The sequence below is a fragment of the Ylistrum balloti genome, unplaced genomic scaffold, assembly GCF_031769215.1.
Source record: "Ylistrum balloti isolate Yb309-2 unplaced genomic scaffold, AGI_CSIRO_Ybal_v1 Utg370046, whole genome shotgun sequence".
Lineage (NCBI taxonomy): Eukaryota > Metazoa > Mollusca > Bivalvia > Pectinida > Pectinidae > Ylistrum > Ylistrum balloti.
This window is the reverse complement of record NW_026782101.1, coordinates 80,617-152,705: the sequence shown is the minus strand read 5'-3', so window position 1 is coordinate 152,705 and position 72,089 is coordinate 80,617. Positions and strand designations below refer to the sequence as shown.

General features: G+C 35.8%; 2 protein-coding genes across 2 annotated transcripts in view; both read left to right on the top strand.

Annotated features, from left to right (window-relative positions):
- LOC132549185 (probable histone deacetylase 1-B) overlaps positions 1 to 3,846 on the top strand; it is a 14,667-nt gene extending 10,821 nt beyond the window's left edge. Inside the window, exons 10-15 of the mRNA XM_060213102.1 lie at positions 87 to 195; positions 400 to 458; positions 1,253 to 1,468; positions 1,945 to 2,017; positions 2,219 to 2,250; positions 2,737 to 3,846. Coding sequence (XP_060069085.1) covers positions 87 to 195; positions 400 to 458; positions 1,253 to 1,468; positions 1,945 to 2,017; positions 2,219 to 2,250; positions 2,737 to 2,819 — 572 coding nt within the window. The 3' untranslated portion in view covers positions 2,820 to 3,846. The remainder of the gene's footprint in view (positions 1 to 86; positions 196 to 399; positions 459 to 1,252; positions 1,469 to 1,944; positions 2,018 to 2,218; positions 2,251 to 2,736) is intronic.
- Positions 3,847 to 19,793: 15,947 nt separating this feature from the next.
- Positions 19,794 to 65,117, top strand: LOC132549195 (tubulin polyglutamylase TTLL7-like). Its single transcript, XM_060213111.1, has 18 exons — positions 19,794 to 19,890; positions 30,272 to 30,493; positions 31,357 to 31,414; positions 35,920 to 36,051; positions 38,010 to 38,168; positions 39,055 to 39,271; positions 40,119 to 40,442; positions 42,847 to 42,941; positions 43,600 to 43,744; positions 45,011 to 45,223; positions 45,803 to 45,898; positions 51,813 to 51,857; positions 57,508 to 57,849; positions 60,082 to 60,219; positions 60,982 to 61,062; positions 61,732 to 61,892; positions 63,040 to 63,234; positions 65,000 to 65,117. The coding sequence occupies exons 1-18, from the start codon at positions 19,794 to 19,796 to the stop codon at positions 65,115 to 65,117; spliced, it is 2,838 nt and encodes a 945-aa protein (XP_060069094.1).
- Positions 65,118 to 72,089: the final 6,972 nt, after the last annotated feature.

Genomic DNA, 72,089 nt, shown 5'->3' with positions numbered 1-72,089 from the left:
ACATACAGTTTTGAGAAACTCTTGTCTTGTGTTAATAATGATTCATTGTATAAAGTTTAAAGTGGTCTTGTTGAATTCTTTTTCAGAATTACCGTACAATGATTACTTTGAGTATTATGGACCCGACTTCAAACTCCACATCAGCCCATCTAACATGGCCAATCAAAATACAGGAGAATATATGGACAAAATCAAGTAAGTTAAACAGGAAATTCTGTGTATTAAAAGGGAGATAATCTTGTAGGAAAGTTGTGACAATGGATTTTTATATTATAAGTAACAATGATATTATAATTTCTATTGAATTCTGTGCCTTTTTATGATAGATAATTCTTTTTGTAATGGCCAGTCATCAACTAATGATAAAAAATGCAATTGATATTTTCCTTTATATTTCAGAACAAGGTTATTTGAAAACTTGAGGATGTTGCCTCATGCTCCTGGAGTCCAAATGTCAGGTATGTAAAAATGTCTGCTGTCTTTGTTGACCAAAATTAGACGAGGCTTTTCATTTCTATTTTCATTCTGGAATTTTTCAACAAGGAAATTTGCATTCAAAGTTACATGTCATGTTATCACTATTATTATTGGGTAAACTTCTATGAAATAGCTGTAAGTACAGATCATGTGTCCACACACAGTTGTATTAATCTTGTATCCACACACACACACACAGTGGTATTAATCTTGTATCCACACACTCTACACACACACACAGTGGTATTAATCTTGTATCTACACACACACACAGTGGTATTAATCTTGTATCTCGCCTTTCACCTAGCCGACCGGGGTTTGATTCCCGGAACGGACGTGAAAAGGTAAGGGGTCACTTACCCGACCACGTGGGTTTTCCCTGGGTACTCCGGTTTCCTCCCACAATAAGACTCCTCGCGCGCTTACATCCGGGCCAACAAGAGTGATTAGTATAAGTTGACATAACTTGTTTCACAATTGTTGTAAAATAAATAAAGTTTATATTTATATTTATTTAATCTTGTATCCACACACACAGTGGTATTAATCTTGTATCCACACACACACAGTGGTATTAATCTTGTATCCACACAGTGGTATTAATCTTGTATCCACACACACACAGTGGTATTAATCTTGTATCCACACACACACAGTGGTATTAATCTTGTATCCACACAGTGGTATTAATCTTGTATCCACACACACACAGTGGTATTAATCTTGTATCCACACAGTGGTATTAATCACAGATGTTGATTGATCTCATCATTAGCTATTCCTGAAGATGCTCTGAATGATGAAAGTGATGATGAAGACAAAGAAAATCCAGATACCCGTGTCTCCATCAGAGCCAATGATAAAAGGATTGCTTGTGATGAGGAATTTTCTGACAGTGAAGATGAAGGAGAAGGAAAGCGTGACCGACAGAACTACAAACCGAAGATCAAACGGCCTCGTACTGATGATGAAAAGAAGGAAGGAGAGAAAGGTAATGTGACTAGATTAGTGTCTTTGAGCTGTCCATCAAATCCAAAGTGTTTGCTATACTAAACAAGTGTCGTCTCTTCAGATATTATTTTATTTGTGTAATATCTATACAAAAATGAAAACATTGCACAAGTATGTGGAATTTATTGGAAATCAGTTAAATCTACATTTGATTTTTAACAACTAAGCTAACTTTTTATATTAGGAAGATATATGTTAAGGTTTTGAAGTGTTCCATGTATTTGATGATCAGTTGTAGCATTATCCTGGAAAAATTTGTCGAAGTTTCTGAGGTTTGGAGTCTGATAACAGTTTTTAGTCAGTAATCTGTCAGTGGTTGTTTTAGAAATGGTGACAGATATTTTGAAAGTATTCTCAGCTTAGTTGTATTAATGTGCAATATTTAGAGTGAAGGACGGGTGTTATGTCCTTATGTAGATGACATTCCAATAATGAATATTTCAATTTGTTATTCAGATGCCAAAGAGCCTAAAAAGGATTCTCCTGCTGAGAACAAAGAAGAGCCTGCTAAAGCAGTGACTGAAAAGAAGTGAGTTTACATATTAACCATTGGTGGCTTTCTTAGTATCTATCAATAACATCAAATCAAATCCGTAATGTGGACTGATATCAACAATCAAATCAATGTTCCTTTATGTTATCTTTATACTGTAAATATCTGTAGTTGTTACACTATATACAAATATTCCATTGGTGTTGAAAGTAAAATCATTCTATTTTGTTTTTCCAGTGAGGAAAAGACGGAGGCATCTGAAAAGAAAGGTATGAATTGATTCAGTAGAATGTTTAGGATGTAACAGAACAAGATTCTGAGGACATTGTTTCTTGGTGGTATAGGGAAATTGGGAAAATAAATATAAAAAGTACAGGCATAAAAGGAAAAAATATCAGAAAATTCAAAAGTTGATATGTTACACTGCACAGTGAAGTACTTGTCTAATATTTCAATGAAGTTTTTTTTAACTTTTTCATTAGTTATCAACATGTTGCCACAATATTATATCATTAGTTATCAACATGATGCCACAATTTTGTATCACTAGTTATCAACATAATGCCACAATTGTGTATCACTAGTTATCAACATGATGCCACAATATTGTATCACTAGTTATCAACATGATGCCACAATATTGTATCCCGTTGTAATATGATAGGATCTCTTTATTAAATAAGACAATATCGATTTGCTGTTGCGTAATCACTACTTTAGAAATAGTTACGGACAATAAACTTTTTGTTTGGTAGAGTCTGCGACACCTCCAAGTAAACCTGAACAGCCAGCGGAGACAAAAGAAGATACAACAGCTGCTTCTAAGATGGAGCATTGACCAGTCACGAACTAGCTCCAACATGTTACACACTATACCAGCCTGAGACATGTGTTCCACAACTGGTGGTCAAGTCACCAGGAAACCAAAGTGTTCTCGACCATGACACGATGATGAAGATCCACAGATACTGTTGTGTTATTTGAGATTCAGCTAAATGATGTTAACTTCAGATAACTTGATGTGGTATGCTCTGCATATTAAACTTATCCTAATACAACCCTCTAGGATTTGGACCGAGTAGTGACCTATAATATTTGGGCGAGTGTATGAGGATATGTTAGCGAGTGTACTGATAGCTGAAGATTTTGTCAGTTATTTGATGTTTGGTATCAGTGTCAGGAATATTTAAATTCCTCACATTCCATGGACATTGTTAGCTGTTTCTACTGCAGATATTCATTACTTGTCAGCTTTACAGCAAATGTTTCATTACCACTGATAAAATGCAAGATTATTTTTCTGTGAAAAGAATGTATTCATTGATGTTACGGACAAAATTCATTAATCATTTTTCATGCACATTACATGCTTTACTGCCAGTGCTTTATCTGTACAGATCGCTTGTGTTATAGTCTGTCAGAAGGAATCATCTTTGTCCTCAGATCTGTTTAACCATGAAATAAATAGTGATTGACTGACTGACTTTAGATTTATCACTATAATACCAGTAATGGCCATTTGGAGGTTGAATCTTCTGTCATGTATATAAGTTATTTATTGATGTTTTTAGAACGTAGAGAAGGTTGCAAGGACAAAAGCAATTCATATAACTACATCATGCTCATCATTACTGTTTTGTCAAATAATGATACAAATTTTTAATTCTGACTTTCTGAAACCCAAGTCAGTAAATGAGATTAATCAGCAAGTTGAACTATGAGTAAGACATACAAGATGTGTCTAGTATTTTGATATGAATTATTCCTGTTGATTTCAGGACAGGAAAATCTTTGATGGTAGAAATGATTAGTCACAATAATGACATGGTTGTGTTTCTCCACCATTAAAATTGTTCTTAAACTTATCATGTTTCATTTTATTTGAATTAAAAACCCCATTTTGTTAGCCAACTTTATCAGATGATAGGCTGTTCAAATCACTCATCATCTCTGGTCAGTCTTCTGTGGTTCTTCTGTTATTAGACAATTCTGGTTTTCAGAAGAACAAATGTTCTTATAACACAATCAGTAGATGATTTGAGGGTGACATCTTAATGACTATACAGTCACCTTCATCTGACAAACAATCAGTGTGAAGCTGACATACATGATGTAGGAAATAGTAAGGAATCATCCTCCAGTAATCAGCTTGTTCATCTGTCTGTCCATTTTTGTTTTCTGTATAATAACTTTTGTATTTGTTGTCGAATTTGTTATGTAATTCTATATTAAGATACCCCACACTGGTTTGATAACCAGAGAAATCTATTAGTATTTTAAAAGTAATTGGACATTGAATTGCAAAAATTGTCCATTTCATTACTTTCTCCAATATAACTTTCATATCTGTAGTCATATGTTCCCCATACCTGGTATGTGAGTTCATATCATTCACCTCAAATGAGTTTGATAACCAGAAGGGTCATTGAATGCAGAAACATTTTGTTACTTTCTGCACACTACTCAGTTGGATTTTCACCTTGTTGGTTAATGTACACAAGACATAGCATGATTTGATAACCATTGGAATCTTCATATCTACAAGAGTGTTGGGACTTTAAAGGCTGGTACAAAAGATCATCATGATATCCCTCACAAGTATTGTTGATTTTGATGCAAATCGTAAAATCCAATATGACTACCATGACTTCAGATGGACAGAGACATTTTTTGACTTCTCAAGAATGGTGTGTGCCTGTGACATCTTACTTGGTACAAACAATCATCATGAGGTCCTGCATAAGTGCTGTTGTTTTTCATGCAAATCAGAAAATTCAAAATGGCCAACATGTATTGATTGTCTTGAGACATTTTTTTTCAAGACTGGATGGTGTACTAGATTCCTAACTTGGTACAAATCTTTCCTTATTAGGTCAGGATCATTCAGTGCTACTTTTCATGCAGCACTGGAGTAGAAAATCTATGCCATACCTTATATGGGAAGCCTTTCCACAACATTGGTCTACTTAGTAGTTATGGTTTTCACTATTTCTAAAGAAGCACTAGATGGACGACATCATCTTTAAAGATGACTTTCTTCAGAATAACTGGTAGGATCTTTGTCACTTTTAGAGAAAAGAAGGGTACAGATCCTATGAAAAAATGGAACAAATCAGAGAAGCAAAGATAATACACAAGTGTGCATCATGATCACTGGGATTTCATGTAATACAATACCTTTCTCTCTACCCATACACTCCTCCTCTAACACCAACTATTACATTAAAACTCTAATAGCAAAAACCAAATGAGGTAATTCTAATTATATTTGGTTGGGAGAGACCTTTGAAAATTCTTATGGCCAGTGAACATAATATTTTAAAAGAACCTGTGCCCGTATTCACGAAACCGTTCTCATGCTCAAACTCAAGGTTTTGTACTCAAACTCAAGGTTTTGTACTCAAACTCGAGGTTTTGTGCTTAAAATTCAGGTTTTGTGCTCACCTATTTTATCCTCATGCTCAAGTCGTATTCACGAAAAATTCTCAACTCTTGAGCACGTTCTCAAGTTTGCTTGAGCATGGTCCTCAGGATATCATTCTCATCATGGCGGCAGCACGTTTTGTGCAGAGAGCAATACGCGAAAGAATGATTCCAAGGCCAAGAGTATGATGATGTCAATACAATGGATCTGTCAAAAATTTCAATGCTGATCTAAAGTAAAAGATGTAGTATTTCATGACTTGTGAAATATAGTCACACACATTTGAGTTAAATTTGGACATCTGATCAATAACAGGATTAATTCACATTGTATTGGCAACAGCATACAAGCCAGCTATGTTCAGAATGGACAACAATAATTTTTGGCAGTCAGGGTCATATTGAGGACTCATTTTATTGAACATCTCATTGTTAGCTTATTACCTACCTGAATGCAGAGAGGACAAGGTCATATTGTGACAGTGCTAATGCTACAATATGAATGACCTTGAACTTTTAAGATCATATGGGTCAAATGCAAAAATTGTCTAAATTAATCATCAATGAGCAGGAGGACTAGGTGATGCTCACATGCTGTGATGAAGAACTACCAAGACACTCAAACAAAAACGACCAAGTTCCAAGATCACACGGATCAAAATTAATGTGTTTAAATTCAATTTTTCAATTTTTGTCAATTCAATTCTTTTATTTCGATACTTCACGGCCTCCGGCCCACAGTACATTTCATAAATCACATTTCTTCACACTCAACACTTCAACAATATTTTTTTTGATATATACAATTTGTTCAGTATATTTTATCATTCTACAATACATCGGTCTACACATATGTTAAGTATATAGTTGGCTACAATACATCGGTCTACACATATGTTAAGTATATAGTTGGCTACAATACATCGGTCTACACATATGTTAAGTATATAGTAGTTGGCTACAATACATCTACACATATGTTAAGTATATAGTTGGCTACACATATGTTAAGTATATAGTTGGCTACAATACACATCGTTAAGTCTACACATATGTTAAGTATATAGTTGGCTACAATACATCGGTCTACACATATGTTAAGTATATAGTTGGCTACAATACACATGTCTACACATATGTTAAGTATATAGTTGGCTACAATACATCGGTCTACACATATGTTAAGTATATAGTTGGCTACAATACACATGTCTACACATATGTTAAGTATATAGTTGGCTACAATACACATGTATATAGTTGGCTACAATACACATGTCTACACATATGTTAAGTATATAGTTGGCTACAATACATCGGTCTACACATATGTTAAGTATATAGTTGGCTACAATACATCGGTCTACACATATGTTAAGTATATAGTTGGCTACAATACACACATGTTAAGTATATAGTTGGCTACACATATGTTAAGTATATAGTTGGCTACAATACATCGTTAAGTCTACACATATGTTAAGTATATAGTTGGCTACAATACATCGGTCTACACATATGTTAAGTATATAGTTGGCTACAATACATCTACACATATGTTAAGTATATAGTTGGCTACAATACATCGGTCTACATATGTTAAGTATATAGTTGGCTACAATACATCGGTCTACACATATGTTAAGTATATAGTTGGCTACAATACATCGGTCTACACATATGTTAAGTATATAGTTGGCTACAATACATCGGTCTACACATATGTTAAGTATATAGTTGGCTACAATACACATGTCTACACATATGTTAAGTATATAGTTGGCTACAATACACATGTCTACACATATGTTAAGTATATAGTTGGCTACAATACACATCGTTAAGTATATAGTCTACACATATGTTAAGTATATAGTTGGCTACAATACATCGGTCTACACATATGTTAAGTATATAGTTGGCTACAATACACATGTCAACACATATGTTAAGTATATAGTTGGCTACAATACACATGTCTACACATATGTTAAGTATATAGTTGGCTACAATACATCGGTCTACACATATGTTAAGTATATAGTTGGCTACAATACACATGTCAACACATATGTTAAGTATATAGTTGGCTACAATACACATGTTAAGTATATAGTTGGCTACAATACACATGTCAACACATATGTTAAGTATATAGTTGGCTACAATACACATGTCAACACATATGTTAAGTATATAGTTGGTTACAACACATATGTTAAGTATATAGTTGGCTACAATACACATGTCAACACATATGTTAAGTATATAGTTGGCTACATTACACATGTCAACACATATGTTAAGTATATACTGGTATATATAAACTGTCAATGTATATATAGATACATCAGATATGAAGTAGAAGCAAAATAATGTGTTCACATAATTATACACACAGGTTAAATATTTATTCATAACTGCAGAATTTCATCTCTATATTTTAAGGCTTTATAAATGTACATAGCAACATTTTTCAGAATAACCTCGTCTGTGCTTTTGAATAGCCTTACTAAATGCATTGGATCTGGGTTTGAATGGCAGTACTGTGGCAAGTTAGCCTTTCTAAAGTCCGAAAGGACTGGGCATATAAGGAGGAAGTGCATCTCATCCTCCACAGCTTTCCTATTACAAATATTACACAATCTTGAGTCCCTTGCTATGCCAAGTTTACGCCCCTCGTTCAATTTCCAGAGCATGAGTAGAACATCTGAAGTTGGCTAGAACAAATCTGAGATGGATTGGCAAGTTAATCAGTAGATATCTTTCACATACCAGATCATCCGTAATACTACTATAAAATTTACATTTGCCAGGTTTACTTAACTGTGAGTTCCATTCTTGGATATTTACGTCTCTCATTCTCTGTTTAAGTGAAAGTAAAAAAATATTTGAATCACCAACCCCCTGATTAAGCCATACATAGCCAAATCCTAGCATATTTAGCATTTCACGCACTTTGGTGCACCAGTTCTTTCTTCCATTAGCATCTTGCACCAGTAACATTTTATAACAGAGTTTTGGTAACCTGTTGTCCTCCATACTGAATAATTTCATCAGATATTTGGCCGGTTTACACATATATGATGTATATAGTTCTAATCTGCCACACTCACCTCTTACCATACAGTTTGTTGCTTTCACACCAGTACATAATAGCCATTTACAAAAGTTGTTCTGTACACTTTCAATGTCAGCATTTGGAGAAGTTCCCCAGATTTCTGCACCATAGAATAAGATTGGCGAGATCATAGCATCGAACAGTTTGAAACCTATTTTAACATCTCTTTTGCCTATTTTACACAAACAATGCTTTAACATGTTTAACGCTTTAGTTGCTTGTAGGGCAAGTGATTTGCAGCAGTATGACCAACTCAACTTCGATGAGAAAAATACTCCTAGATATTTATAGAAGGTGACAACTTTAAGTTCTGCTCCTTTATATACCCATTTTTCGTGTTTGGATAACTTTCCACCATTTTTAAATACAATAATATTTGATTTGTCTAAGTTCACACTCATATTCCATATTTTACAGTATTTTTCTAGAGTATTTAGTCTTCTTTGTAAGCCTATTACAGAATCAGCCACTAGAGCAAGATCGTCTGCAAATAGTAACAAGAATACATCCTCTATCATCTGGTTCACAAAAATACCACTACCACTTTCCTTCCGAATCAAATCAGCTAGTTCGTTTATGTACATTGAAAAGAGCCAGGGACTGAGCATACAACCTTGTTTTACACCGGAGTTGCATACCACCTCTTTTGACAAATATTCACCGACCTTGACCTTAGCCTTGACCTTCTGATACATGCTCTTAAGAATATTAAGGATAGGACCTTGAAAGTTTTGCCTCTGGAGGACCAATAACAGCTTGGATCTATTCACTAGGTCGAAGGCCTTTCTAAAATCTATGAATGCACAATAGAAAACTCCCCCCTTTTTCGATAAGTATTTCTCGACCAGACTATTTAGACTGAATATATTGTCAATGGTGGAGTAGCCACGCCTAAAACCAGCTTGTTCTTCAGCAACGGTGCCATACGTTTCTGACCAAGTTTGAAGTCTACTATTGATAATAGAAGTGAAAATCTTACTTATGACATTTAGTAAAGATATTCCCCTATAGTTACCTGGATTATTAGGGTCCCCTTTCTTGTAGATGGGTAATATAATACTACTCGACCACCTCTCCGGGAAATAACCTTTGGTTAGTAACTTGTTGAACAGTTTATGTAAAACAGGTAATAAGGCGTCTAAAGCAAACTTATAGAATTCTAGGGGAATGGCATCCTCCCCAGGGGATTTACCGTTTTTCATTTTAGGCAAGGCCACCTTGATTTCGTCTACGGTTATGTCTTCATTTAACAATGAACAGTCAATATTTCTTCTGACAACGTTTTGTACTTGAAGGCCATCACCTTCTGGTAGTACCTCATCTGACGGAGGGTTAAGCAGCTCTTTGAAATAGTTAAACCACTGATCACCACTAATACTGTTTTTGGTAGAGGACCCTTTACGAATCACGTTTTTCGCCAATGACCAGAATCTTGAGGGGTTTCTAGAATCACATGCTTCAGCTAGGTCGTCCTGGAGTTTGTTTTTGTGGGTTTTTTGTTTTTCTTTACAAACATTTTTAAATTCCCGTTTCACAAGAATACAGCTTTGGAGATCCTCTCCTGTCCTATTTTTTCTAAATTTGTTTAGAAGCCTATATTTCTGTATTTTTAGGTCCTCACATGTTTTGTCAAACCATTTCGGCTGAGCCCTAGATGCTTGTTTAGTACTACATCTTAAGTTACAGGAATTACCCGCCGCCTGTGTTTAAATCTGTATTGCATGACTTTCCTTAACCAGGAGCCCTTGAATTTCATTATTTCACCAATATCATGCTATATAAACATAACGTATGGCATTTGAGATGTTCAGGAAAAAGGGGAACATTGAACAACCATTGTCATATAAGGGTGAGTGTCTAAATCCGGGTTATATATGGACAGGTGCTTAGGTGAACACAGGATTAGGATGGGTGTCTGAGAGAAGCATTAGCCAGGATCATTTGTGGACAAGTGTTTAGGGGGAAAGTGACATAGGAGGATGAGTGTAACCAGTGTCAGAGTGTCTTAGGCAGGGTCATATGTGGACAGATGTCTAGGTGAACATTAGCATACAGGGCTATATGAGGATGGGTGTCTAGGTGAAAGCAACAGCCAGGATCATATGGCAAGTGTCAAGAGAGAAAGTGACAAAGTTTAGGCGTATCTAGGTTGTGGTAATTGTACCTTATCACATTCGTTAGTCTGAATAAATAAACTACGTTGTATGTTTAAATTAATCGAATCGAAGTGACAGGGACAGATTACCAAGCTCCACAAGGGAGATAACTCGAACAGCATTGTTCACACATCACCATACATTGTATATATTTATAAATTTAGATTTTAATTTGTCTGGTAAATATGGATTCCTTTATATCGTCCAGTCTATAAGTTGTGTCAAAAGATGACACAATTAAAAAATATCAATTGTAAACAATTGTTTACATAAATTTGCTAACTCGTCATCATGTTACCAACCAGTCGAATATCTCCATATACTTAAACTAATTAGGGTTTAATACAAGGAATTGGCGATGTCACCTGTACACATGTATCGTCCGCACGGCCTGCATACAAGTCCGGCCTATCCAATTGTTTGTATTGTTTTAGTGTTACACGCACACTTAGAAATAAAGCAAGACATTTCATGAGGGGAAAGTATTCGTGCTGTTGTATTGTTGCTATGTGAAAGCGTCCGAGTTGTCAAGTGCAAACTTGATTTGATCACGTGATACCAACAAATATGGCGTACGTCTGAACGGGCACCTGCTTGGGAGTAATATTGGTTGTTCGCCTATATCAGTCATTTGATAAAGATCCGGTAAGTTTTTTTCTAATTGAAGTGTCGTATGAAAAGTTTTAACGTTGACCTCTATTCATATTTGATTGCAATTAAAAATGGAAGAAACAACGGACAAAATAACGTAATTTTAAAAGTTAAACGTCCAATATTTTTACTTCAAGTTCGGACAACCAGTTCACAAATATTGACTTTTAATTCTTTGTATCGATCTTTAGGTTAGATCAGTTCTTTTATAAAGCTGTGTACTTATCAGCAAATTACAAATGACAGTATGTGTTTATGATGTTCAGACACCAGTTGGTTTCCACATACTGCGATAACTTTACAACTACTAGAACATGATCAGCATACTCTACATCATTTGTAACGCTGATAGAGCTATATCGTACACCAAAATTCACGGTCATACAACTTTTGTTTTTGTTATGGAAAATGGCTTCATAATATCTCATTTGTATAGTAATATATGTTTTACATTCGCTGTTGTGACCTTTCGGAACACGAATGTCAGGGTAGTGTTTTGATACTGTATGCGTGGACAGCATTTCAGGTCCAAAGTTTTAGAGAAGTAAATTGTACAAACATGCTTAATGAAGTCCTAATGTTTTGTCAACTGATTATCAGGTCCACCCAACTTTTCTGTAAAAAATAACACATTGTCAATTTTTTAATGATATACTTATTTTGCAAGCTGTCAGTTCTAACATATATATGATCTCCATTCCCAGACTTGGTGTGTTTTCCTCTGGTAGTTTAGACCCCTTCTATGCTTCCATCAGGAGTGATTGATTTAAACCTAGCTTGATTTGTTACTGTTGTAAAATAAACGAATAAAGTTTATATGTTTCACATCCTATCCCACTAGTCCCCTTGGTACTCCAAACCAGCCCCTCTATCTCACGACTCCCCTTGGAACCTCACACCTGTCCCCCTATCCCACAACTCTCCCTGGAACTTCACACCTCCCCTATCCCTCAGCTCCCCTTGAATCTTCACACCTCCCCTATCCCACATCTTTGAACTTTCCCAATCCTTAAAATTCTATCGTGCCTAGTTGTACACATTTTGAAATCTTCCTCTCATCAACCTAACCAGACTTCTACCCTTCTATACATACAAAGCAACCACCTTCCTTCCTGGTCCAAATTATTCTGGCATTTCATTGGTACGACGACAAGGAAATTCACCTACAATGTAGGATATAGCTGTCAGAAAAGGGTATGAAGACAGGAAATTCACCTACAATGTAGGATATAGCTGTCAGAAAAGTGTACGACGACAAGGAAATTCACCTACAATGTAGGATATAGCTGTCAGAAAAGTGTACGACGACAAGGAAATTCACCTACAATGTAGGATATAGCTGTCAGAAAAGGGTATGATGACAGGAAATTCACCTACCATGAAGGATATAGCTGTCAGAAAAGGGTATGACGACAAGGAAATTCACCTACAATGTTATATAGCTGTCAGAAAAGGGTATGATGACAGGAAATTGTCCTACAATGTAGGATATAGCTGTCAGAAAAGGGTATGATGACAGGAAATTGTCCTACAATGTAGGATATAGCTGTCAGAAAAAGGGTATGATGACAAGGAAATTCACCTACCATGTAGGATATAGCTGTCAGAAAAGTGTACGACGACAAGGAAATTCACCTACAATGTAGGATATAGCTGTCAGAAAAGTGTACGACGACAAGGAGATTCACCTACAATGTAGGATATAGCTGTCAGAAAAGGGTATGATGACAAGGAAATTCACCTACCATGTAGGATATAGCTGTCAGAAAAGTGTACGACGACAAGGAAATTCACCTACAATGTAGGATATAGCTGTCAGAAAAGGGTATGATGACAAAAAATTTACCTACAATGTTATATAGCTGTCAGAAAAGGGTATGATGACAGGAAATTCACCTACAATGTAGGATATAGCTGTCAGAAAAGTGTACGACGACAAGGAAATTCACCTACAATGTAGGATATAGCTGTCAGAAAAGTGTACGACGACAAGGAAATTCACCTACAATGTAGGATATAGCTGTCAGAAAAGTGTACGACGACAAGGAAATTCACCTACAATGTAGGATATAGCTGTCAGAAAAGGGTATGATGACAGGAAATTCACCTACAATGTTATATAGCTGTCAGAAAAGGGTATGATGACAAAAAATTTACCTACAATGTTATATAGCTGTCAGAAAAGGGTATGATGACAGGAAATTCACCTACAATGTAGGATATAGCTGTCAGAAAAGGGTAAGATGACAGAAAATTCACCTACCATGTTATATAGCTGTCAGAAAAGTGTATCATGACAGGAAATTCACCTACAATGTTATATAGCTGTCAGAAAAGGGTATGATGACAGGAAATTCACCTACAATGTAGGATATAGCTGTCAGAAAAGTGAACGACAACAAGGAAATTCACCTACAATGTAGGATATAGCTGTCAGAAAAGTGTACGACGACAAGGAAATTCACCTACAATGTTATATAGCTGTCAGAAAAGGGTATGATAACAGGAAATTCACCTACAATGTAGGATATAGCTGTCAGAAAAGTGTACGACGACAAGGAAATTCACCTACAATGTAGGATATAGCTGTCAGAAAAGGGTATGATGACAGGAAATTCACCTACAATGTTATATAGCTGTCAGAAAAGGGTATGATGACAAAAAATTTACCTACAATGTTATATAGCTGTCAGAAAAGGGTATGATGACAGAAAATTCACCTACCATGTTATATAGCTGTCAGAAAAGTGTATCATGACAGGAAATTCACCTACAATGTTATATAGCTGTCAGAAAAGGGTATGATGACAGGAAATTCACCTACAATGTAGGATATAGCTGTCAGAAAAGTGTACGACGACAAGGAAATTCACCTACAATGTTATATAGCTGTCAGAAAAGGGTATGATGACAGGAAATTCACCTACAATGTAGGATATAGCTGTCAGAAAAGTGTACGACGACAAGGAAATTCACCTACAATGTAGGATATAGCTGTCAGAAAAGTGTACGACGACAAGGAGATTCACCTACAATGTAGGATATAGCTGTCAGAAAAGGGTATGACGACAAGGAAATTCACCTACAATGTAGGATATAGCTGTCAGAAAAGGGTATGATGACAGGAAATTGTCCTACAATGTAGGATATAGCTGTCAGAAAAAGGGTATGATGACAAGGAGATTCACCTACAATGTAGGATATAGCTGTCAGAAAAAGAGTATGATGACAGGAAATTCACCTACAATGTAGGATATAGCTGTCAGAAAAAGGGTATGATGACAAGGAAATTCACCTACCATGTAGGATATAGCTGTCAGAAAAGGGTATGATGACAGGAAATTCACCTACAATGTAGGATATAGCTGTCAGAAAAATGGTATAATGACAAGGAAATTCACCGACAATGTAGGATATAGCTGTCAGAAAAGTGTACGACGACAAGGAAATTCACCTACAATGTTATATAGTTGTCAGAAAAGGGTATGATGACAGGAAATTCACCTACAATGTTATATAGCTGTCAGAAAAGGGTATGATGACAAAAAATTTACCTACAATGTTATATAGCTGTCAGAAAAGGGTATGATGACAGGAAATTCACCTACAATGTAGGATATAGCTGTCAGAAAAGTGTACGACGACAAGGAAATTCACCTACAATGTAGGATATAGCTGTCAGAAAAGTGTACGACGACAAGGAAATTCACCTACAATGTAGGATATAGCTGTCAGAAAAGTGTACGACGACAAGGAAATTCACCTACAATGTAGGATATAGCTGTCAGAAAAGGGTATGATGACAGGAAATTGTCCTACAATGTAGGATATAGCTGTCAGAAAAGGGTATGATGACAGGAAATTTACCTACAATGTTATATAGCTGTCAGAAAAGGATATGATGACAAGGAAGTTCACCTACAATGTAGGATATAGCTGTCAGAAAAGGGTAAGATGACAGAAAATTCACCTACCAAGTTATATAGCTGTCAGAAAAGGGTATGAACAAAAAATTCACCTACAATGTTATATAGCTGTCAGAAAAGGGTATGATGACAGGAAATATATGTAGGATATAGCTGTCAGAAAAGGGTAGATGACAAAAATTCACCTACAATGTTATATAGCTGTCAGAAAAGTGTATCATGACAGGAAATTCACCTACAATGTTATATAGCTGTCAGAAAAGGGTATGATGACAGGAAATTCACCTACAATGTAGGATATAGCTGTCAGAAAAGTGTACGACGACAAGGAAATTCACCTACAATGTAGGATATAGCTGTCAGAAAAGTGTACGACGACAAGGAAATTCACCTACAATGTTATATAGCTGTCAGAAAAGGGTATGATGACCTACAATGGAAATTCACCTACAATGTAGGATATAGCTGTCAGAAAAGGGTATGATGACAGGAAATTCACCTACAATGTTATATAGCTGTCAGAAAAGGGTATGATGACAAAAAATTCACCTACAATGTTATATAGCTGTCAGAAAAGGGTATGATGACAGAAAATTCACCTACCATGTTATATAGCTGTCAGAAAAGTGTATGATGACAGGAAATTCACCTACAATGTTATATAGCTGTCATATAGCTGTCAGAAAAGTGTATTCACCTACAATGATATAGGAAATTCACCTACAATGTAGGATATAGCTGTCAGAAAAGTGTACGACGACAAGGAAATTCACCTACAATGTAGGATATAGCTGTCAGAAAAGGGTATGATGACAGGAAATTCACCTACAATGTTATATAGCTGTCAGAAAAGGGTATGATGACAAAAAATTTACCTACAATGTTATATAGCTGTCAGAAAAGGGTATGATGACAGAAAATTCACCTACAATGTAGGATATAGCTGTCAGAAAAGTGTACGACGACAAGGAAATTCACCTACAATATAGGATATAGCTGTCAGAAAAGTGTACGACGACAAGGAAATTCACCTACAATGTTATATAGTTGTCAGAAAAGTGTATCATGACAGGAAATTCACCTACAATGTAGGATATAGCTGTCAGAAAAGGGTATGATGACAGGAAATTCACCTACAATGTAGGATATAGCTGTCAGAAAAGGGTATGATGACAGGAAATTCACCTACAAGGTAGGATATAGCTGTCAGAAAAATGGTATAATGACAAGGAAATTCACCTACAATGTAGGATATAGCTGTCAGAAAAGTTTACGACGACAAGGAAATTCACCTACAATGTTATATAGTTGTCAGAAAAGGGTATGATGACAGGAAATTCACCTACAATGTTATATAGCTGACAGAAAAGTGTACGACGACAAGGAAATTCACCTACAATGTAGGATATAGCTGTCAGAAAAGTGTACGACGACAAGGAAATTCACCTACAATATAGGATATAGCTGTCAGAAAAGTGTACGACGACAAGGAAATTCACCTACAATGTAGGATATAGCTGTCAGAAAAGTGTACGACGACAAGGAAATTCACCTACAATGTAGGATATAGCTGTCAGAAAAGTGTATGACGACAAGGAGATTCACCTACAATGTAGGATATAGCTGTCAGAAAAGTGTACGACGACAAGGAAATTCACCTACAATGTTATATAGTTGTCAGAAAAGGGTATGATGACAGGAAATTGTCCTACAATGTAGGATATAGCTGTCAGAAAAGTGTACGACGACAAGGAAATTCACCTACAATGTTATATAGTTGTCAGAAAAGGGTGTGATGACAGGAAATTGTCCTACAATGTAGGATATAGCTGTCAGAAAAAGGGTATGATGACAAGGAAATTCACCTACAATGTAGGATATAGCTGTCAGAAAAAGGGTATGATGACAAGGAAATTCACCTACAATGTAGGATATAGCTGTCAGAAAAGTGTACGACGACAAGGAAATTCACCTACAATGTAGGATATAGCTGTCAGAAAAGGATATGATGACAAGGAAATTCACCTACAATGTAGGATATAGCTGTCAGAAAAAGGGTATGATGACAAGGAAATTCACCTACAATGTAGGATATAGCTGTCAGAAAAAGGGTATGATGACAAGGAAATTCACCTACAATGTAGGATATAGCTGTCAGAAAAGTGTACGACGACAAGGAAATTCACCTACAATGTAGGATATAGCTGTCAGAAAAGTGTACGACGACAAGGAAATTCACCTACAATGTTATATAGTTGTCAGAAAAGGGTATGATGACAGGAAATTGTCCTACAATGTAGGATATAGCTGTCAGAAAAGTGTACGACGACAAGGAGATTCACCTACAATGTAGGATATAGCTGTCAGAAAAGTGTACGACGACAAGGAGATTCACCTACAATGTAGGATATAGCTGTCAGAAAAGTGTACGACGACAAGGAAATTCACCTACAATGTAGGATATAGCTGGATGTATTCTACTGTGAGGATAACTCATATCATTGTTTCAGGTTTCTAAATTTCCATGATAATTTTTCTTAATACAAATTATATACATGTATCAGCTGTGCACTGTGTATTGCTTAATATGAAAAAAAAATCAATATGTCATTTGAAGTTTTGTGATAATTAAAAATCATAATCATTAATTTTGTTCATGAAGATTTCATCTACATGTATTTAGTTAAAGATATGTCAGTTTGAAGTATACATTGTTTAGTTGTAATGTTATCATCATATATCATCACCATTATACAGACTGTGGCATGGAGTGTACAATGATATACTTAACTCTTTTGTGTACTGATTTCATGGTCAGGCCGTTTCTTTAGGACACACTTCATGCCTGACTTCACCTTGAATAAGGACATAGGGAATAACCCTATATATACACACCAGTAAGCTGTTACCTAACATTGAGCTACAAACTTAACACTCTTAGAATAACATTACTCAACATACAAAAGTTTTAAACTCAACATTCATCAGAGTAGCTTATAATTATTAATCAGCATACATATAGTGTGTCAACTGAGTTGCTCCGGTTTTCATGTGATGGGCCTCCCATATGTCGTTCAGTGAGGTAGCCACTAGCTGCTACCTGGATCAAGACCTCCTCTGAAAATGATCCTGACACATGGCAACAAATCCAGCTGATATGTAGAGTATATACAATATAGATACAGATAGAGATACAACATAGGTATCATATATATATGTGTGTTAATGTACATACACAGTACTTCGAACCAGAATCAAACCCTTGACAATTGTGCAAAACATTTTTCTACTAATGTGAAGGCTCATAGATGTCTGTGGTCCTGAAATAAATATTGATTTTAATGTATTATTTAGATATGTTGACGGTTCATCATGTGTATAAATATATGTACTGGCAAAAATCCTCCCCTGCCGTTTAATTTCAAATCCTGTTAATGACAGATGAAAGTGTTTGTTTGAATTGTAGACAATGACAGCATTAGCGTTGAATGTGTAGATTTCCACAGGTACGCTATGACAGGAAAACTGTAATTGTATAATGTAGATTTATAGGTAGGATTTAAACTGAGTGTGTTTAGAACTGTCCAATAAAAAAGTTACAGCCCTATTGAGTGTCACAATGTTGGTATTCTGCCAAAATATAATTCTAGAACTTGCCCTGTACTAAATCCAGACCCAGCCTGATTAAGTGAATAGAGAGTTTTATCCAATGTATAAAGTTTTTGTAAAATGTTAAACTTTACATACAAGTTTCATTATGTGCATGTTTTTATTCAAGGAACTGATGAATGAAGTATGTTCGATAATTCTTTTATGGACATAAAAAAACCAAACAGATAATTTCTGGTATATAATGTATGTCTCAAGTGAATTTGGAGTGCTTGTATAGTACAAGATCATTAAAAAAAATACATCGTAGCTTGACGTCAAAGTAAATATATGAGATTCCTCACAAACAAAAATAGATTGATTTCAAAGGCGTATCTTGGATTTCTGACAAAAAATGAAATAATACAGCTCTGCTGTTTTTCAAGATCTCTGGGCATATTGGTTTTTACGAGACAAAGATAAAAATCTAGATGGAAGAACTTGTTTAAATATTTATACTTTTTACTGTAAAATCTATGAAAAGTGGGGCTGAGTTTTCTCAGATTTTCCATAAGCTATTATTTCGACACTAGATTTTGTGGACAAATCTAACAAAACAAATCTACTTAATTTCAGCAGTTCATGGTCATATAAATTTGTGGATTAAGAGTACTAAGAAAATAAATGCCCACAAAAAAGAATGATTCTGCAGAAGTTGGCAACCATTAAATATATGATAATTGTCAACCAACATATATCTTTTTGTTTTTCTAAATGTCAAAAAACTAGAATGTACTCAACATAACATTAAATTTTCTTCTGTATGTTTCCAGATTGACCAGAGAGTATGGCTTAGATTCAGCATTGTGTTGCCATGGAAATAGAGGATTTCTCACTTGAACTTTTGTTGGATTATAATTTGAAATTGACTTACTTAATTTGATTGGATGATCAGGCAACAGAAAGTGGGGCTTGAAAGGAGCATGATGCAAGGCATGAAGCCAAGCTCCTCTGTCAGTTCCCTGGCATCAACTGACAGACAAGGTAAGGGAAATACACAGGACCATGTAATAAAGTATTAGCTTATATATCAAGTACATTTGTCCACCCAGCCATCATTAGAGGGGAGACTGTTTAACCGTTCATCAAGTGATTGAGGGGGCAGATTGTCAAGCCTACATATGTACACCAGTCTATTTACAGCCTCCTTATGTACACCAGTCTATCTACAGCCTCATTATGTACACCAGTCTATCTACAGCCTCCTTATGTACACCAGTCTATCTGCAGCCTCCTTATGTACACCAGTCTATCTACAGCCTCCTTATGTACACCAGTCTATCTACAGCCTCCTTATAATGTACAGTAGTCCTTCAATTAAACATTGATTATTTTTTACAATGTAGTTATCATCAACATTGTTTAAAGGAACATTCATTTGCAATGGTATCTGGATCAATGAAATGCTTTAATCCTACAGTATATGATATCTGGATCAATGAAATGCTTTAATCCTACAGTATATGATATCTGGATCAATGAAATGCTTTAATTGTACACTATATGTAATTTCTCAATCTTACAGTTATGACTTGAGAGAGTTTTTAATGTTTTAATTTGTTGAAATAATTGTTCAGTAATTTTTGTTTAAATGAGAATAGGATGGTAAAAGATCTCAGATCGATTTCCTTGGGTCTGATTCGGTTTTACATAAATGTGAATTGATTGAAAGTATTAAACAGGTAACTAGCATTGTATGATTTATCCAGAGGCGAAACATCAAACGTTATGATGGAGACCATTTCTAGATACATTTCCTGTTTCATAACTCAGAACCTGGCTGATTGGCTGCTTTTTAGACGTGAAATTATGGGTCACAGTTTTAATAACAAATAGCCTACAAAATGTTGTGTACTGTTGGAGAGGTACTATAGTCTACAGAATGTTGCCTACTGTTGGAGAGGTACTGTTGTCTACAGAATGTTGTCTACTGTTGGAGAGGTACTGTTGTCTACAGAATGTTGTATACTGTTAGAGAGGTACTGTTGTCTACAGAATGTTGTCTACTGTTGGAGAGATACTGTTGTCTACAGAATGTTGTCTACTGTTGGAGAGGTACTGTTGTCAACTATTGGAGAGGTAGTGTTGTCTACAGAATGTTGTATACTGTTAGAGAGGTACTGTTGTCTACAGAATTTTGTCTACTGTTGGAGAAGTACTGTTGTCTACAGAATGTTGTATACTGTTAGAGAGGTACTGTTGTCTACAGAATGTTGTATACTGTTAGAGAGGTACTGTTGTCTACAGAATGTTGTCTACTGTTGGAGAAGTACTGTTGTCTACAGAATGTTGTATACTGTTAGAGAGGTACTGCTGTCTACAGAATGTTGTCTACTGTTGGAGAAGTACTGTTGTCTACAGAATGTTGTATACTGTTAGAGAGGTACTGTTGTCTACAGAATGTTGTCTACTGTTGGAGAGGTACTGTTGTCTACAGAATGTTGTCTACTGTTGGAGAGGTACTGTTGTCTACAGAATGTTGTCTACTGTTGGAGAGGTACTGTTGTCTACAGAATGTTGTCTACTGTTGGAGAAGTACTGTTGTCTACAGAATGTTGTCTGCTGTTGGAGAGGTACTGTTGTCTACAGAATGTTGTATAGTGTTGGAGAGATACCCCTGCTGTCAGACCCTGCTGTCAGATCCTGCTGTCAGACCCTGCTGTCAGATCCTGCTATCAGACCCTGCTGTCAGACCCTGCTGTCAGAGCCTGTTATAAGACTCTGCCATCAGACCCAGCTGTCAGACCTTGTTGTGAGACCCTGCTGTAAGACCAAGCTGTCAGACTCTCCAATCAGACTTGACTTAATTATTATGGACAATTGTCATGACTCTTGATACTAATTTTAAGGACAATCCCTTTCCTCTGGCTCATGTCTTATTGTGATTATAAATTTTGGAATCTGTGTATGCCAATGACATTATCAAAACAGTCATTGTAGTATTAACCATGTGTTTAGATAAACGCCTTATACTTGTGAGTTGTATACATTCCTGTCGATGTTGACCTCAACAAGCACTTACAAAAATCTGGCTGTTCCAATATTTGTGATTAACACAATAAAAGTATTTCCATATATAATACCAAAATATCACAACATTTTTGGCGTTTCCATAAATTGTTATTTTAGTACCTGGCCGACCAATCACTACGTGGATTGATTTATGGCAGGTCTATATAAACAGGAATATCACATTACAGACTTCTAAAGAAAATAATTAAAATCTATAGGTATAGTGCTTGTTTCTGATATATTGGTAGGCTGGTAATTATCTTAGTCTCATCGTTATAAAGCACTCAGGTTACAGTGAAAATATTCTCAGGTGAGAAATATTGTATCAATGTTTTGAAAGGTGAATCTTCTTTTCCATTAGTCAGAAGATGTTTCATTACATACTTGGAGCATCTGCATTATACTGGTACTAATTTTGATACATACAGGGGACACCTGTGTCATATTGGTGCTAATTTTGATACATACAGGGGACACCTTTTCCATACTGGTACTAATTTTGATACATACAGGGGACACCTTTTCAATACTGGTGCTAATTTTGATACATGCAGGGGACACCTTTTCCATACTGGTACTAATTTTGATACATACAGGGGACACCTGTGTCATATTGGTGCTGATTTTGATACATGCAGGGGACACCTGTATCCTATTGGTGGTGATGTTGATATGTACCTGTAGACCTGTATCCAATTAGTGGTGATGTTGATGTGTACCTGTAGACCTGTATCCTATTGGTGATGATGTTGATGTGTACCTGTAGACCTGTATCCCATTGGTGGTGATGTTGTGTGTACCTGTAGACCTGTATCCTATTGGTGGTGATGTTGATATCTACCTGTAGACCTGCATCCTATTGGTGGTGATGTTGATGTGTACCTGTAGACCTGTATCCTATTGGTGGTGATGTTGTGTGTACCTGTAGACCTGTATCCTATTGGTGGTGATGTTGATATCTACCTGTAGACCTGTATCCTATTGGTGGTGATGTTGATGTGTACCTGTAGACCTGTATCCTAGTGGTGGTGATGTTGGTGTGTACCTGTAGACCTGTATCCTAGTGGTGGTGATGTTGGTGTGTACCTGTAGACCTGTATCCTATTGGTGGTGATGTTGATGTGTACCTGTAGACCTGTATCCTATTGGTGGTGATGTTGATGTGTACCTGTAGACCTGTATCCTATTGGTGGTGATGTTGATGTGTACCTGTAGACCTGTATCCTATTGGTGGTGATGTTGATGTGTACCTGTAGACCTGTATCCTATTGGTGGTGATGTTGATGTGTACCTGTAGACCTGTATCCTATTAGTGGTGATGTTGTGTGTACGTGTAGACCTGTATCCTATTGGAGGTGATGTTGTGTGTACCTGTAGACCTGTATCCTATTGGAGGTGATGTTGATGTGTACCTGCAGACCTGTATCCTATTGGTGGTGATGTTAATGTGAACCTGTAGACCTGTATCCTATTGGTGGTGATGTTAATGTGTACCTGTAGACCTGTATCCTATTGGTGGTGATGTTGATGTGTACCTGTAGACCTGTATCCTATTGGTGGTGAAGTTGATGTGTACCTGTAGACCTGTATCCTATTGGTGGTGATGTTGATGTGTACCTGTAGACCTGTATCCTATTGGTGGTGATGTTGATGTGTACCTGTAGACCTGTATCCTATTAGTGGTGATGTTGTGTGTACCTGTAGACCTGTATCCTATTGGAGGTGATGTTGTGTGTACCTGTAGACCTGTATCCTATTGGTGGTGATGTTGATGTGTACCTGTAGACCTGTATCCTATTAGTGGTGATGTTGTGTGTACCTGTAGACCTGTATCCTATTGGAGGTGATGTTGATGTGTACCTGTAGACCTGTATCCTATTGGTGGTGATGTTAATGTGAACCTGTAGACCTGTATCCTATTGGTGGTGATGTTGTGTGTACCTGTAGACCTGTATCCTATTAGTGGTGATGTTGTGTGTACCTGTAGACCTGTATCCTATTGGTGATGATGTTGTGTGTACCTGTAGACCTGTATCCTATTGGTGATGATGTTGTGTGTACCTGTAGACCTGTATCCTATTGGTGGTGATGTTGATATGTACCTGTAGACCTGTATCCTATTGGTGATGATGTTGTGTGTACCTGTAGACCTGTATCCTATTGGAGGTGATGTTGATGTGTACCTGTAGACCTGTATCCTATTGGTGGTGATGTTAATGTGTACCTGTAGACCTGTATCCTATTGGTGGTGATGTTGTGTGTACCTGTAGACCTGTATCCTATTGGTGGTGATGTTGTGTGTACGTGTAGACCTGTATCCTATTGGTGGTGATGTTGATGTGTACCTGTAGACCTGTATCCTATTGGTGGTGATGTTGATGTGTACCTGTAGACCTGTATCCTATTGGTGGTGATGTTGATGTGTACCTGTAGACCTGTATCCTATTGGTGGTGATGTTGATGTGTACCTGTAGACCTGTATCCTATTGGTGGTGATGTTGATGTGTACCTGTAGACCTGTATCCTATTGGTGGTGATGTTGATGTGTACCTGTAGACCTGTATCCTATTGGTGGTGATGTTGATGTGTACCTGTAGACCTGTATCCTATTGGTGGTGATGTTGATGTGTACCTGTAGACCTGTATCCTATTGGTGGTGATGTTGTGTGTACCTGTAGACCTGTATCCTATTGGTGGTGATGTTGATGTGTACCTGTAGACCTGTATCCTATTGGTGGTGATGTTAATGTGTACCTGTAGACCTGTATCCTATTGGTGGTGATGTTGATGTGTACCTGTAGACCTGTATCCTATTAGTGGTGATGTTGATGTGTACCTGTAGACCTGTATCCTATTGGTGGTGATGTTGATGTGTACCTGTAGACATGTATTGGATTCTTTCAACAGCTACATGTAGTAATATCTGTATTTCTCACAGCATATTTCCACCACATGGACAGTTCTAACAATACCACTGATATTATTTCTCAATATGTTTGTCCAACAGCTGACTTATAGAGCCATGTTTAGAAAGATTATTTGCAGTGTATAAGATCTGGTGTAGTAACAGTTGTACTGATATTTTAGACAAAGATCTTACAGTGCTAGTGCCCAGTAATGAAGTAGGACCACACATTATTGATCATCCTTGGCCTCTGTAATAAGTTTGGGATCACTATAACTGACTCTAGAATTACTTAAAGTTAATATCTAATATTCATTTAATATTCACCCTGAATATTCTGGACTTTACAGTCAAAGAAAAGATTAAAAAATAAATAAAAATACAATGTTCCAGAGACCTTTGTCATTAGAGTTTTCACTTGAAAAACTTTATTGTTAATCATTAAGATCCTGTTTCCTAGCACACAAGGTAACTACCACTGATGTTCTGTCACAGGTATGGAAACTACCATCATTCTGAGTCAGGGTAGTTATACATGGAGTGCAAGCATTTATTTCTGTATCAGTTACTTGGAAAAAGAGAGTTAAAATTGTATTAATGCTTTCAAATTAAATGTGTCACTGGTTGGAAACACCTTGTATACAATGAATGTTTTATACTTTGGATTAATGAATTACAGCTGTTGTGAATTTTCAACAGATTGATTTTGTAGAATACATTTCTGTATGCATCAGTGCTCAGATTGATAAGTAGAGCTCCTGTAAACATTCACATGTAGCTTTTTGGCACTTCTCCATTTAATGGCCTTTAAGATTATAACAGTTCAGTGACCACAGTCAGGATATCCTTCAACTCTGACATTATTTCTTCACTCATCTCGTTTTGAGCATTTTTTTACACTTCCTGAAGGGTGAGCATATAGGTGCTGCTTTGTCAATCCATCTGTCCATTTCTTCGTCCTTTTGTCCATCTGCCCTTCATAACTTTGATTTTGATTAATGAAATTTTGTGTCCAATAAAGTTGTTTTCGTGAAGCATTCATCATTTTCATTGATATTACTTTTGTTTTTAGCGTTTTGGGCATTGTATATGCTCTCGCAGTTATCCAAAATGAATATAGAAGCTTAAATAACTTTGTACAAATACAAACTTGTCAGATCAGTACTGTTGATATCAGTGTGTTTAACTCATATACATCTGAAGTATATATTTTTAATTTTGAGATATAAAAACATATTCAATGGTTTGAATTTATACATTTAATCAAATAGATATATTTTGTTTGCAGTTAATCAGCTTCATTTCTGTAGAGTAAAAATTGTGAAATATCACAGTCGCTGCAGTTTCCATCTAAAGAAACATATAAATGATAAATTGTTACTCTCAGATATTTATTTCTGATTGTTTACTTTATCTTTTGTATGTACACTTATGTCATCTGAACCGCAAACTTTTGGTCTAAACAAATGTCTGGTGTAACCAAATGCTGAAGCTAGAGTAGTGAGTTTAACGTATGTATGTTGGAACTTCTCTGACCCACTATATGGAATATAGGTGTACATGTTTACTTTAGAGTTGTATTCTCTGGGAGACAGAAGTTAGTAACGTCTGTTAACAACAAGGTATAGGGTGTTAGGTACACTGTATGGCTGTTGTCTGCCACCTAATTCATTCTACTTGTACGAGTTTTGGTTGCAAAACAAATTTCAAAATAGAGTTTAAATGAGTTTTGAATTGAAAGAGTCTTTGAAATGTGTTCTTGATGTTTTTTTACCTTGATGTGGTGTGAACAAAAACCAGTTCCTGGTCCATATCTCAGACTAGATTATAGACATATAGTTAGAAAGTTAAGGAGTGTTTAGGGAATGTGACGTGTACTTTTAATGTAGTAATTATAGCATTTAAATTAAAATTGTTTAAAATCCAAACAGGTTTGCTTAATCACCATTGTATTCTTAAATACAAAATATTAGAATTGAGAAGACTATGTTTTCTTATATAAAAAAAACTAATAAATTATATGAGTTTTGTTTAATCATTGCATGTTTAAATAAAATATGAAACATTTTCTGTCATGTTTTATTATAAGCTCACTGAAATAAAATATGATTAACTTGAAAAGAAGTCAATGAAAGTACAGGAAGTTTAGTGTACACTTGATCAGATCTATCATTAGAATTGTTACATTGTAGTACAGGAAGTTTACTGTACACTTGATCAGATCTATCATTAGAATTGTTACATTGTAGTACAGGAAGTTTAGTGTACACTTGATCAGATCTATCATTAGAATTGTTACATTGTAGTACAGGAAGTTTAGTGTACACTTGATCAGATCTATCATTAGAATTGTTACATTGTAGTACAGGAAGTTTAGTGTACACTTGATCAGATCTATCATTAGAATTGTTACATTGTAGTACAGGAAGTTTAGTGTACACTTGATCAGATCTATCATTAGAATTGTTACATTGTAGTACAGGAAGTTTAGTGTACACTTGATCAGATCTATCATTAGAATTGTTACATTGTAGTACAGGAAGTTTAGTGTACACTTGATCAGATCTATCATTAGAATTGTTACATTGTAGTACAGGAAGTTTAGTGTACACATTGTATCAGGATTTACTGTATCATTAGAATTGTTACATTGTAGTACAGGAAGTTTAGTGTACACTTGATCAGATCTATCATTAGAATTGTTACATTGTAGTACAGGAAGTTTAGTGTACACTTGATCAGATCTATCATTAGAATTGTTACATTGTAGTACAGGAAGTTTAGTGTACACTTGATCAGATCTATCATTAGAATTGTTACATTGTAGTACAGGAAGTTTACTGTACACTTGATCAGATCTATCATTAGAATTGTTACATTGTAGTATTTATTAGAATTGTTTACATTGTAGTACAGGAAGTTTAGTGTACACTTGATCAGATCTATCATTAGAATTGTTACATTGAACAGGAAGTTTAGTGTACACTTGATCAGATCTATCATTAGAATTGTTACATTGAAGTACAGGAAGTTTAGTGTACACTTGATCAGATCTATCATTAGAATTGTTACATTGTAGTACAGGAAGTTTAGTGTACACTTGATCAGATCTATCATTAGAATTGTTACATTGTAGTACAGGAAGTTTACTGTACACTTGATCAGATCTATCATTAGAATTGTTACATTGTAGTACAGGAAGTTTACTGTACACTTGATCAGATCTATCATTAGAATTGTTACATTGTAGTACAGGAAGTTTAGTGTACACTTGATCAGATCTATCATTAGAATTGTTACATTGTAGTACAGGAAGTTTAGTGTACACTTGATCAGATCTATCATTAGAATTGTTACATTGTAGTACAGGAAGTTTAGTGTACACTTGATCAGATCTATCATTAGAATTGTTACATTGTAGTACAGGAAGTTTACTGTACACTTGATCAGATCTATCATTAGAATTGTTACATTGTAGTACAGGAAGTTTAGTGTACACTTGATCAGATCTATCATTAGAATTGATACATTGTAGTACAGGAAGTTTAGTGTACACTTGATCAGATCTATCATTAGAATTGTTACATTGTAGTACAGGAAGTTTAGAAATGCTTCAATTCAACCAGATAATTATTGCAGTGAGACCTGGTCAATCTAGTGTATATTTGAACAATCTACCAAGGATTGGTTACACTGTAGGACAGTAAATCCTTCGAAATCTATATCTGAAACATATAGAAATCATGTATGTGGGTTTTCTATGAACAGTTTATGGTTAGATCTGGTTTTCTCTTGTAAATTGTTAAGATCATGATCGGGACACTGAAGGTTACACAGGGTTGGTATATATTGAAGGCAGATAGCAGGAATATACACATGTATTTCAGTTCATAATTTCCATTCAAACATTGAGAATTTATTTCTCCCAAACCAGAGCCTCACACATCACAGTCGTTGCCTCTTTTGAATTATTAAAGCAGTTAAAAAGATGTTGTAACTTTGTAAAGGAAGAGAGATCTCACATATAGAGTATTAAATATTGATTTCAGGTCTTTACAAGTGGATATGTAGCTACATACCAAAGCCAGTACTTTATATAGTGTTAGAGATACAGGTAAAATTCACTGTTGGTAATCCAACCATCTTTAGGCTGCTAACACTAGTTACTGTATGACCATTGCAAGGCTGACTCAATGTGGCTTACAGGTAAGGCTGATTAAGGCCATAAGGTGTTGTTGTAATATGATGTGCAGATGGTTAATTATGATTCTAAACAGCATGTTTTGTTTGAAGGAGCATAGCATTTAAATATATGTATATATATAATCAAAAACATGACAAGCAGAAAAAACTCAAAACTGATGAGTATAACTGAATTTGAATTTAGAGGAAAAGTTAATAGGAGAATCAATTTCATCAACAAAATCCACAAATATTCTGCCGAAATAATGTAGTTTTGGTGCAGTGTTTCTAATTATAGAACTGTATGAAATATTAATCTATTGTGAGAAATGTTAACAGAAAAAAATAAATGAAATAATTTTTGGCGTACTGTGAAATACAGAGAAGAGATGGATGGTTGATGTTTTTTTTCTTCCTTTATAAAGGCTGAGTTTAGTTTCCATAATGAGCAGATTATCAATCCATTTAAGGCAAGATATGATGTTGAAGACATTTAGTCATATTGTGTGGATGCTGTGTATGATCAATACCTCTTAACACTGTTGTGACCTAGCTAACAGCTGACAGAGTTAAAACCAATTCTAAGGCTGTTACACATCTGTGTGCTAGATAGAAAAGAAACTTCCAAATCAAACTGTCATGTCAGTATAGGAATTTATGCATCAAACCTTGACCTACATATGACTGATGACAATGAAACAGCAGCTGAGAAAACCCAGTTTGTAGATGTGACCTTGAGATCAGTGTAAGATGGGGTCATATCAGATTTCTGCTATACAATGGTAGATGTGACCTTGAGATCAGTGTATGATGGGGTTTTATCAGATTTCTGCTATACAATGGTAGATATGACCTTGAGATCAGTGTATGATGGGGTCATATCAGATTTCTGCTATACAATGGTAGATGTGACCTTGAGATCAGTGTATGATGGGGTCATATCAGATTTCTGCTATACAATGGTAGATGTGACCTTGAGATCAGTGTATGATGGGGTCATATCAGATTTCTGCTATACAATGGTAGATGTGACCTTGAGATCAGTGTATGATGGGGTCATATCAGATTTCTGCTATACAATGGTAGATGTGACCTTGAGATCAGTGTATGATGGGGTCATATCAGATTTCTGCTATACAATGGTAGATGTGACCTTGAGATCTGTGTATGATGGGGTCATGTTAGCATTCTACTGTGTAATTGTAGATATGACCTTGAGATCAGTGTTTGATGTGATTGTATGAGCTTTTTACTGTATAATTCTAGATGTGACCTTGAGTTCCCTGATGCACTACACAAGAAGGCCTAGTGCCACTGCCACAGGACCTCTTCCACAGACAGGGCGACGCCATGAGGATCGTCTTGATGAAAAGCAACAAAAAATGGCAGATGCAGATGACCAACTCAAAGGACCACTTATACCAAAAAAGAAAAGAAAAAAGAAAAGTCTCATCACTGTTAACCTTGGTGGCACTCGATATGATATAAGTAAGTACAGGGTAGGTTTGATGTCCTTATATCAGACATTGCCTGGGTGCTCCAAGCTCTCATCTAAGTACAGGGTAGGTTTGGTGTCCTTATATCAGACATTGCCTGGGTGCTCCAAGCTCTCATTTATGTACAGGGTAGGTTTGGTGTCCTTATATCAGACATTGCCTGGGTGCTCCAAGCTCTCATTTAAGTACAGGGTAGGTTTGGTGTCCTTACATCAGACATTGCCTGGGTGCTCCAAGCTCTCATTTTAAGTACAGGGTTCGTTTGGCGTCCTTACATCAGACATTGCCTGGGTGCTCCAAGCTCTCATTTTAAGTACAGGTGTATGTTTGGTGTCCTTACATCAGACATTGCCTGGGTGCTCCAAACTCTCATTTTAAGTACAGGGTATGTTTGGTGTCCTTACATCAGACATTGCCTTGGTGCTCCAAGCTCTCATTTTAAGTACAGGGTATGTTTGGTGTCCTTACATCAGACATTGCCTTGGTGCTCCAAGCTACAGGGCTGGAGGCAACAAGCTCTAAAAGTAAAGCATAACATTTTACACTAACATTGAGATCGGATGGAAGTAATAATGATCTATAATAGTATATAGGGACATTGTCAATGTGAGAATCAGAAAATCATATCTCATTTGTGATTATGAGAAAGAAAAAGTCATCTTTGACTTGTCATAGTGAGATAGAGAAAGTCAGACTTCACTTGTGATTGTGAGAATGAGAAAGTCAGACTTCACTTGTGATTGTGAGAATGAGAAAGTCAGACTTCACTTGTGATTGTGAGAATGAGAAAGTCAGACTTCACTTGTGATTGTGAGAATGAGAAAGTCAGACTTGTAGTTTTGATTATTTTTTCAGTTCGTCAGATGTCTGAGAAGCTTGGATATGCTGTTGCCAAGGATGATGATCCTAACAGGTAAGTTGATCACTGACTGGAAAGCTGTCCTATAGCTATGAATCATGGTATTGAGATTACATTGAAGGTTTTGATTTTTAGCTCACCTAGCACAAAGGGCCAAGTGAGGTTATGCCATACCGTGGCATCCGTTCGTCCGTCCGTCGTCCGTCCGTCAACTTTTCATTTAAACAACTTCTTCTGAAATACCAAAAGGCATAGACTTATCATATTTGGCTGGAAGGTTCCTTTGATGAAGCCCAACAAAGTTTGCGAAAAGAAATGACCTTGACCCATATTCAAGGTGGCTGTTAAAACCTTTCAACGACTTCTCCCCATATACCAGAAGGCCTAGAATCATGATATTAGGCTACTATGTTCCTCTTATGGTGTCCTACAAAGTTTGCTGTAAAAATGACCTTGACCAATCTTCAAGGATACAGGGGTCAAATGTGTTGAAACAATTTCTTCTGAAACATCGAAAAGGCTAGAATCATTATATTTGGCCAGTATGTTCCTTTTATAAGTCCAAGAAAGTTTGCAAAAAGAAATGACCTTGACCCATAGTCAAGGTCACAGGGATCAAATTTGTTAAATGTGGAACATATGCACAGAAATAGTACTGTTGGCCATAAAGATCCAGGTGAGCAATACAGGACCTCTGGGCCTCTTGAAAATGTCAAATGAGACTTTTTTTAACAATAAACAAAATTAATACTTGATATATCCTCTTGGTGAATCATACAGGCAATTAATGTATCATAATTAGATTAATTTATGGAAACTTATACATCAGTTGTTGAAATATTTTCAGTGAGTTTTACTTTGTCTGATATCCATTACAATTTGTAAACAAACATGTAGTCATGAATATATAGAATTAAACTATAATGAAATGTTCAACTCACATGAATTAGTGAACCCACAATAATAATTCAGTGTAGATTTCATATGTAATTTGTTTTTAGTTTTACTTCTATTAAGCTGATAAATCTGTTTTGTTCAAATTTATCTGTATAAAGATGGTGTTTGTTGTGCACATTTAAGACTATTTGTGTCCTTATCTATCTATTCTAAACTTATAAAAACTGTTTCTGTCTGCAGTTATCTTTTCTGATACAGATCATATTTCTGTCACATTTATCTTACTTTTATGAAGACTGTATATTACTATCCATATTTATCTATAGACTAGTAAAGTCTGTATTTTTGTCCACAGTTATCTAACCTTATAAGCTGTATAATTCTGTCCACAGTTATCTAACCTTATAAGCACTAGGATTCTGTCTACAGTTATCTAACCTTATAAGCTGTATAATTCTGTCTACAGTTATCTAACCTTATAAGCACTAGGATTCTGTCTACAGTTATCTAACCTTATAAGCTGTATAATTCTGTCCACAGTTATCTAACCTTATAAGCACTAGGATTCTGTCTACAGTTATCTAACCTTATAAGCACTATTATTCTGTCTACAGTTATCTAACCTTATAAGCACTAGGATTCTGTCTACAGTTATCTAACCTTATAAGCACTAGGATTCTGTCTACAGTTATCTAACCTTATAAGCTCTATAATTCTTTCTACAGTTATCTAACCTTATAAGCTCTATAATTCTTTCTACAGTTATCTAACCTTATAAGCTCTATAATTCTGTCTACAGTTATCTAACCTTATAAGCACTAGTATTCTGTCTACAGTTATCTAACCTTATAAGCACTAGGAAACTGTCTACAGTTATCTAACCTTATAAGCACTAGGATTCTGTCTACAGTTATCTAACCTTATAAGCTCTATAATTCTTTCTACAGTTATCTAACCTTATAAGCTCTATAATTCTTTCTACAGTTATCTAACCTTATAAGCTCTATAATTCTTTCTACAGTTATCTAACCTTATAAGCTCTATAATTCTTTCTACAGTTATCTAACCTTATAAGCTCTATAATTCTGTCTACAGTTATCTAACCTTATAAGCACTAGGATTCTGTCTACAGTTATCTAACCTTATAAGCACTAGGATTCTGTCTACAGTTATCTAACCTTATAAGATCTATAATTCTGTCTACAGTTATCTAACCTTATAAGCTCTATAATTCTTTCTACAGTTATCTAACCTTATAAGCACTAGGATTCTGTCTACAGTTATCTAACCTTATAAGCACTAGGATTCTGTCTACAGTTATCTAACCTTATAAGCTCTATAATTCTGTCTACAGTTATCTAACCTTATAAGCTCTATAATTCTGTCTACAGTTATCTAACCTTATCAGCACTAGGATTCTGTCTACAGTTATCTAACCTTATAAGCTGTATAATTCTGTCTACAGTTATCTAACCTTATAAGCACTAGGATTCTGTCTACAGTTATCTAACCTTATAAGCTCTATTATTCTGTCTACAGTTATCTAACCTTATAAGCACTAGGATTCTGTCTACAGTTATCTAACCTTATAAGCACTAGGATTCTGTCTACAGTTATCTAACCTTATCAGCACTAGGATTCTGTCTACAGTTATCTAACCTTATAAGCTGTATAATTCTGTCTACAGTTATCTAACCTTATCAGCACTAGGATTCTGTCTACAGTTATCTAACCTTATCAGCACTAGGATTCTGTCCACAGTTATCTAACCTTATAAGCTGTATAATTCTGTCCACAGTTATCTAACCTTATAAGCTGTATAATTCTGTCTACAGTTATCTAACCTTATAAGCTGTATAATTAGGGCCCCGCATTGCGATGCGGGTGCCCTATAGTAATCACCTTGTCCGTCTGTCTGTCCGTCTGTCTGTCTGTCTGTCTGTCTGTCCGTTTCGCTTTCTGCACGATATCTTGAGAAGGAATGATGGGATTTCGATGAAACATGCTTATGATACTTGGTACATAAGTCCCTTGCTCAAGTTCGATGTTCGCCAAATTCCGTGCATATTTAATGAGGCTGCTGCAATCTGATTGGCTGAATGTTTTACAGAGAATATCTTCTGAAGGAATGATTTGGGATTTCTTTAAAACTTGCTTTGTGATACTTGGTACATAAGCCCCTCATTCGAGTTCAATGTTCACCCTGTCCGTCTGTCTGTCCGTCCGTTTCCCTGTCCGTTGATCCATATATCTGTCCATCTGTCCATTTTCATTGGATTTTGATGAAAGTTGCTTTCAATACTTGACACCTGTCCATATATTTCTTAATATTAAGAAACTCAATCATAAGGGGTAGGTATTATGCGGGGCCCTTCCTCGACATTGGTCTAGTTCTGTCTACAGTTATCTAACCTTATAAGCACTAGGATTCTGTCTACAGTTATCTAACCTTATAAGCTCTATAATTCTGTCTACAGTTATCTAACCTTATAAGCACTAGGATTCTGTCTACAGTTATCTAACCTTATAAGCTGTATAATTCTGTCTACAGTTATCTAACCTTATAAGCACTAGGATTCTGTCTACAGTTATCTAACCTTATAAGCTGTATAATTCTGTCTACAGTTATCTAACCTTATAAGCTGTATAATTCTGTCTACAGTTATCTAACCTTATAAGCACTAGGATTCTGTCTACAGTTATCTAACCTTATAAGCACTAGGATTCTGTCTACAGTTATCTAACCTTATAAGCACTAGGATTCTGTCTACAGTTATCTAACCTTATAAGCTGTATAATTCTGTCTACAGTTATCTAACCTTATAAGCACTAGGATTCTGTCTACAGTTATCTAACCTTATAAGCTGTATAATTCTGTCCACAGTTATCTAACCTTATAAGCTGTATAATTCTGTCTACAGTTATCTAACCTTATAAGCACTAGGATTCTGTCTACAGTTATCTAACCTTATAAGCACTAGGATTCTGTCTACAGTTATCTAACCTTATAAGCTCTAGGATTCTGTCTACAGTTATCTAACCTTATAAGCTGTATAATTCTGTCTACAGTTATCTAACCTTATAAGCACTAGGATTCTGTCTACAGTTATCTAACCTTATAAGCTGTATAATTCTGTCTACAGTTATCTAACCTTATAAGCACTATAATTCTGTCTACAGTTATCTAACCTTATAAGCACTAGGATTCTGTCTACAGTTATCTAACCTTATAAGCTGTATAATTCTGTCTACAGTTATCTAACCTTATAAGCACTAGGATTCTGTCTACAGTTATCTAACCTTATAAGCTGTATAATTCTGTCCACAGTTATCTAACCTTATAAGCTGTATAATTCTGTCTACAGTTATCTAACCTTATCAGCACTAGGATTCTGTCTACAGTTATCTAACCTTATAAGCTGTATAATTCTGTCCACAGTTATCTAACCTTATAAGCACTAGGATTCTGTCTACAGTTATCTAACCTTATCAGCACTAGGATTCTGTCTACAGTTATCTAACCTTATAAGCTCTATAATTCTGTCTACAGTTATCTAACCTTATAAGCTGTATAATTCTGTCTACAGTTATCGTTTTAGATAAAGGTTAAATTTATGACTTGTTTATCTATACTAAAAAAAAGCGTGCTTTTCTTTCCACAGTTATCTGTTTTGGAATGACTGCTTTGTTGCTACGGATCGGATCTCAGAGATGAAATCTTTCCAAAGGATAAACCATTTCCCTGGCATGGGAGAAATCACACGCAAGGACTGTCTAGCCCGCAATATGGCTAAGTAATGAACATTACAATGTATATACCAAACAACATCCAGTGACCTTATAACAGTTTTTTTTTCTCATCAGTACTGTTTTATCATGTTTAGTTTTGTTACTCCTGCAGTTCTAAACATTGATTAAAAGGAGCAAACAAATAGGGCCCTTCATTGTGTTGGAATCATTTACATTATAATTACAGGCTGTAAGTAACAGGTCATTGTGTAGGGACTTTACATTATAATTACAGGCTGTAAGTAACATATAGTGTAGGGACTTTACATTATAATTACAGGCTGTAAGTAACAGATCATAGTGTAGGGTCTTTACATTATAATTACAGGCTGTAAGTAACATATAGTGTAGGGTCTTTACATTATAATTACAGGCTGTAAGTAACAGATCATAGTGTAGGGTCTTTACATTATAATTACAGGCTGTAAGTAACAGATCATAGTGTAGGGTCTTTACATTATAATTACAGGCTGTAAGTAACATATAGTGTAGGGTCTTTACATTATAATTACAGGCTGTAAGTAACAGATCATAGTGTAGGGTCTTTACATTATAATTACAGGCTGTAAGTAACAGATCATAGTGTAGGGTCTTTACATTATAATTACAGGCTGTAAGTAACATATAGTGTAGGGTCTTTACATTATAATTACAGGCTGTAAGTAACAGATAGTGTAGGGATTTTACATTATAATTAAAGGCTGTAAGTAACAGATCATAGTGTAGGGTCTTTACATTATAATTACAGGCTGTAAGTAACATATAGTGTAGGGACTTTACATTATAATTACAGGCTGTAAGTAACAGATCATAGTGTAGGGTCTTTACATTATAATTACAGGCTGTAAGTAACAGATCATAGTGTAGGGTATTTACATTATAATTACAGGCTGTAAGTAACATATAGTGTAGGGTCTTTACATTATAATTACAGGCTGTAAGTAACAGATAGTGTAGGGATTTTACATTATAATTAAAGGCTGTAAGTAACAGATCATAGTGTAGGGTCTTTACATTATAATTACAGGCTGTAAGTAACATATAGTGTAGGGACTTTACATTATAATTACAGGCTGTAAGTAACAGATCATGGTGTAGGGTCTTTACATTATAATTACAGGCTGTAAGTAACAGATCATAGTGTAGAGTCTTTTAAAGTCTCTCTTTGCTGAAAAAAGGTGAATTGTATCATCATGAAAGTTTACATAAGTACGTTAATGTCCCTCCCATATCAACCTACCACTGAATTTACAATAGAATTGCTTCAGGCTTCTGTGTAACTCTACCCAGCCTAATACAAGTGGTCAAGTCTGTCATTGGCTGCCTTTGTTAAACTATATATTGTAGAAGCTCTTGTTTGAAGTTGTTATCAGAAAGCACAGCAGTGTGGTGATCTCTGGTGCTAAATTCTGTATAGGTTGGCTATGAATTATTAATAGTGAGATGATTAAAATCGTTGGATACAGCCACATTACTAAGCCGGCCCTCGAGTCTTCTATTTATCAATGTATTGACTGTTGCAGTTTTATTGTCCTGATTTCCTTGCCTAATGTTTTAGGTTTATTTCTGTATCATACACATTTGACATAGAACATACAGTTATTATGCTGTACGGGGATGCCTTTGGTCACATGACATGAGAACAAAAAACAGATATTCTGTTCATAAGGTTTCCTTACTACAAACATGACAAGAATACAAAACACGGTTTCCACAAATTATAGATAGGTAGTGATGATGTCATGAGTTTTCATCTTACAAGCCTTTAAACCTGTTCACTGGATTTTCAGTTAATAAACACATTTTCCTAGGTCTATACTTGTGGTTAGGCATTGGTTTACTTAGTAAACGTAAAATAAAGTCGTTGCAGTCATTATTCTAAAACTTATTGCCCATACATTTACCATTAATTCCATACAGCTTGTTAGTTTCTGTGTTAAATTAATGACCTGTTCATTTCCAGAGTTCAGAAACAGCTACCAGAGGATTTCTCCTTTGCCCCAAAAACCTGGATTCTCCCGGCTGATCATAGCCTTCTACTAAACTACGCCAAAGACCTACGTGCAAAGAAAAAAACAAAAACATTCATTATTAAACCATCGAATGGAGCTCAGGGACATGGGTAAGTACTGGACTCAAACCTTGTAATGGAGTTCAGGGACATGGGTAAGTACTGGACTCAAACCTTGTAATGGAGCTCAGGGACATGGGTAAGTGCTGGATTCAAACCTTGTAATGGAGCTCAGGGACATGGGTAAGTACTGGACTTGTAATGGAGTTCAAACCTTGTAATGGAGCTCAGGGACATGGGTAAGTACTGGACTCAAACCTTGTAATGGAGCTCAGGGACATGGGTAAGTGCTGGATTCAAACCTTGTAATGGAGCTCAGGGACATCGGTAAGTACTGGACTCAAACCTTGTAATGGAGCTCAGGGACATCGGTAAGTACTGGACTCAAACCTTGTAATGGAGCTCCGGGACATGGGTAAGTACTGGACTCAAACCTTGTAATGGAGCTCAGGGACATCGGTAAGTACTGGACTCAAACCTTGTAATGGAGCTCGGGGACATGGGTAAGTACTGGACTCAAACCTTGTAATGGAGCTCAGGGACATGGGTAAGTACTGGACTCAAACCTTGTAATGGAGCTCAGGGACATGGGTAAGTACTGGATTCAAACCTTGTAATGGAGCTCAGGGACATGGGTAAGTACTGGACTCAAACCTTGTAATGGAGCTCCGGGACATGGGTAAGTACTGGACTCAAACCTTGTAATGGAGCTCAGGGACATGGGTAAGTACTGGACTCAAACCTGCTAGTGGAACTCAAGGTCACAGATAAATACAAAACTGAATCTCAAAAAATTACAACATGCTGGTTAGATAACAGACAGGTGTGTAACAGTGTCATAGAAAAGGTTAATCCTGGCATTCACCTACATTTTTATAAAAGATATTTTCTGTTTAAAATCTGATTTCTGACAGTGTAACAATTTTTATTTTTTCAGAATTCAACTGTTTAGAAATGCAGAGAAAATCCCTCAATCAGAACATTTTATAGTACAAGAATACATAGACAAACCACTGTTGATGGATGGCTACAAGTTCGACCTCCGCCTGTATGTGCTGGTGACCTCATGTGACCCGCTCAGAGTGTTTCTGTTTGACGATGGACTTGTCAGGCTCAGTACTGAAAAGTACCTGGCACCGACTGAAGCCAACATTGTGAGTATTTATCAACTAATGTGAAGCAATTGTTAAATTCTGATGGATTCTGAATATTGATTATTTTGTCATCACACATTTTTAGGCCACATCTAACAAGGGAAATAGGGATGGAACAGATGGGTAAAGTTGAAAACAACCTCGATACTCTCTGCACCCCTTGAACATGTCATGGCAAAATCAAAGGCACAAGTGAAGTTATTTCATTGGTTCAAGGAGAAAAAGAATGACAAATCACAGCCTAATATGCACATTTGGAAAATTACAAAGGAGTACAAGGATCAGACTAGTCTTTTCATCTTGTTCACAAGGTGTCACATACAGAAACATCTTGTTCATAAGGTGTTACATAGAGAAACATCTTGTTCACAAGATGTCACATACAGAAACATCTTGTTGACAAGGTGTCGCATACAGAAACACCTTGTTCACAAGGTGTCGCATACAGAAACATCTTGTGCACAAGCTTTTGCATACAGAAACATCTTGTTTACAAGGTGTCACTTATAGAAACATCTTGTTGACAAGGTGTCACTTACAGAAACATCTTGTTGACAAGGTGTCGCATACAGAAACATCTTGTTCACAAGCTTTTGCATACAGAAACATCTTGTTCACAAGCTTTTGCATACAGAAACATCTTGTTTACAAGGTGTCACTTACAGAAACATCTTGTTGACAAGGTGTCGCCTACAGGGGTGCAGAGAACAAAAGTGATTGTTACCCCTGGAGTATCGAGGAAGGTGTGATCAGATGATCCGACTTCTTTATTTAAGATAGGGATGAATTATTGATCTATGTCTCTCATCAGATAAATAACAACTTACATGATGTATTTCTGTTTCAGAGCCATTCATTTATGCATTTAACAAATTATTCGGTGAACAAGCATAATGAATTTTATGAGAAAGGGGAATCTCTCAGTTCTGGGAGTAAACGTTCCGTTCAGTTCTTCCGGGAATATTTGAGACAAAATGACATCAATGATGGGCTTCTGTGGCAAAGCATTGGTGATATGATTGTGAAGACTTTGATCGTGTCAGAGCCACATCTATTGCATGCCTACCGGATGTGTCGTCCTGGAGCTGCACCGGGAAGTGATAGTGTGTGCTTTGAGGTGCTAGGATTTGATGTGTTGATTGACAGAAAGCTACGACCCTGGCTGCTAGAAGTAAGTATACCTTTGATTATAAAAGTAAAATAACGGATAGATGGTTCATATGATGAATACACATTACAATGATCTCTGTATATTAATAATAATAGTCTTTATTTATACTTGATAACAAATTTGAGTCAATGACTCTTATTACAATTTGGTCAAGGGTTTACTAAAAAAATATACAATATTTACAAAATGTACATAAAAGATTCAAAACCATAAAACTGAGAGTAATATAAGCGAATAAAACATATATGGAAAATTATGTGGATTCAATCAAAAATTTTCTTTGAACTTTGTTTAAAAGATAATAGTGAAGTAGAATTTCTGACATGATCAGGTAAAATATTCCATGTGTATGGACCCTGGTAAGTAAAAGAATTTTTAAATATATTAGTTTTAAATGAAGGTAAGTAAAATACACTACTGGATGAGGATCTTGTTTGTCTTGCCTGAACATCAGAACTAAGTTTAAAATGATTAAGATACTGGGGAGCCAAACCATGTGGGACTTTGTACATCAGTATAGACTGATTATATTCAACACGTTTGGAAAAGGGTAACCAGTTTAACATTCTAAAAATATTACGAGATGGTCTGAAACCAGATTGATTTTCTAGTAGCAGATTGTGTTCTGTGAAGAAGTAGTAAAGACTCTTATGTACATGTTTCTCAAGACATTTTGATATAACTGGAAGCACCGAAATCGGTCTATAATTTGAAACTAGTTCCTTATCACCTTTTTAAAATAAAGGACATACTCTAGCATTTTTCCAACCCTAAGGAAAAGTACGCATCTCAATGCAATAATTCATAATTTTGCACAAAGGCAGTGCTACACTATCAGCACAATATTTTAAGAATAAAGCACTGATTTTATCTAAACCTGTAGCAGATTTACAGTCGAGCCCCTTCAAATATTTTACAACAAACGAGACATCCATCAATGGTATGGTAAATGAATCCCCACAAAGTCTCCCTGTAGCAAACTTACAGACATTTTGTAACATAATTGAGGGGTCACTGTTATCAGAATTTTCTACAAATTGTTTAGAAATATTTGTGAAATAGGAGTTAAAGATGTCACTTATTTATTTAGCATCAGTAAAATGATTAGTCAGGCTTGAGATTGACTCAAGTCAGTCTGGAAATAGGAATTCAGGCACAAGACTGACTCAGGTCAGTCTGGAAATAGGAGATGAGGCACTAGATTGACTCAGGGAGATGAGGCACTAGATTGACTCAGGTCAAAATAGGAGATGAGGCACTAGATTGACTCAGGTCAGTCTGGAAATAGGAATTCAGGCACAAGACTGACTCAGGTCAGTCTGGAAATAGGAATTCAGGCACTAGATTGACTCAGGTCAGTCTGGAAATAGGAATTCAGGCACAAGACTGACTCAGGTCAGTCTGGAAATAGGAATTCAGGCACTAGATTGACTCAGGTCAGTCTGGAAATAGGAGATGAGGCACTAGATTGACTCAGGTCAGTCTGGAAATAGGAGATGAGGCACTAGATTGACTCAGGTCAGTCTGGAAATAGGAGATGAGGCACTAGATTGACTCAGGTCAGTCTGGAAATAGGAATTCAGGCACTAGATTGACTCAGGTCAGTCTGGAAATAGGAATTCAGGCACAAGATTGACTCAGGTCAGTCTGGAAATAGGAATTCAGACACAAGATTGACTCAGGTCAGTCTGGAAATAGGAATTCAGACACAAGATTGACTCAGGTCAGTCTGGAAATAGGAGATGAGGCACTAGATTGACTCAGGTCAGTCTGGAAATAGGAGATGAGGCACTAGATTGACTAGGAGATGAGGACACAAGATTGACTCAGGTCAGTCTGGAAATAGGAATTCAGACACAAGATTGACTCAGGTCAGTCTGGAAATAGGAGATGAGGCACTAGATTGACTCAGGTCAGTCTGGAAATAGGAGATGAGGCACTAGATTGACTCAGGTCAGTCTGGAAATAGGAATTCAGGCACTAGATTGACTCAGGTCAGTCTGGAAATAGGAGATGAGGCACTAGATTGACTCAGGTCAGTCTGGAAATAGGAGATGAGGCACAAGATTGACTCAAGTCAGTCTGGAAAAAGGAGATGAGGCACTAGATTGACTCAGGTCAGTCTGGAAATAGGAGATGAGGCACTAGATTGACTCAGGTCAGTCTGGAAATAGGAATTCAGGCACAAGACTGACTCAGGTCAGTCTGGAAATAGGAGATGAGGCACTAGATTGACTCAGGTTAGTCTGGAAATAGGAATTCAGGCACAAGATTGACTCAAGTTAGTCTGGAAATAGGAGATGAGGCACTAGATTGACTCAGGTCAGTCTGAAGTCTGTTGATGTCACAGGTGAAATGTTGCCCTAATTACACATACTCCTAACAGTATCTATTGATGTCACAGGTAAATCGTTCTCCTAGCTTTGGGACTGATGAGAGAGTGGACTATGATATCAAGTCAGCCTTGATTGAAGACACCATCAGATTGCTCAATATCAAGTAAGTTAGTAGCAACAAGCCAAAACCAGTACACACTTTGGACAGCATCACATCTCACTTTTGAATGAATTAAAACAGAGATGGAGATCTATGTTGTGGAAGTTTTATGTTACAGTGACCTATATTAGAATGACCATGTCAGAACCAATACTTATATAATCAGTGGGTATTGAGAGACATTTTCATGTTGTTAATCCATTACGCAAAATAGATTTATATATATATATATATATATATCACAACAAATTAGTGGATAGTATAGAAGTTCTTATAACACAACTAGTAGAAGATTAGAGGGTAATGTTTCAATGACAACACGGTCACCTTCATCTTATAACACAACCAGTAGAAGATTGGAGGGTAATGTTTTCATGACAACACAGTCACCTTTGTCAGAAAATGACCAGTGGGGATCGTACTAGCTGATGTATATAGTGTATGAAATGATAAGGAATTGACTTAGAGGATAGGTAGGCTCATGTGAATTACTGAATTTACTGTTATATTGTTACCATGTGCGCAGCTGTATAAATGAGTAACGTCATATGGGGAAGTAAGTCCAAGGAATTATTATAAAACACCACAGATGTTACTAATGGTTACAGCTTGTAGAAAACTTACATTGGTTCTTGTAGTAAGTATACATTTTCTAATTTAGAATTAGTGACAAAAGCAGAAATATGGCCGCCCAAAAAGCAGAAGCCAGAAAGAGGCTGTTCCGACAAAATAAGCGAACAGATGGACCAGATATAACAGAGTATGAAAAAAAGCGACAGAGTATAGAGAAACGGAAAGAAGAACTGGTAAGTTTGGATGAGATCGGACAAAAGAGGTATACTAAACATAGGATGATGGTCAGTGATAAAGGATCAGGTTTGATCAAACATAGGATGATGGTCAGTGATAAAGGATCAGGTTTGATCAAACATAGGAGGATGGTCAATGATAAAGGATCAGGTTTGATCAAACATAGGATGACTGTCAATGTTAAAGGATCAGGTTTGATCGAAGATAGGATGATGGTCAATGATTAAGGATCAGGTTTGATCAAACATAGGATGATGGTCAATGATAAAGGATCAGGTTTGATCGAAGATAGGATGATGGTCAATGATTAAGGATCAGGTTTGATCAAACATAGGATGATGGTCAATGATAAAGGATCAGGTTTGATCAAACATAGGATGACTGTCAATGATGAAGGATTTTGATCAAACATAGGATGACTGTCAATGTTAAAGGATCAGGTTTGATCAAACATAGGATGACTGTCAATGTTAAAGGATCAGGTTTGATCAAACATAGGATGACTGTCAATGTTAAAGGATCAGGTTTGATCGAAGATAGGATGATCAGGTTTGATCAAACATAGGATGAATGATAAAGGATAAGGATCAGGTTTGATCAAACATAGGATGATGGTCAATGATAAAGGATCAGGTTTTGATCAAACATAGGATGATGGTCAATGATTAAGTCAATGTTAAAGGATCAGGTTTGATCAAACATAGGATGATGGTCAATTTGATAAAGGATCAGGTTTGATAAAGGATAGGATGATGGTCAATGATTAAGGATCAGGTTTGATCAAACATAGGATGATGGTCAATGATAAAGGATCAGGTTTGATCAAACATAAGATGACTGTCAATGATGAAGGATTTTGATCAAACATAGGATGACTGTCAATGTTAAAGGATCAGGTTTGATCGAACATAGGATGACTGTCAATGATGAAGGATCAGGTTTGAATATATAAGCAAGAGAAAAATTTTTGATTTTTTTTTCAGGACAGTGAATATTTACTACAGCCTAAAAGATACATGTGATCATTTCAGAAATACCTACTTCAGATAAATCATATTCTGTACAGTCTAATATATTATTCTATATGTTTTAAACAGAATTATGCCTGTGTTAATCGATGTGATAACTTTGAGTCATCTGTGACAGTAATCTAATGAATTTGAAAGTATTATATGATGATAATACTTTTTATAAATAGTGTGCTATTTTGTATTTTTTCCTGATGTGGATATAGTAAAGAAATATTTGTTGATAATTCACAGAAAGAAACACTGGCCAGAATAAGGAAGGTATCTGCTAGAGAGGACTATGAGAATAGAAATCGTGGTCGATTCCGACGAATCTTCCCTCCAGATGACAAAGTAAGGCATGAACGATATGTTCAATTGCTTTCCTCAACATTTGGAATTTTTATGTCGGGCAAAGCACCAGCCATGCAGAAAGAAATCCAGAGGGTGTATAACAATAAGTTGAAGGTATGGAACATCAATTGCCATTTATAGAAACTTGTCAACAAAGTTTATCAAAATCAATTTAATGTAATGGAACTTGAATTATCACTCAAAGTCTCCAGCTGGTAGAAACACACTTAAATAGCAAACCTTGAATTGGTCTATACAATTTCTGTTTAAAATATTTAAAATGCTTTAAAAGGACTGACAGTACATTAAGGGAGGCAATCCCTAGAAGTTATATAAAGAGGGGGTGGGGAATTTCAGAAACACAACAGGAGACAATCCCTAGAAGTTATAGAAAGAGGGAGTGGGGAATTTCAGAAACACAACAGGAGACAATCCCTAGAAGTAATATAAAGAGGGGAGGGGAATTTCAGAAACACAACAGGAGACAATCCCTAGAAGTTATATAAAGAGGGGCATTGGGGATGGTGGGGAAATAATTTTAAAGGCGCAACCTGACTTGAAGTATCATCAGAAATACTGGAATAATGGACAGAACATAGTAATGCTATTTTGTATTGCTGTGTTCCAACGTTGTTATACTATATACATTAATGTTTCCACAGAAGTCCTGAGTTTGAAATATATCTGTTTCAGGAGGTGGATGTCATGGACATGTTGGCAGAATGTGAAGCTGATGAGAAAGAAGGAAAATATTACACAGGAGGCACTGGTAAACCTAGAGGTCCCAAGGTACGCTTTAGTCTCAAGGGTTATACTGTCATATTGTTATGGTCTCCCCTTAAACATTTCATTAAAACATGGATATTTTAATCATTCATCATGTACCAGTATTGTAGCTAGAGGTGGGGATTGGGGGGTGTTCATTGAGAGGACTTAGGCTTCTACCTGTGTACCTGTCAATAGTGTCTATACCAGGGGTTAGTCACTCTCTACCTGTCAATAGTGTCTATACCAGGGGTTAGTCACTCTCTACCTGTCAATAGTGTCTATACCAGGGGTTAGTCACTCTCTACCTGTCAATAGTGTCTATACCAGGGGTTAGTCACTCTCTACCTGTCAGTAGTGTCTATACCAGGGATTAGTCACTCTCTACCTGTCAATAGTGTCTATACCAGGGGTTGGTCACTCTCTACCTGTCAGTATTGTCTATACCAGGGATTAGTCACTCTCTACCTGTCAATAGTGTCTATACCAGGGGTTAGTCACTCTCTACCTGTCAGTATTGTCTATACCAGGGATTAGTCACTCTCTACCTGTCAATAGTGTCTATACCGGGGGTTAGTCACTCTCTACCTGTCAGTAGTGTATATACCAGGGGTTAGTCACTCTCTACGTGTGTTCCTGTCAGTAGTGTCTATACCAAGGTTAGTCACTCTCTACCTGTCAGTAGTGTCTATACCAGGGGTAAGTCACTCTCTACCTGTCAGTATTGTCTATACCAGGGATTAGTCACTCTCTACCTGTCAATAGTGTCTATACCGGGGGTTAGTCACTCTCTACCTGTCAGTATTGTCTATACCGGGGGTAAGTCACTCTCTACCTGAGTACCTGTCAGTAGTGTCTATACCAAGGGTTAGTCACTCTCTACCTGTCAGTAGTGTCTATACCAGGGGTTAGTCACTCTCTACCTGTCAGTTGTGTCTATACCAGGGGTTAGTCACTCTCTACCTGTCAGTTGTGTCTATACCAGGGATTAGTCACTCTCTACCTGTCAGTAGTGTCTATACCGGAGGTTAGTCACTCTCTACCTGTCAGTAGTGTCTATACCGGGGGTAAGTCACTCTCTACCTGTGTACCTGTCAGTAGTGTCTATACCAAGGGTTAGTCACTCTCTACCTGTCAGTTGTGTCTATACCAGGGGTTAGTCACTCTCTACCTGTCAGTTGTGTCTATACCAGGGGTTAGTCACTCTCTACCTGTCAGTAGTGTCTATACCAGGGGTAAGTCACTCTCTACCTGTCAGTAGTGTTTATACCAGGGGTTAGTCACTCTCTACCTGTCACTAGTGTCTTAACCAGGGTTTAGTCACTCTCTACCTGTCAGTAGTGTCTATACCAGGGGTTAGTCACTCTCTACCTGTCAGAAGTGTCTATACCAGGGGTTAGTCACTCTCTACCTGTCAGTAGTGTCTATACTAGGGGTTAGTCACTCTCTACCTGATACCAGGGGTTAGTCACTCTCTACCTGTCAGTAGTGTCTATACCAGGGGTTAGTCACTCTCTACCTGTCAGTAGTGTCTATACTAGGAGTTAGTCAATCTCTACCATATACCAGGGGTTAGTCACTCTCTACCTGTCAGTAGTGTCTATACCGGGGGTTAGTCACTCTCTACCTGTCAGTAGTGTCTATACCAGGGGTTAGTCACTCTCTACCTGTCAGTAGTGTCTATACCAGGGGTTAGTCACTCTCTACCTGTCAGTAGTGTCTATACCAGGGGTTAGTCACTCTCTACCTGTCAGTAGTGTATATACCAGGGGTTAGTCACTCTCTACCTGTCACTAGTGTCTATACCAGGGGTTAGTCACTCTCTACCTGTCAGTAGTGTATATACCAGGGGTTAGTCACTCTCTACCTGTCACTAGTGTCTATACCAGGGGTTAGTCACTCTCTACCTGTCAGTAGTGTATATACCAGGGGTTAGTCACTCTCTACCTGTCACTAGTGTCTATACCAGGGTTTAGATACAAGTAGCTAATAAAGAATATTTAATGCACCCAGCTATGTATCTTATATTTTCCTATCTATTTAGCACTAGAAATCCTAAATAATGTTAACATGGATATATTTATAGAGCATCCTAACTCGTGTCCGTGTTACAGTAGACACAGATTTATAGAGCATCCTAAATCATGTTACAGTAAACACGGATTTATAGAGCATCCTAAATCATGTTACAGTAAACACAGATTTATAGAGCATCCTAAATCATGTTACAGTAGACACAGATTTATAGAGCATCCTAAATCATGTTACAGTAGACACAGATTTATAAAGCATCCTAAATCATGTTACAGTAGACACAGATTTATAAAGCATCCTAAATCATGTTACAGTAGACACAGATTTATAGAGCATCCTTTATCCTATTATGATATATAGACAAACATTTATGGAGATTAATAGAAAATTATATTATTGCAGATAAGCATTTATAGAAAATCCTAAATCATTTTATAGTGGACAAAGATCCTAAATCATTTTATAGTGGACAAAGATGTTTTAAAACATTGTATGATAGATACTGATTTTTCCCTGTGTTTTGACAAAATTAACCATCATTTGAAATCTTTGACCAGATATATAAACAGAGCAAATCAATGCATGTTTACATGATGAAACAGCACCTTCATCATGATAACCAAGTCACCACCATTGAGTTTTGATCATGCAGAAACTGTTGACTAACTATCATTTTACTGCAGTTATGTTATACCTAACATGTAGTCTTCAACTTCATCACAAATTGACAATGAATACAAAAAAGTAGACAAATTCTTCTAGAATATATGTTAATTAATAAAAAAACAATATATTTAGAGTAAACAATATGTACTGATTAAGTGTAAACAAAATATACTGATTTAGTGTAAACAAAATATACTGATTTAGTGTAAACAAGATATACTGATTTAGTGTAAACAAATATATACTGATTTAGTGTAAACAAGATATACTGATTTAGTGTAAACAAAATATACTGATTTAGTGTAAACAAGATATACTGATTTAGTGTAAACAAGATATACTGATTTAGTGTAAACAAGATATACTGATTTAGTGTAAACAAGATGTACTGATTTATGTACTGATTTAGTGTAAACAAAATATACTGATTTAGTGGAAACAACATATACTGATTTAGTGTAAATAAGATGTACTGATTTAGTGTAAACAAGATATACTGATTTAGTGTAAACAAGATGTACTGATTTAGTGTAAACAAAATACTATTTAGTGTAAACAAGATGTACTGATTTAGTGTAAACAAGATATACTGATTTACTGATTTAGTGTAAACAAAATATACTGATTTAGTGTAAACAAGATATACTGATTTAGTGTAAACAAAATATACTGATTTAGTGTAAACAAGATGTAACTGATTTAGTGTAAACAAGATATACTGATTTAGATTTAGTGTAAACAAGATATACTGATTTAGTGTAAACAAAATATACTGATTTAGTGTAAACAAAATATACTGATTTAGTGTAAACAAGATGTACTGATTTAGTGTAAACAAAATATACTGATTTAGTGTAAACAAAATATACTGATTTAGTGTAAACAAAATATACTGATTTAGTGTAAACAAGATATACTGATTTAGTGTAAACAAGATATACTGATTTAGTGTAAACAAGATATACTGATTTAGTGTAAACAAGATATACTGATTTAGTGTAAACAAGATATACTGATTTAGTGTAAACAAGATATACTGATTTAGTGTAAACAAGATATACTGATTTAGTGTAAACAAGATATACTGATTTAGTGTAAACAAAATATACTGATTTAGTAAACAAGATTACTGATTTAGTGTAAACAAAATATACTGATTTAGTGTAAACAAAATATACTGATTTAGTGTAAACAAGATTACTGATTTAGTGTAAACAAGATATACTGATTTAGTGTAAACAAGATATACTGATTTAGTGTAAACAAGATGTACTGATTTAGTGTAAACAAGATATACTGATTTAGTGTAAACAAGATATACTGATTTAGTGTAAACAAGATATACTGATTTAGTGTACTGATTTAGTGTAAACAAAATATACTGATTTAGTGTAAACAAGATATACTGATTTAGTGTAAACAAGATATACTGATTTAGTGTAAACAAGATGTACTGATTTAGTGTAAACAAGATATACTGATTTAGTGTAAACAAGATTTAGTACTGATTTTAGTGTAAACAAAATATACTGATTTAGTGTAAACAAGATATACTGATTTAGTGTAAACAAAATATACTGATTTAGTGTAAACAAGATATACTGATTTAGTGTAAACAAGATGTACTGATTTAGTGTAAACAAGATATACTGATTTAGTGTAAACAAGATATACTGATTTAGTGTAAACAAGATATACTGATTTAGTGTAAACAAGATGTACTGATTTAGTGTAAACAACATATACTGATTTAGTGTAAACAAGATGTACTGATTAAGTGTAAACAAAAAATACTGATTTAGTGTAAACAAGATATACTGATTTAGTGTAAACAAAATTTAGTGTAAACATACTGATTTAGTGTAAACAAAATATACTGATTTAGTGTAAACAAGATGTACTGATTTAGTGTAAACAAAATATACTGATTTAGTGTAAACAACATATACTGATTTAGTGTAAATAAGATGTACTGATTTAGTGTAAACAAGATATACTGATTTAGTGTAAACAAGATATACTGATTTAGTGTAAACAAGATATACTGATTTAGTGTAAACAAGATATACTGATTTAGTGTAAACAACATATACTGATTTAGTGTAAACAAGATATACTGATTTAGTGTAAACAAGATATACTGATTTAGTGTAAACAAAATATACTGATTTAGTGTAAACAAGATGTACTGATTTAGTGTAAACAACATATACTGATTTAGTGTAAACAAGATATACTGATTTAGTGTAAACATCTACTGATTTAGTGTAAACAAGATATACTGATTTAGTGTAAACAAGATGTACTGATTTAGTGTAAACAAGATATACTGATTTAGTGTAAACAAGATGTACTGATTTAGTGTAAACAAAATATACTGATTTAGTGTAAACAAGATATACTGATTTAGTGTAAACAAGATATACTGATTTAGTGTAAACAAGATTTACTGATTTAGTGTAAACAAGATATACTGATTTAGTGTAAACAACATATACTGATTTAGTGTAAACAAGATATACTGATTTAGTGTAAACAAGATATACTGATTTAGTGTAAACATCTACTGATTTAGTGTAAACAAGATGTACTGATTTAGTGTAAACAAGATGTACTGATTTAGTGTAAACAAGATATACTGATTAAGTGTAAACAAGATGTACTGATTTAGTGTAAACAAAATATACTGATTTAGTGTAAACAAGATGTACTGATTTAGTGTAAACATCTACTGATTTAGTGTAAACAAGATATACTGATTAAGTGTAAACAAAATAAAAACTGATTTAGTGTAAACAAGATGTACTGATTTAGTGTAAACAAAATATACTGATTAAGTGTAAACAAAATATACTGATTAAGTGTAAACAAGATATACTGATTTAGTGTAAACAAGATGTACTGATTTAGTGTAAACAAGATGTACTGATTTAGTGTAAACAAGATATACTGATTTAGTGTAAACAAGATGTACCGATTTAGTGTAAACAAAATATACTGATTTAGTGTAAACAAAATATACTGATTTAGTGTAAACAAGATGTACTGATTTAGTGTAAACAAGATATACTGATTTAGTGGGAACTGCGTGATCGTATCCTCCCATCAGCTCATGAAAGTTTTCAATATCGCACAGTAACTCTGCTAATCTTTGAAATCGTAGTTTGAGAAGTTTTAGATTAACGTAAATGCAGGCTTACTTTAGTGACATTGATTAACTAGTTGTCCTCTCTTACAGCCTCCATATAACACCACAGGAAAGTTTCATTATAATCACAGCAAGGTAACCTCCAGCATGTATTAACAGCGTTAACACATCACTGCATGGGCAGAGCTATCGGGTCTCACATTTCAGCGAGTGAAAACATATTGATGATTGAGTAAAAGTTTTACTTTTTGTTTTTGTAAGGCGGTAAACACTTCAAATCTTGATACTATTATGTTATTGAAGTTACAGACATCTATAAACTTTAAACTTTCTTCAATTTTACAACAATTAAGCTAATTCAGATTGTGTTAATCACTCTTGCCGGCCTGGATAGAAGCACTGTCTTTAAACTTAATTTTTTGGATAAGATTGGTGGGCTTGTTTTCTTAGAATGCTTTTCCATTCAGTGATAGAGTTATGACCAGATGTATGTAAATTCAGGAAATTTGGATGTTTGTGGAAACCTGAATTAAAACATATATTTAATAACAGATTCCATTAAAACAACACTGATTAGGTGATGAAACCCTGATGTGAGGTTACAAGGGGTACTGACCAGTTTTAACAAGCTAAAGGTAGAAATAACTTAAATTTCAAACTTAACCAGTAGACCTACCTGGTAGCTTACCACTAGATCATTGACCACATTTAAAGCGAGTTCGTAACACCATGACTGGATCATACATCGTTGCTCACTGACCACCAGCGTATCTTAATTGTGAAAACTTCTCCCATATTTCATCATCCTGTTTCACCTACCTTAAATATGTGGACATATCATAAAACAAGATTTCTTCATCTCCAACACACAAAGTGTGTAAAAAAGAGGTCAGTACAATCTTTGTTTAAATTTAAATTTATAGATATGGAGGTGTCCTTAGGGTTGTTGAAACAATAATAAATCTATATATAGATAGTTAACAGTGATCTTAGAATGTTAATTTTACAATATGTCTTCCCTCGCTTATTTAGTGAAATTCTGTGATGTCTTCCTGTGCATTGTGATATTGAAGCAGCTAATTAATGTTTTTAGTTTTTCTAAGCAACATTAATGATTAATTTTCAGTTTCTTGATTTTATTACTGATAGTATGCCTAATAATCAGATTGGTTTCTGGTCTTTGTGTTGCCTTCATGTTTAATAGTAGTTAGATATTTTAGACTGCATGGCACTGATGTATATCTATATATATATATATATTGGATCTATATTCTACATACAACTTGGATAGTCAGTAGGTTGGAATCACATTACACTCTGATTCATTATCATCATAACTTATGTAAAATGTTCCCTGTTCCCTAATGTCCTGATCCCACGGGAAAAAATGTGATATAATTGGTTTTTACCAATATTATGCTTTACAAACTTAATGTAGAATCTAGTATGGAGACAGACTTTTAAAAGAAGAATTGCAACTTCCTTTGAGAGTATAATGAGAGAGCAATTTAATTAATAATAAGAGTGCTACTGAGTGAATGAGGGAGCCATTGAGTGAATAATGAGGGAGCCATTGAGTGAATAATGAGGGAGCAATTGAGTGAATAAAGAGGGAGCCATTGAGTGAATAAAGAGGGAGCCATTGAGTGAATAGTGAGGGAGCCATTGAGTGAATAATGAGGGAGCAATTGGGTGAATAAAGAGGGAGCCATTGAGTGAATAAAGAGGGATCCATTGAGTGAATAGTGAGGGAGCCATTGAGTGAATAGTGAGGGAGCCATTGAGTGAATAATGAGGGAGCAATTGAGTGAATAATGAGGGAGCAATTGAGTGAATAAAGAGGGAGCCATTGAGTGAATAGTGAGGGAGCCATTGAGTGAATAATGAGGGAGCAATTGGGTGAATAAAGAGGGAGCCATTGAGTGAATAAAGAGGGATCCATTGAGTGAATAGTGAGGGAGCCATTGAGTGAATAGTGAGGGAGCCATTGAGTGAATAATGAGGGAGCAATTGAGTGAATAATGAGGGAGCCATTGAGTGAATAAAGAGGGAGCAATTGAGTGAATAATAAGAGAGCAATTGAGTGAATAATGAGGGAGCAATTGGGTGAATAAAGTGGGAGCCATTGAGTGAATGAAGAGGGAGCCATAGAGTGAATGATGAGGGAGCAGTTGAGTGAATAAAAAGGGAGCCATTGAGTGAATAAAGAGGGTGCAATTGAGTGAAGAGGGAGCAATTGAGTGAATAATGAGGGAGCAATTGAGTGAATAATGAGGGAGCCATTGAGTGAATAATGAGGGAGCAATTGAGTGAATAGTGAGGGAGCAATTGAGTGAATAATGAGGGAGCCATTGAGTGAATAATGAGGGAGCAATTGAGTGAATAAAGAGGGAGCCACTGAGTGAATAATGAGGGAGCCATTGAGTGAATAATGAGGGAGCAATTGAGTGAATAATGAGGGAGCAATTGAGTGAATAATGAGGGAGCCATTGAATGAATAATGAGGGAGCCATTGAGTGAATAATGAGGGAGCAATTGGGTGAATAAAGAGGGAGCCATTGAGTGAATAAAGAGGGAGCCATAAAGTGAATGAAGAGGGAGCAGTTGAGTTAATAAAAAGGGAGCCATTGAGTGAATAAAGAGGGTGCAATTGAGTGAATAATGAGGGAGCCATTGAGTGAATAATGAGAGAGCAATTGAGTGAATAATGAGGGAGCCACTGAGTGAATAAAAAGGGAGCCATTGAGTGAATAAAGAGGGTACCATTGAGTGAATAAAGAGGGAGACATTGAGTGAATAAAGAGGGTGCAATTGAGTGAATAATGAGGGAGCAATTGAGTGAATAATGATGGAGCCACTGAGTGAATAAAGAGGGTGCAATTGAGTGAATAATGAGGGAGCAATTGAGTGAATAATGAGGGAGCAATTGAGTGAATAAAGAGGAATCAATCATTCTTTGTGTATCTCCATCTATTGTAATAAATTGTTGGAGGGAATATGTCCTACCTCGAATGTGAACAGTTTATGTACACCATTAGCATGCCTGATTAATAACATATTTTTTAGATAAATATTATATTCTAAGGGAGAGAATCATATTAAACAAAACCAGAAATGAACATTTAAAATTCTAATTGTTTTTGCTGAATATTGCAAAATATTGCACACAATGTTTAGTGATGGTTCAAAAAGGAATAGGATTTCTACCTATATATCTTTATTAGCCCACCATCATCAGACATCATCAGATGGTGGGCTTATCATTTAAATCGCCCTACGTACATCATCCGTCTGTCCATCCATCTGTGTTTCCATCCATAAACAATTTTTTGTTATCACTATTTCTTGAGAAGTTTTCGATGGATCTTTCTCAAATTGCATATGTAGGTTCCTTTTAGTCCCTAGTTGTGCCCGTTTGATTTTGGGACTGATCAGTAAAACGAAATGGCCTACAGGTGTCCATCTTTGATTAAGCAGATAAAGATTTTTCATTACCATTTCTGCAAAGGAATGTTCAAATTTCTTACCAACAAGAGCTAAAACAGAGAAGAGAAAAGAAGGGAAAAGATCCAACTTTCAAATAAAGATCAAACAATGGTGGGCACCAAGATCCCTCACAAATCTCTTGTATAGTGTATGTAAATAAGAAGGCAGTATTTGTTGTTAGTTTTAGAGAGGACACAAGAAAATCGCTGAAGATTAAATTAAACAAAATATATACTGTTATCATTAACGACGTATTAACCGTTTATTTAATCAAGTGAGTGCACATGTATGTACGATTTATGTAAGGAGATGGTTATTGAACTGTCAATAGCTATTATCCTTACCATCGTTATTATTTCTGTTTCTAATCAGATGTATCAGTAATGCTGTAACCTTGTCGCTACCTGTTCAGGTGTGCTAAGGTGTGCGGGACCAAGTTTGGCTTTCATGTTTTTTTTTAATCATAAGCATATATCAATGTGTATCTCTACCTCTCTGAATGCTTGACATTAATCATAATGGTACATTGAAAGTTAAAAGACATATCACTGATAAAGATCACTCACTAATTGAAGATTACAAGTTTTTCTCTCATATCCCGCCATATTGGATAGAGTTTGCCCATGTAAGATAGCTATGTAAGAAATTTCTATCTTACATGTGCGCGGAGTAATCTGTGTTCAGGGGAGACAACTTTTACAGCGTCCGAAAATCCCTTGTACAAAAAATGACCGACAACCATGTACCCGATACCTTGCAGGTTTATGTCACGGGTCATAAAACACACAGTCACTGAATAATTACAGGACACTGAATGACAGACAGAAGTACATGATTTCCAATATGTTGTCAAACACAAAAAGCTCCGAATTAATTCCATCAAACCGAACACCATCCTCTGCCACCATTTCATCAACTTCAACAGTTACTAGGCCTACATCTGATGTCATAGTGTGTTTACCATCGTCATCACAACAAGAAAACACGGTTAACACCTACAATCCTGTATCACAGAAACAATCTGAAACTTGCATCGAATCCTTGTTTGCTGGTTCTCACATTGAAAATTGCCAAATCCCGTAAATATCACAAATATTCCACCACCCAAATGTCGTTGAATCGTGGTGATCGAGAGCAACAGCAACTCGGAATAGGAGATCATGTGACGTCACGCCTTGAATTTATGAATGGAATTCCTTTGACTATGGTGACGTCATGTCATCGTCACAGTATTTTGAAAAAATGTTAAAACAGTAAAATGATACATTGATATATTTCTTAAAATGATCAAATATGTGATTTTGATGATAAAACTATATGTTGAATTATAAAAATCCATTCCTTGTTGATTTCTTTGAAGTATTTGACGGAACAATTTCTTTTCGCGGATGTTTACTTACGCATACTATATAATCACACAGAGATCATTTTTGGTTTTTTTCATCTGCGAATAATATATTCATCCTGCAATATACCGAAAAATGGTTTGAAATTTTACAGCAAACTAAAAGTTTGCAAAATATGGGTATGATCATTAAGAATATCCAGTTATTTTTTTATAAAAACTTTGGATTAAAAAAATGAAAAAAATGAAGATAATGGCCGACCGACTGTCCTTTTCCCAAAATTTTGGTTAAGATATGAGAGAAAAAGACTCTTTCATTATGTGTGTATGTAGGATAGGGATATTCCACCCTCGGGGTTACAAAATATGGTAAAACCCTCGGCAGAGCCTCAGGTTTCACCATATTTTGTGACCCTCTGGTGGAATATCCCTATCCTACATACACGCATATGAAAGAGTCTTATATTGTTCCACTGATCAACAGGATCATTTCTGATATGTTCTGTGAATTTTTGATTTTCTTTATCAACAAGCATTGTGGCCAAGGTTTTACAGAAGATTAATTTTTACAAGATAGTCTTATCATCATTTTTTCTCATACCTAAAACATCTATATATGGATTACTAAAGGATGACTAATAATATTTTTCCATTGAATTCACGTCATAAAATGTGTTTTTTACAAAAATTCTAGTTCTCTTTTCAAACTCACTTCAGAGTTCATTTTGTGTATTAAATTATTTCAGAAATTATAGGATATTGTATGCATTATATGATCAATATATTAACTAGTTTGATCGAAGACTGTGATTGGAAATATTGAAAAAATTAAATAGAAAATTTCAAGAAGACTGGTTCTCCAGGTGTTTCCCTGTTTGACACTACTCTTCACTAGACATGTATTACCAATATTGGGTAGTGTTTTATCTTTCTGGTTTATATATTACATTGTAGCCACTTCAGAGCATGCCTGTGAGTGTCCCATCACCCCTTGAGAATGATGATGAGGAGGATGAGGAGATGGAAGATGAAGAGACAGAGAGTATGTCAGCATCTGGCTCGCCTTCCATGGGACGGCATGGCTATCACCCTGGTAAACGCCCCGGTTCTTCTGGTCGACCAGACAGTAGACTGAGCAATGATGGGACTTCAAGTACCTTCAATTCCAGGCCAAACTCAGGAGTGGGAGGGCTGAGGTCAAGGCCAACTAGCAATATGTCAGCAGTCAACCAAAGGTCAAGGTCACTGTCTCGTACAGGGAATGGAAAGCATACACCATTACAGCGATCTACAGTGGTAGGTAAACCAGCCATATATATAGGGACACACAGAATATATTGTAGAATGATATATATAGATCTAGGGACACACAGAATATATTGTAGAATGATATATATAGATCTAGGGACACACAGAATATATTGTAGAATGATATATATAGAGTCTAGGGACACACAGAATATATTGTAGAATAATATATATATAGATCTAGGGACACACAGAATATATTGTAGAATGATATATATAGAGTCTAGGGACACACAGAATATATTGTAGAATGATATATATAGAGTCTAGGGACTAGGGACACACAGAATATATTGTAGAATGATATATATAGATCTAGGGACACACAGAATGTATTGTAGAATAATATATATAGATCTAGGGACACACAGAATATATTGTAGAATGATATATATAGAGTCTAGGGACACACAGAATATATTGTAGAATAATATATATAGATCTAGGGACACACAGAATATATTGTAGAATAATATATATAGAGTCTAGGGACACACAGAATATATTGTAGAATATTATATATATAGAGTCTAGGGACACACAGAATATATTGTAGAATAATATATATAGAGTCTAGGGACACACAGAATATATTGTAGAATATTATATATATAGAGTCTAGGGACACACAGAATATATTGTAGAATAATATATATAGAGTCTAGGGACACACAGAATATATTGTAGAATAATATATATATAATATCTAGGGACACACAGAATATATTGTAGAATGATATATATAGAGTCTAGGGACACACAGAATATATTGTAGAATAATATATATAGATCTAGGGACACACAGAATATATTGTAGAATGATATATATAGATCTAGGGACACACAGAATATATTGATATATATATATAGATCTAGGGACACACAGAATATATTGTAGAATAATATATATAGATCTAGGGACACACAGAATATATTGTAGAATGATATATATAGAGTCTAGGGACACACAGAATATATTGTAGAATAATATATATAAAGATCTAGGGACACACAGAATATATTGTAGAATAATATATATAGATCTAGGGATACACAGAATATATTGTAGAATAATATATATAGACGTAGGGACACACAGAATATATTGTAGAATAATATATATAAAGATCTAGGGACACACAGAATATATTGTAGAATAATATATATATAGATCTAGGGACACACAGAATATATTGCAGAATAATATATATAGAGTCTAGGGACACAGAATATATTGTAGAATATTATATATATAGAGTCTAGGGACACACAGAATATATTGTAGAATAATATATATAGAGTCTAGGGACACACAGAATATATTGTAGAATGATGTATGTATGTCTAGGGACACACAGAATGTATTTTAGAATAATATATATAGATCTAGGGACACACAGAATATATTGTAGAATAATATATATATAGATCTAGGGACACACAGAATATATTGTAGAATAATATATATAGATCTAGGGACACACAGAATATATTGTAGAATAATATATATAGATCTAGGGACACACAGAATATATTGTAGAATAATATATATAGATCTAGGGACACACAGAATATATTGTAGAATAATATATATAGATCTAGGGACACACAGAATATATTGTAGAATGATATATATAGAGTCTAGGGACACACAGAATATATTAAAGATCTAGTACACAGAATATAATATATATATAAGATCTAGGGACACACAGAATATATTGTAGAATAATATATATAATGATCTAGGGACACACAGAATATATTGTAGAATAATATATATATAGATCTAGGGACACACAGAATATATTGCAGAATAATATATATAGAGTCTAGGGACACACAATATATTGTAGAATATTATATATATAGAGTCTAGGGACACACAGAATATATTGTAGAATAATATATATAGAGTCTAGGGACACACAGAATATATTGTAGAATGATATATATATGTCTAGGGACACACAGAATGTATTATATAAGTTAGAATAATATATATATATCTAGGGACACACAGAATATATTGTATATATAGAATAATATATATATATATAGATCTAGGGACACACAGAATATATTGTAGAATAATATATATAGATCTAGGGACACACAGAATATATTGTAGAATAATATATATAAGTTTAGGGATGTCTATTTGTAAAAGTTTTCTGGTAGTGAAGTTTATTATGTATAAATCAGAGTATTGTTTGTAAGCAGGATGACAATTTCCTGTTGAGTGTGGTGAAGGAACGTGAGGATGAGTTAACAAGGAAGACACTGGTGGCTTTGAATGAGATGAGAATCAAATTCCCGGGCAAGTCAGACCAGGAGGCAGAGTATATCCTTGATAAGGTAAAGAAAATGTGGAGACATTAACTTGGAGATAGGGTTATGAAATTATTCCATTTACCAAGGAGCATATAATTGCCAGTTTGTCTGTCCGTCCATCTGTTTGTCCATCTTTCTATCTGGCCTTTCAGAGCATAACTTTGCCCACAGCAAATCAAGGGCTATGAAGTTTGTATACATTGGTCATACTAAGACAATGTGCAGTATACCAAATTCAGGGCCTGCAACCCCTCAATTACAGAGTTATTGCCCTTTGTTGAAATTTAATGTCAGGAGGATAACTTTGCTTTCATTTGATCTAGGATAAGTAAATTTGGTGTTTACATTGGTCATATAAAGATGATATGCAGTGTACCAAATTCAGAACCTGTAACCCCTTAATTATTGCCCTTTATTAAAATTTTGTGTCATACATAGTCTGTTTTTTGACGGGGAGCATTCATCAGTTTCACTCATATTCTTGTTTTCACAGTGAAAATGTTAATTTCAATCTCATTTAAATTTTGATCACAATTAAAACTTCATCACAGGTAACTCTTTGTCTTGATTGTTGTTAATTAATTAAAACTGAAAACCATCAGACAAAAACAGATTGATCAATATATTTTATTTTTGATGAAATAAAAAACATAAAAATAAATAAGTATATCATAAAATCCAGAGAAGGATATTTGAGAGAAGTTTTAAAGTTTGTCATTGTACAAGTATGATTAATTGAGACTTTTGCCTGTGAAACTCTGGTTTAATCTCTTGTTTGAATTGTAGTTACACGAAAACTGGAAGTTCCACAAACCCAGGATTGCATCATACTGGCTGGTGAAGCTTGACTCGATCAAACGAAGGAAGGTAAGTTATCTCCTATCTTCTTAACCATTTGAAATCTTTCCTTTGAATTGATTGCAATTATGCATTGAAAATGAGTCAAGTTGAAAGAAGATGTACATAAAGACTTTTGTTTTTGTTCTGCAAAAGCAGAATTGAACAATATATATATTTATCTATAAAGTGATAGTGGCAGTACGGACAAGTAAATTGTCAAATTTGTATCAAGACACAAATATTACATAAATTACATTACATTCATATAACATAAAATAAATACAAAGTTATAAATCTAAATTGAGAGCGGTGATGTAAATTTAGGTGTCTCTATAATCCCTTCGGCCGATGGACGCAAAAGGTCCTTTATTTTATGAGAGACACAAAAACCATCGTCAGTTGATTATGACAGATGGTGATTCAAATATATATATTGATGATTTATTTGTGATTCCAATTTCGGAATTGGAAGAGTGTTTTATACATAACTAACTAAAGATAATTAAGTACATAGTTACTGAGAATGAAAATTGATAATATTTCCTCAAGACACAAATGTATATATATTTTCAGTTCTATAGAATTTCAAACTGTTATCACCTTGTAATTATACCTGCATATACATGCAACAGTAAATTAACCAAAAGGATCTGCCTTTAAATATTAAGAAGGCTGAAACTAAGGTCTCTGTTGCAGGTGATAGATATTGTGCGTTCAAATGTGCGAGCAGTACTTTTACGTACCTGGCGTGTCAGTGATGTGGACAGTCTGAAAGTGTATCGAATCTTCAACCGCGTGTTTAACCGGCTACTATGGAGTCATGGCCAGGGACTCTGGAACTGCTTCTCCTCGTCCAGGTAACATATAAAATCCGGCTACTATGGAGTCATGGCCAGGGACTCTGGAACTGCTTCTCCTCGTCCAGGTAACATATAAAATCTATCTCTAGACTTCTCCTCATCCAGGTAACATATAAAATCTATCTCTAGACTTCTCCTCATCCAGGTAACATATAAAATCTATCTCTAGACTTCTCCTCATCCAGGTAACATATAAAATCTATCTCTAGATTTCTCCTCCAGGTAGCATATAAAATCTATCTCTAGACTTCTCCTCGTCCAGATAACATATAAAATCTATCTCTAGACTTCTCCTCATCCAGGTAACATATAAAATCTATCTAAAGAATTCACCTCGTCCAGAAAACATAAAAAATCTATCTAAACACTTCTCCTCGTCCAGATAACATATAAAATTATCTCTAGACTTCTCCTCGTCCAGATAACATATAAAATCTATCCAGATAACATATAAAATCTATCTCTAGACTTCTCCTCGTCCAGGTAACATATAAAATCTATCTCTAGACTTCTCCTCGTCCAGATAACATATAAAATCTATCTCTAGACTTCTCCTCGTCCAGGTAACATATAAAATCTATCTCTAGACTTCTCCTCGTCCAGGTAACATATGAAATCTATCTCTTGACTGTATAGAATACATCTTTAGGCAATTTCTTTGAGATTTAATCTAGTTTTAAGGTGGCATGATGTCCTTTGATGTTTCTTTAATAAAGCAGATGTTGAATTTGTTTGACATTTTTTCAACCTAAATTGATAGGAATAGGTTAAGAAAATTCAAATCCTTGTAAAAGTGGAATGTTGTCATTTCATGAACATAGGGACTTGTTTTACAGAATCTTAGCACCAAGAGGTGTCAGGGTTCTCTACATATACCTCAAGTCTGTCTTGGGTGGGGGGGGGGTCATTGTATCTTTCTACAGGGGATGCAAACAATAGGTAAAAGCACACAATTCATGAAAAAAAATTATTACATGTTTAGGTTGGTGCTAGCATTAATTAACTATATCCTTTACATGACCTTCTATGTCACTAAACATGGCCATGGATATCTATCACATTGTAGTAATAAACAGGTTTTATTATCAATACTGCTGTTTCAGTTTCCACTGCTGTAAACCACATTGGTGTTTTTTTGTTACAGCAATGCCACAAGCTGGGAGGCAATTTTCAGTAAAAGTTCTGAGAACATCTGTGAAGCGGAGTTAAACTGCTGCCGTCGTATTGTCCAACTCTGTCGTGACTGTCTTCTCATTGTCTATCAATTTGCTGCTGAGGCCAAATCTTCCCAAAGCAATACCCCACATCACAGTAGTGTGGAGGATCAGTCTTCAACTGGGTGAGAAATATAACACATCAGTGATATAGCAATGTTTATCTGTACAGTGTTGTTGGTAGTTATCTGTACAGCGTTGTTGGTAGTTATCTGTACAGGGTTGTTGGTAGTTATCTGTACAGCGTTGTTGGTAGTTATCTGTACATTGGTGATTGTAGTTATCTGTACAGTGTTGTTGGTAGTTATCTGTACAGCCTTGTTGGTAGTTATCTGTGCAGCGTTGTTGGTAGTTATTTGTACAGCGTTGTTGGTAGTTATCTGTACAGCGTTGTTGGTAGTTATTTGTACAGCGTTGTTGGTAGTTATCTGTACAGCGTTGTTGGTAGTTATCTGTACAGCGTTGTTGGTAGTTATCTGTACAGCGTTGTTGGTAGTTATCTGTACAGCGTTGTTGGTAGTTATCTGTACAGCGTTGTTGGTAGTTATCTGTACAGTGTTGTTGGTAGTTTTTTGTACAGCGTTGTTGGTAGTTATCTGTACAGTGTTGTTGGTAGTTATCTGTACAGTGTTGTTGGTAGTTATCTGTACAGCGTTGTTGGTAGTTATCTGTACAGTGTTGTTGGTAGTTTTTTGTACAGCGTTGTTGGTAGTTATCTGTACAGTGTTGTTGGTAGTTATCTGTACAGTGTTGTTGGTAGTTATCTGTACAGCGTTGTTGGTAGTTATCTGTACAGCGTTGTTGGTAGTTATCTGTACAGCGTTGTTGGTAGTTATCTGTACAGCGTTGTTGGTAGTTATCTGTACAGCGTTGTTGGTAGTTATCTGTACAGCGTTGTTGGTAGTTTTTTGTACAGCGTTGTTGGTAGTTATCTGTACAGTGTTGTTGGTAGTTATCTGTACAGCGTTGTTGGTAGTTATCTGTACAGCGTTGTTGGTAGTTATCTGTACAGTGTTGTTGGTAGTTATCTGTACAGCGTTGTTGGTAGTTATCTGTACAGTGTTGTTGGTAGTTATCTGTACAGCGTTGTTGGTAGTTATCTGTACAGTGTTGTTGGTAGTTATCTGTTGTTGGTAGTTATCTGTACAGTGTTGTTGGTAGTTATCTGTACAGTGTTGTTGGTAGTTATCTGTACAGCGTTGTTGGTAGTTATCTGTACAGCGTTGTTGGTAGTTATCTGTACAGCGTTGTTGGTAGTTTTTTGTACAGCGTTGTTGGTAGTTATCTGTACAGCGTTGTTGGTAGTTATCTGTACAGCGTTGTTGGTAGTTATCTGTACAGCGTTGTTGGTAGTTATCTGTACAGCGTTGTTGGTAGTTATCTGTACAGCGTTGTTGGTAGTTATCTGTACAGCGTTGTTGGTAGTTATCTGTACAGCGTTGTTGGTAGTTATCTGTACAGCGTTGTTGGTAGTTATCTGTACAGCGTTGTTGGTAGTTATCTGTACAGCGTTGTTGGTAGTTATCTGTACAGCGTTGTTGGTAGTTATCTGTACAGTGTTGTTGGTAGTTATCTGTACAGCGTTGTTGGTAGTTATCTGTACAGCGTTGTTGGTAGTTATTTGTACAGCGTTGTTGGTAGTTATTTGTACAGCGTTGTTGGTAGTTATCTGTACAGTGTTGTTGGTAGTTATTTGTACAGCGTTGTTGGTAGTTATCTGTACAGCGTTGTTGGTAGTTATTTGTATAGTGGTGACATTTGAATTTTTTATGGAGTTTCAGAGACTTGCAGATTGTTGTACTATGAAAACTAAGAGAATTCTTATGTACTGTTATTTCCTTGAATTATGTGTCAAAAGTCTTAATATGATTCTAATCTTTTACCTTTCAGGCAATCCATTTCTGCCAGAGACAAATCAGTCTCACTCATTCCTCCCAACACGCAAACAATGAGTCAGAAGTACTCTAAACTGTACCCAACGACCCGAACCCAGAGCATGGGATCCTGACAGGTCAAAGGTCAATGAGTGTCATCATAAGAATGTACCACAACCAAGATAATTGAAAGCATTGAAACAGTGTGATGGTTATAACAAACTCTCATCTCCTGGCCTCGATCTCTTGTCCTCCAACATTATATGTTGATGTAATAGTGTATAGAGTTCTTACAGTGGCATAAAGCATGGAGGGTTTTTGGTATAAAACAAAGGTGCATGCTTTAAACTGCACGGGGCTGCTAGACATCTGGATCACCAGCTTAAAGGGACTGTACATTTTTGAAGAATGCTAAAATCAACCAAATACACGAAGCTCAATATTGCCAGATAAAATTATATTAGTGATAAGGAAATTAAATGCAGTCCATGCCATGTGTCACTACTGACCATGTGTCACTGCTGACCATGTTTGGCTGTTGACCGTGTGTTGCTGTTGACCGTGTATCGCTGTTGACTGTGTTGCTGCTGACCATTTGTCGCTGCTGACCGTGTGTCACTGCTGACCCTGTGTCACCGCTGACCATGTGTCGCCGTTGACCAGGTGTCACCACTGACCGTGTGTCGCTGTTGACCGTGTGTCGCTGCTGACCCTGTGTCACTGCTGACCATGTGTCGCTGTTGACCGTGTGTCGCTGCTGACCGTGTGTCGCTGCTGACCGTGTGTCGCTGTTGACCGTGTGTCGCTGCTGATCATGTATCACTCCAGACAGTTTTTCTGACAATCTTTGTTAACAGTTTTAATAGACATTTCAACAAAAAGGAATAAGTCCCGTAAAAAGATTGTCATTGATGCAGTACTGAAAACCCTACCACCAGGAAAAGCATGATTTTCTGATAGACTGTCTGTTTAAGGTGTACTTCTACCCTAGTTATAAATCTATAACAGATTTTGTGTATAATAAAGATATGTGGATCCAGCAATCTTTATATGATAATAAGACAAACTTTGAGTTAAAGATGGACATTGGTCAAGCTCTCTTCTGGCAGAAAGATAAGCACCAAAGCTCTCTTCTGGCAGAAAGATAAGCGCCCAAGCTCTCTTCTGGCAGAAAGATAAGCGCCCAAGCTCTCTTCTGGTAGAAAGATAAGCACCAAAGCTCTCTTCTCGCAGAAAGATAAGCACCCAAGCTCTCTTCTGGTAGAAAGATAAGCACCAAAGCTCTCTTCTCGCAGAAAGATAAGCGCCCAACCTCTCTTCTCGCAGAAAGATAAGCGCCCAAGCTCTCTTCTGGCAGAAAGATAAGCGCCCAACCTCTCTTCTCGCAGAAAGATAAGCGCCCAACCTCTCTTCTCGCAGAAAGATAAGCGCCCAAGCTCTCTTCTGGCAGAAAGATAAGCGCCCAACCTCTCTTCTCGCAGAAAGATAAGCGCCCAAGCTCTCTTCTGGTAGAAAGATAAGCGCCAAAGCTCTCTTCTGGCAGAAAGATAAGCACCCAACCTCTCTTCTGGCAGAAAGATAAGCGCCCAACCTCTCTTCTCGCAGAAAGATAAGCGCCCAAGCTCTCTTCTGGCAGAAAGATAAGCGCCCAAGCTCTCTTCTGGCAGAAAGATAAGCGCCCAAGCTCTCTTCTGGCAGAAAGATAAGCGCCAAAGCTCTCTTCTGGCAGAAAGATAAGCGCCCAAGCTCTCTTCTGGCAGAAAGATCAGCGACCAAGCTCTCTTCTGGTAAAAAGATCAGCAACCAAGCTCTCTTCTGGTAGAAAGATCAGCGACCAGGCTCTCTTCTGGCAGAAAGATAAGCGCCCAAGCTCTCTTCTGGCAGAAAGATAAGCGCCCAAGCTCTCTTCTGGTAGAAAGATAAGCACCAAAGCTCTCTTCTCGCAGAAAGATAAGCACCCAAGCTCTCTTCTGGTAGAAAGATAAGCACCAAAGCTCTCTTCTGGTAGAAAGATAAGCGCCCAAGCTCTCTTCTCGCAGAAAGATAAGCGCCCAACCTCTCTTCTCGCAGAAAGATAAGCGCCCAAGCTCTCTTCTGGCAGAAAGATAAGCGCCCAACCTCTCTTCTCGCAGAAAGATAAGCGCCCAACCTCTCTTCTCGCTCTCTTCTGGCAGAAAGATAAGCGCCCAACCTCTCTTCTCGCAGAAAGATAAGCGCCCTCTCTTCTGGCAACCTCTCTCTTCTGGCAGAAAGATCAGCGCCCAAGCTCTCTTCTGGTAAAAAGATCAGCAACCAAGCTCTCTTCTGGTAGAAAGATCAGCGACCAGGCTCTCTTCTGGCAGAAAGATAAGCGCCCAAGCTCTCTTCTGGCAGAAAGATAAGCGCCAAAGCTCTCTTCTGGCAGAAAGATAAGCACCCAACCTCTCTTCTGGCAGAAAGATAAGCGCCCAAGCTCTCTTCTCGCAGAAAGATAAGCGCCCAAGCTCTCTTCTGGCAGAAAGATAAGCGCCCAAGCTCTCTTCTGGCAGAAAGATAAGCGCCCAAGCTCTCTTCTGGCAGAAAGATAAGCGCCAAAGCTCTCTTCTGGCAGAAAGATAAGCGCCCAAGCTCTCTTCTGGCAGAAAGATCAGCGACCAAGCTCTCTTCTGGTAAAAAGATCAGCAACCAAGCTCTCTTCTGGTAGAAAGATCAGCGACCAGGCTCTCTTCAGATCAGAGAGCAACTGTCAGTCTTATCAGTTAAAAGAGAAAAAGGTGTAGTAATTTTAATTTACATGTAGTTAAATATAGGATGGGACTGTTGACAACAACAGCTTAACTTGTACAACAATAAAACTGTTAAGGACGACTCTTTTAATAAAATGTTACAGAGTACTTTTATACGAGGTACAGATAGTGATGATATATTGATAGGCAGATTTGTGACACATTCTACTTAATACAGTGTTTTGTATTCTGTTAAATTAGATATAGAATTAGGTAATTTTCTAACATCTTTCCAGTAACCATAGATATAAAGCTATTTTTACATGTAACCAAATCATAGAGCTTCTATTTTGTTTAAGAGTTTCCCAGTAAGACCTCGTATATGTATTTCTCATATTTGTAATATATAAACATCAAATACACATTTCCAAACTAAAGTGCTACCTTGGATTTCTAGGTTTGTTATAGTTAATATTTGCTTAATATGTCTCGATATCACTTATTCAGTAGTGTCACCTTCAGTAATAAACCCAATGTAAAGTTATAGCACATATCTTAAATCTAGCACAGGCAGGTGAAATGTTGAACTCTGGTGAAATTCAACCAAGGTAGGTGAATTTGGAAGATCTCTTATATTGTAACAGTGCAGGTTCCACTACTATTTTGTCATAGATAGTCATCCTTCCGATGACCTATGAATCTTAAACCATTCCAACAAGTCCTGAGTGAAAGAAATGACACTGCTTTCAATATTTTCAAGATTTAAGAATAACTTTAAAATTTCACTAGAGGAAATCAATCTGAAAATTAATTAGTCGATGCGACTTTATTCCCATTAAGGAATTTGTACAATGGTGACAGTATGGTGTAGTTACTGACAGATCAGCTAGTCAGTGTGCCCCTCCCACACACCTACCTCTTTTCATTCTTATCACTAACTTGCCATGTAATATATATCTCCAGTGTACGGCAGCCTTGTTAATCTATACTTAGATATTAAACATGCTTGTAAAACTCACTAAAGTAAAAGGCACATTTATATTTTTTCTGTTGTTACCTATGAAACTTTCATGTATCAAACGTTTTCTAGATTTAAACAGTACTGTTGCTGGAAGAAGTTTTCATTTTAAACAGGTTGGACATGTGATATCAAGAACTATGATTCTCTGTAGACAGGTTTGACATGTGATATCAAGAACTATGATTCTCTGTAGACAGGTTGGACATGTGATATCAAGAACTATGATTCTCTTTAGACAGGTTTGACATGTGATATCAAGAACTATGATTCTCTTTAGACAGGTTTGACATGTGATATCAAGAACTATGATTCTCTTTGATATGTAATGTCAAGAAGTATGATTCTCTGTAGACAGGTTTGACATGTGATATCAAGAACTATGATTCTCTTTAGACAGGTTTGACATGTGATATCAAGAACTATGATTCTCTTTAGACAGGTGTGACATGTGATATCAAGAACTATGATTCTCTTTTGACATGTTTGACATGTGATATCAAGAACTATGATTCTCTTTAGACAGGTTTGACATGTGATATCAAGAACTATGATTCTCTTTAGACAGGTTTGACATGAGATATGTGATATCAAGAACTATGATTCTCTGTAGACAGGTTTGACATGTGATATCAAGAACTATGATTCTCTGTAGACAGGTTTGACAGTGATATCAAGAACTATGATTCTCTGTAGACAGGTTGGACATGTGATATCAAGAACTATGATTCTCTGTAGACAGGTTTGTGACATGTGATATCAAGAACTATGATTCTCTTTAGACAGGTTTGACATGTGATATCAAGAACTATGATTCTCTTTAGACAGGTTTGACATGTGATATAAAGAACTATGATTCTCTTTAGACAGGTTTGACATGTGATATCAAGAACTATGATTCTCTTTAGACAGGTTTGACATGTGATATCAAGAACTATGATTCTCTTTAGACAGGTTTGACATGTGATATCAAGAACTATGATTCTCTTTAGACAGGTTTGACATGTGATATCAAGAACTATGATTCTCTTTAGACAGGTTTGACAGTAAATTCAAGAACTATGATTCTCTGTAGACAGGTTTGACAGTAATATCAAGAACTATGATTCTCTGTAGACAGGTTTGACATGTGATATCAAGAACTATGATTCTCTTTAGACAGGTTTGACATGTGATATCAAGAACTATGATTCTCTGTAGACAGGTTTGACATGTGATATCAAGAACTATGATTCTCTGTAGACAGGTTTGACATGTGATATCAAGAACTATGATTCTCTGTAGACAGGTTTGACATGTGATATCAAGAACTATGATTCTCTGTAGACAGGTTTGACAGTGATATCAAGAACTATGATTCTCTGTAGACAGGTTTGACAGTGATATCAAGAACTATGATTCTCTGTAGACAGGTTTGACATGTGATATCAAGAACTATGATTCTCTGTAGACAGGTTTGACATGTGATATCAAGAACTATGATTCTCTGTAGACAGGTTTGACATGTGATATCAAGAACTATGATTCTCTGTAGACAGGTTTGACATGTGATATCAAGAACTATGATTCTCTGTAGACTTTGACATATATCAAGAACATGTTCTCTGTAGACATGTCAAGAACTCTCTGTAGACAGGTTTGACATGTGATATCAAGAACTATGATTCTCTGTAGACAGGTTTGACATGTGATATCAAGAACTATGATTCTCTGTAGACAGGTTTGACATGTGATATCAAGAACTATGATTCTCTGTAGACAGGTTTGACATGTGATATCAAGAACTATGATTCTCTGTAGACAGGTTTGACATGTGATATCAAGAACTATGATTCTCTGTAGACAGGTTTGACATGTGATATCAAGAACTATGATTCTCTGTAGACAGGTTTGACATGTGATATCAAGAACTATGATTCTCTGTAGACAGGTTTGACATGTGATATCAAGAACTATGATTCTCTGTAGACAGGTTTGACAGTAATATCAAGAACTATGATTCTCTGTAGACAGGTTTGACAGTAATATCAAGAACTATGATTCTCTGTAGACAGGTTGGACATGTAATATCAAGAACTATGATTCTCTGTAGACAGGTTTGACATGTGATATCAAGAACTATGATTCTCTGTAGACAGGTTTGACATGTGATATCAAGAACTATGATTCTCTGTAGACAGGTTTGACATGTGATATCAAGAACTATGATTCTCTGTAGACAGGTTTGACATGTGATATCAAGAACTATGATTCTCTGTAGACAGGTTTGACATGTGATATCAAGAACTATGATTCTCTGTAGACAGGTTTGACATGTGATATCAAGAACTATGATTCTCTGTAGACAGGTTTGACATGTGATATCAAGAACTATGATTCTCTGTAGACAGGTTTGACATGTGATATCAAGAACTATGATTCTCTGTAGACAGGTTTGACATGTGATATCAAGAACTATGATTCTCTGTAGACAGGTTTGACATGTGATATCAAGAACTATGATTCTCTGTAGACAGGTTTGACATGTGATATCAAGAACTATGATTCTCTGTAGACAGGTTTGACATGTGATATCAAGAACTCTGTATCTTATGATTCTCTGTATATCAGGTTTGACATGTGATATCAAGAACTATGATTCTCTGTAGACAGGTTTGACATGTGATACATGTGATATCAAGAACTATGATTCTCTGTAGACAGGTTTGACATGTGATATCAAGAACTATGATTCTCTGTAGACAGGTTTGACATGTGATATCAAGAACTATGATTCTCTGTAGACAGGTTGGACATGTGATATCAAGAACTATGATTCTCTGTAGACAGGTTGGACATGTGAGGTGATTTTTATGTTGCTGTTTACCTGTACCCACAGATAGGTTTTCTCTATAGTAAGGTTAACAAGGCTTGCCTATGTATATTTTTATACAGATTGAGTAACACACGTGTGAAGCAACAGCCGTGAAATGTTATAGTAAATATTTGTTTTTCTGTCAGTGTCCACTTAGAAATTCTCAAATATTTTTCTTTAAAATCTTATATTCGGCTGTAATTCTCCAACAGAATTAGATTCACAAAGATATTAAGAAGTTAAGTGTAAATTAAAACAACTGCATATTGTACATATATATTAAATTATTTACATATTTATTATGTATATCTGTTCTTACAAAAGCTACATATACATTGAGTATTACATAAATTATACCTTATTTCAACAACTCTTATTTTTTCTGTCTGACATGTCAAGCTTTATAAATCTTTATATTTATTTCTTCAATCCGTCCAAGTTATATCTTTCATATTTGTCCAATTTTTTCTGTTGTGTCCTGAAGTAAATGTATTTATAACAGAGAAAAGTGATATGATAAAGTTGTTAT

Bases quoted from the DNA above. Each gene is read 5' to 3' on its own strand.
- LOC132549195 (XM_060213111.1), top strand. From the start codon at position 19,794: ATGATCAGGCAACAGAAAGTGGGGCTTGAAAGGAGCATGATGCAAGGC. The intron at 19,891-30,271 runs GTAAGGGAAATA...GTATAATTCTAG, and splicing joins GGCATCAACTGACAGACAAG to ATGTGACCTTGAGTTCCCTG. The intron at 61,063-61,731 runs GTAAGTTATCTC...TCTCTGTTGCAG, and splicing joins ACTCGATCAAACGAAGGAAG to GTGATAGATATTGTGCGTTC.